We start from the raw sequence: 72,089 nt of genomic DNA, 5'->3' as shown, positions 1-72,089 counted from the left end.
CTTCTCCGACATTTATAGGAAGGTGAATATAGTGGTACAGCTCCCCCCCCCGCCCCCCACCCCACCACCCAACCCAGCAGAAGGTCCTACAGAAGATAGTAGCACCAGGGCACGACAACCAAACAAACCAAATCATGGACATAACCCCAAGCAGGGCAAAGGGCATTAATGTCACACCAGAACCTAGAGGGAGTCAGCCGGGGCTCAGGAGCCAGTCTAACTCGGTAGTGGAATTGGCCCTCCATGAGATAAATGGTGTAAATGCCACGCCAGTAGGTTGGGAGGTGCGAAGGGCCATCGCTAGATGTGAAGGGAACAGAGCTTGTGCCTTGGCCCAAATACAACACCGGAGATTAGAGGTTGGTTACCCTTGTTGGATATGTTTGCACACAGCCCAATGGTGGACTGCCGAACCAATCACAGAGCCCGGCAAGAAATGCTAGCTGCCTGCTTCTGCAGGCAGCGACTGCCCTGACCCTGATAGGGGGAGCAATTAGGGCAAAACGCACGCCAGCACCCGAACACAAGGCTAACTGCAGTCCAAAGTCTGACACGCTCCCGACCACAGCCTTCCATATAGTGGAAGGCAGGGGAGAAATGTGTATTTGCAGAAATCAGGGTAGACTCCATTTGGGGATCTCCCAATGTATTACAACATTGTACTTGAACAACGATTCTTGCTCAGCAACCTACGCAAATGGTACGTCAACATTACTTGCTCCTTCAATCAGTAATCAGACCATGATGGCGGGTATAATATGGGCCTGTGGAGAGAGAGGGTACCACCACCTCCCTCTGGGATGGAAAGGGTGCTGCTATCCCATGGTACTGTCCACTGGCACAACAGTGTTCATCCCAAAAGCTAGTAATGGGCAAACCTGAAGGGACATGCCACTGCATTGAAGAGGAACACACTCGCAGTCCCCTGGACTACACCAGGAGCGAACATTGGGTGGTCTATTCTCTTGGGAGCTGGGACAACATTGGCAATAAACAAGATTAATGGTGTGGCATATAGTATATTACTGTTAGCAAGTGAGACGGAGGAAGGTCTAGCAATCACCATTAATGAACTAACGGCAGTAAGGGAAGCAGCGATACAAAATCGATTAGTACTAATCATACTGATGGCAGAGAGAGGGGGCGTCTGCAAATTGTCATGTACCTCCTGCTGTTTTAATATTCCCGATGAGTCCCAGAATATCACTAGTGTGATAAATAATATGAAGGCGGCAGTAAGACCGCCTCCCCCAGCATATGACTCTTGGTTCCAACAGCTTACTGCCCTTTGGGAAGCTTGGGGGTATTAGATTCTACACGCTCTACTAGTTGTAGGACTGGTCATACTGATAGTGCTTTGTATAAGGACCCTGCTTGTGTACCTGCCTATGGCGTTTGCTTAGGAGTGCAGCGGGATACCAAGAGGTAAAATGACCAGAGGTTCCACCGCAGGAAGACCTGATTGCGTGGATCCCACCATACAGTAACATTGAAGTGTGTGACACGTGAAAATGGGCTTTGTACAGGGCACACCAGAGCAAGTGGCGATAACAGCAGAAAGCTATGTTACAGGTAGATGATGTTGGAGGAAAGGCCTGGTGCTCCCTAAGCAGTCTGATATATAGCTATCTGGCTCGGTATATTTTCATGTCATTGTTGTCATGAAATGGAAAATTAACATTTATTGTGAAATCTATAAAGGCATAGGGGAACAAAGAAGTAAGGGTCTGACTGGAACAAAGGGGATTACAAACAAACAAAAATGTGAAGGCAAACCGACCTGACAGCAGACTTACACGGCCAGTTAAACTACCATATCAGCAGCCAAGAAAGGAGAAAATCAACTCCATATTTGGAAAGGAACTTGAATGATCCAGGCCTCTGGCCATGCAGGAGCTGATAAGGAAAAGCGAATTATAGTATAAAGGGAGGATGTGAAAGCTATCGGGCGCCCCTTACATGAGGCATCTTGCCAATGTATTGGGTCCTTTGGCAAAGGTCTGAAATAAACATTTGAATCGAGTCGATTTAATTTCCATGACAGTTGTTACTATGTCATCATGCTCAGTGTTTGACTATAAACAATGTATATAAACTCTGTACAAACTCTGGAAAAGTCAGCGGATTATTTTGGCGGTCTAGGAGTACTCATCCTTCTGGGCTGATCAGTCTACCAACCCGGCCATACTAAAGAATAAACAATTGCTTGTGTGATCAACAAAGAGTCATTTCCAGGTACATTTATTGACCAATCCCAGAAACCCGAAGACCTGGACAGCAGTTCAGATCATCAGAACAACCAAACAGGAAATGGTTAATATCCCCAGGATGTGGGGAGCAAAATGAGACATCAAGGCATTAACACCAACACCAGAGAGAAACTGAATAAACAGATATGGCAAACGTTAGAGAGTTACAGCAGAGGAACAGTCCCTTCCGTCCAACTCATCTGTGCCAACCAGATATCCTAAATCTATCTCGTCCCATTTGCCAGCGCTTGGCCCATGTCCCTCTAAACCCTTCCCATTCATGTACCCATCCAGATACCTTTTAAATGCTGTAATTGTACCAGCCGCTACCACTTCCTCTGGCAGCTCATTCCTTACACGCACTACCCTCTGAATATAGGAGTTGCCCCTTAGGTTCCTTTTAAATCTCACCCTCACAGTGAACCTATGACACGTCCAGGGAAAAGACTTGTCTATTTATCCTATCCGTGCCCCTCATGATTTTACAAAGGTTTGTAGGGTCACCCCTCGGCCTCTGGCGCTCGAGAGAAAACAGGCCCACCCTGTTCAGCTCAAACCCTGACAACATCTTTGTCAATCTTTTCAGAACCCTTTCAAGTTTTGCAACATCCTTCCTATAGCAGAGAGACGAGAAGTACACACAACATTCCAAAAGTGGCCGAACCAATGTCTGGTGCAGCTACAACATAACTTGCCAGCTCGTATAATCAGAGGATTGGGAAAGTTTTCAAACCCCCATAAAAGACAACCGGGAAAGAATGGAGGAACAAACCGAACTTTTGCGGGTCAGCTTGGACATCAGGGCGGGGGATGAGAATGAGGGAAGGAAACTGAATGTGCTGGAGCCAAGGCGCAGGAAGAACAGAGGATACAAAACCGGCTTCAAGCTGCAATGAGGAATATTGCACCTGCTGCAGTTACTTGTGGGAATCGGGTGCATTTTAAAAATAAAAACAGAAAAGCTATCTACCCTCCGCCTTCCCAACGTCGATCCTTCTCTTTCACCTCACCCGGATAATTAAGACATATACCTGAGTTTGCGGAGTCTGCTCCCTCCCTGGATTCACTCCAGTTACTACAAGTGAACAATTTCCCCTCCTTCCATCTCTGTCTCCCTCCCAGGATGAAGAGTTGCCCAGAGGGAGGGGGATTCATTATGAAACTGACAGGGCAACTTCCGCGTTGTGACGTCAATAAAGGAACGAGGGGCGGGGCGAAAAGCGGAGCCAAATGACGGTAAAGGCGGCGGGACCAGACCGAGAGCGGCCCACGCACTGCGCATGCGGTGCCCGGCAGCACAAGGGGAGGACAACACTCCATCACTTCAGAGAATCCCCATCGTGTGGAAAGCAGGTCACACCGACCCTCCCAAGGGTAACGCACCCACATCCATTCCCCTACTCCCACTGCTCTACATTTAATCCTGAGTAACGCACCTTAGCTGCATATCGCTGGACATTATGCATGATTTAGCGGAGCCAATCCACCCTAACCTACACACCCCTGGGCACAATAGGTAATTTAGCATGGCCAATCCACTTTTAATCTGGACAAAGTTTAAATCTCAACTCCAGGTTGTAGTCCAACAGGCTTCTTTGGAAGCAGTAACGTTTGGAGTGCTGCTTCTTCATCAGGTGGTTGTGGAGAATAAGATCATAAAACACAGAATTTATAGCAAAACATTAAGGCATCCTGCCACTGAAATGGTATATTGAATAAACCTGGATTGTTAAATCTTTCACCTTTAAGAATGGGTTGCAGGTATCGTTACAATGTAAACCCCAGAACTTCTTGTATGTCACCTTCTCGAGACAACAAGGTTTTATAGCAAAAGGTGACATCTCAGGTCAGACAATGCATTAAAGGTGTGAGGTCAGAGTCCGCCTGTATCCCAATCTTGAGTCAGACTGGTTCTATTTCCAAAGTGGAATTTACAAACTATTACATGTATTGGACTGTTTGCAGATTGTGCATTTTTAAAACAAAATAGAATGTATCTGCATATATACCTCCCCAGCCACGCACACGTTTGTTGGGTGAATTTGTACTTGCAGAATTACATCTTTACTCAAAACTGCATGAATCCATGTAAGATTCCGTAAATCAGTTTAACCATTGTGGCACAGTCAGTCTCACACAGGGGAGCTCACACCTTCAATACATTATCTGGGCTGACACGACTAAAGTTCACATGAGAATTTAACTTTTCAAAAACATATGTAAATTACATATGAAAGAACTGAAACCAACATGGTCATCCTTACAGATGAGAGACTTAACAAATCCAGGTCTTATTCAATGTATAATTTCAGTTACATCACACTGTAAACTGTTGCGATAAATTCTATGTCTTACCATCTTATACTCCATAAACACCTGATGAAGGAGCTGCACTCCGAAAGCCAGTGCTTCCAATTAAACCTTTTGCACTATAACATGGTGTGTGTGATTTTTAACCCTGCAAATATAATTCTGCAAATACACATTTACTCCCATGGACTTATGTATGTGCGTATGTGCATGAGAGAGAGAAAAGTCTACATCAGTGTTGGATGCCTTTATGTCTATTTGATAACAGATGTTTTATTTCTATAGATGTAAATATTGTAGTAAATCTTAGTTAGATGTAAGAGAGAGAGAATTCTTCAAGTAGGGCATGATAAGAATCCTGGGAGACCCCTATTTCTTGTTTACTTCCTAATGAACAAACATTACGCTCTATCGTCTGTTTATTTCTAATTTTATTGCATTTTCATTGTTTTATTCCTTGCAATGACGTGGGAGAATTGTTAGATTTGGGTCAGCCATTTTGTCACATATTGAAGCCTGGAAACCATTTTGAATCTCATCTTAGTGCTTGCTTTCCAGAGCTTATGTTTCCCAGGCTCAGTGGAGACAGTTGGCCTTGCAGCTGTACTGCTCCCTGATAAACAAATTCTTTCTTTGCATGGGACTTTATTTCCATCCCCCACAGTTGGCGAGTCAGCCAGGAGATACCCTGGTGCTGCCAGGTCACTGACTGATATACTTTGAGAGATGAAATATAGAGGGTGGTTGCTGCTTTTGTTGTGTCCAAATAAAAAGGAAAGCTGGCCAGGGACAAAAATGGTGATACAATTCTCGCTCCTCAGCCACAAGATACTAGTGAGAGTGTCCTGACGTAATGCTGCTGAGAGCAGCTTATGCTTTAAAAAATGAGTAATAAAGAATTTGCTTGCCCCAGGGTTATGGCTGGTGAAACCTTCTTTGATAAGACCTGGAGCTACACTGATGTCTGCCGCAGGCTTCAAAATGCCACCGATCCATTCAAATGCCCAACATTCGTTTTAATTGGCTAGTAAAATTCTGCAATAAGTATAATGTCCAGACTTGAATAAATTTGGCATACACGACGCAGTGGGCAACTATTAAATACTCTGTTGTATTTCCCCTGGGTTGTGGACTAATGCAGAGACACTAACAACTTGATTAGATTAGATTGGATTACTTACAGTGTGGAAACAGGCCCTTTGGCCCAACAAGTCCACACCGACCCGGCAAAGCGCAACCCACCCAGACCCATTCCCCTACATTTATCCCTTCACCTAACACTGCGGGCAATTTAGCATGGCCAATTCACCTGACCTGCACATTTTTGGACTGTTGGAGGAAACCCACGCAGACACGGGGAGGATGTGCAAACTCCACACAGTCGCCTGAGACGGGAATTGAACCCGGGTCTCTGGCGCCGTGAGGCAGCAGTGCTAACCACTGTGCCACCGTGCTGCCCAAAAACTTGCCTTGAAAACAGTGTTCAATTTGCAAATGGAACAGCTGAGCGGTATTTAGAGTTTGCACAGTTGGTTAGGCAGCTATGTGTCACAGCCAGGATTTATGAGGCTCAATTCCTGAACTTGGACTGTTCTGGAATGAGAGTGTCTCATTACCCTTGGAAGGAAGGAATAAACAAATACTGAAACTGAGATTCGAAGAAAGTTGGAAAATATTGCAGAGAGAGGCATGCAGGTAGAGAGAGAGGAACAGGCAGGCAGAGAGAGAGACGCGCTGGCAGGAAGAGAGAGAAAGAGGTATGCAGGCAGAGAGAGAGAGAGAGAGAGAGAGAGAGAGAGAGAGAGACAAGCATAAAAAGAGAGAGGCACATCGGCAGGCATAGAGAGTGACAGACAGGGAGAGACTGACACAGTGCCAACACCGAGGAGAAAGTGAGGACTGCAGATGCTGGAGACCAGAGTTGAAAAATGTGGTGCTGGAAAATCACAGCAGGCCAGGCAGCATCCCAGGAGCAGGAGAATCGATGTTTCGGGCCTGAAGAAGGGCTTATGCCCGAAGCGACAATTCTCCTGCTCCTCGGATGCTGCCTGGCCTGCTGTGTTTTTCCAGCACCACACTTTTCAACTCAGTGCCGAAACCCTCCAGGTTGCATAAAGGTTAACACTTTGTAATCTGGTTTGAATGCACATTTGCCTGGGTATGGTGCTGAAATCACAGGGGACGCCCCTGAAGAAGAGCACAAACTATGGCCTCAAATAGGGTACTCCCTCCACACCCAAACCAAAATGTGGGTGACCCCTGATGGACTGGTTTGTGTTCCTTCTTTGCTGCTGCCTATTTCAATTGAATATATGCAATATTGTACACACTTGGGCAGGGAGGGAACGGTTAATACTCTGTTACAAACTTGGTGGCACCCAGATTTTCAGAAAGTAGCGAGGAAAAGAGCTGAAGAGTGTTTAATTTGTAAATAAACAATATGCATGCTGTAAGAGGGCTGCCCTGTCTTGGTTAACCACTTCCTTGCCTAGTGTGCCTTTTTACCTGTCTACAACCGGCTCATATAGAATTGTTGCGTACGTTGTTATTAATATTGTCTAATAAGAGTAGATGTATTTAGTAGATGAATCAAAACCATCCCAATGATCGAAACAGCTGCCACTATAGTGTTGGACAAATGCAAAATATTTGCATCAATTAACCAAAACTCTTCAAAGTTTGCATTCACAGGTACGCCAAGCCTAAGAATTAGTACCGGGCATCTTGGAGCCGAGATGGAAGGGCCCATTCCTAGTCCTGTTGGTCACCCATTCAGCAGTCAAGGTCAAGGGAGGCTGCATGGACACACACAACAGAATACAAAAGAGCGCCACCTCCTGGAGGAACACAGAAGACCCCGTCAGAGATAGACCTTCAACCTTCATCCGTGAATGGCTCAGCCTGATCATTCTGCCTTTCACTGCGTTCTTTCTTAGCTTTCTTTCATGAACTACGTTTGATTGGACCTGATAACCTCTAGTAAACAGGAATTACAGGTTAATACTTTTCTTTCTACACAGGTCAACCACTCTAGCTGCTGGTATGTGCCCTTATTCCCATTCATCCCAAACTTGCACCAAGCGAGCACTTATAGAATTTAACCAACTTGCAGCTTTCTTTCCCCCTACCTTTGGAACTGCTCGATTGGAAATCAAAGTCACCCCACAGACAATCCTGCGCTCGGCTCAGTTCACTGTTGTGGCCCTCCTCTCCAGTGATCTCCCAGTTGCCGAGATTTCCCCTTCCTGATGAAACCCCTGATGATGACTCCCAATCCCTGGAGCCTTCTGCCCCTGTCCTTACTAACTAGAGGACTATCTGTCTGATCTCCAACCACAACCCCCTGACAATCCCTCTTGCTCTGGGTATAATTCCCCTTTTGCTGACACCCCCAATCTCTTCTTTTTAATAAAAAAAAGGGAGAGATTGTGGGAGAATTTGACCAAAATTGACACAAAACTGCGTGGAAGTCATTTTGTCACAAAGCAATGTTAGCAGTAAAATGTAGCCTGCTAACATAATGCTGTCTAAGCTGTGGCTAAGGAATTCTGTTTTGATAGCCTGACCTTGCAGCTGCAGGCTGTCTCTGCTCCTGAGACCATTAGACTGTGCTGCTTCATAGAATGATGTATTGTTTCCCTCTGTTCCTTATTGGTGATTCGAGCCGAGCGAAACCTGCAGTAGAAGATAACATTCAGTTTTGCAGACATTAAGAAATGTGAACCTTACAACTGCCCCTCCGTTGCATAATTAATGGACAGTAGGCTTGTGTTTTATCATAAAACTTGTAACATTTTGTATTTCATTATTCAACACAAAGTCCAACGTACTCCAAATAGGTCTTCCCAATGGCAATGAATAAAGCAAGTTAATTGCTCAAGGTCTCCTCTCCTGACTACTTTGCTTTAAATGATTTGGCACACGAGTTACTTTGTTCCAACAGCACTAACAGTTACATCTAAGGGAGACAGAATTCATGTAGTAGACATCAGGATCCTGGGAGACCCCTATTTCTGGTTTCCTTCCTAATGAACAAACATTAAGCATTTATTTTATTCTAAGTTTGTTTCGTTTTTCTTCTTTGATTCCCTGCTATGGCTACACTATGTGTCTGGATGGTTGACAGGCTGGGAGATTGTGGGTTGGCTTTCGATTGACTGAACGTTTTATTGTTCTGGAAGCTGTAAAGATGCGTAAAAGCTTCAGCAGAAATCCAGCAGAGCTGAGAACAGACCGACATCATACTCTGTGGGAACAGGGAGATCAGCAGAGGACAGAGAAATCAGGACCTGAAATCCGAGCTGACACCAGACTACCCTGTGATCAGTGCTTTGATTAGCAGTGCCAACCCTCTGCCTTTACCTAGCTTCCTATTTGATTACGCCCTTGATATTCAGGATCCAATCCTTGTCATCCTGAAGCCATGTCTCTGTAAGGAGTCTCAGACCATAATTGTACTCTTCAATGTGTGCAGTCAATTCATTCACTTTTGTTACAATGCAGCACACATTCAGACACACCGTTTTTAGTTTCAATTTTTGTGATCCTTAGAATCCAGTTTTGATTGCTGGTATATTTACTCTCCTTGTCCCTTTCTATTGTCCTCTGATGTTAATTTCCCACATGACTACATTGCTCACCGGCCTTGATTTGGATTGGCCAGGCTAAATTGCCCATAGTGTCCAGGATGTGCAGGTTAGGTGGGTTAACCATGGGAAATGTAGGGTTATAGTTTCATAGTAATAGAAGCAGGAGTAGGCTATTTGACCCATCCAGTAGCTCCACCATTCGTTATTATCGTGCCTGATCTATCCATTGTCTCAGCTCCACCTCCCTGCATGTCACAAGTAATCCCTTAATTCCCCGACCACGCAAAAAGCCATCCAACTGTGTCTTGACTATACTTAATGAAGCTGCCTCTACTGCTTTCTTCGGCAAAGAATTCGATAGATTCACTACTCAACAGAAAAAGGAGCTCCTCTTCATCTTCATACCGAACGCCGCCTTCACTAACCTGTCCACCTGAGACTCCACTTTCAAGGAATTATGAACCTGCACTTCAAGGTCTCTTTGTTCTGCAACATTCCCCTTCACTGTGCCAGTCCTGCCTGGATTGCTTGACTAAAATGCAAAACCTCACATTTCTCTAAATTAAACTCCATCTGCCAGTCCTCAGCCCATCAGGTAAATTCTAATTTATACCAAACAGTTTTCCTCTCTCATTCCCTTGAAGCTGAAAATCTCCATCCACACACTCTCCCTCCATTCTCAATTTGATGAGCGTAATCCCTGCTGTACCATATCCTAAAGGGTCTGGTTCACGCTGATTAGCAGACCCACATTCAGGGGGAATCTAATTGAAACATACAGAATATTGAATGACCTGGACAGAGTAGACATTAGGAAGATGTTTCCATTGGGAGGAGAGACTAAGACCCGAGTGCCCAGCCTTAAAGTGAAGGAAAAACCTTTTCTGACATTCCCCCACCAATGGATGGTTTCACGGACTCTCACTCTCTCGATCCTGGTGACCCTGACTATGACAGTTACCTAGGCGATTCTAAACCCCCACCACCAACACACACCACTGGGTCCGCTACGTCCCTCCTTTTGCCGGTTCCTCTGAACTGCCCTCCTGATTTGGTGAAAAGAAAGAAGGAATTGTGGGAGAATTATTGCATTCTGTCAGCCATTTTGTCACATATTAAAAACCTGGAATCCATTTTCAATCTCAGCTCAGTGCCTGCTTGCTCAAGCTTGTTTCCAGGATAAGATTGTCTTTTCCAGATTCATCAGAGACAGTCGGCCTTGCAGCTGTACTGCTACCTGTTAAACACATTCTTTCCTTGCATGGGAATATTCTTCTCTTTGCAAGGACCTATTATATAGTTATCAGCTACTAACCAACACTGTCTAGACACTAAGTCACTGAGCAAAGTGACTTAGTTTGCCAATTGTTAAATTATCACACAACTCTCTCTTTCTCATTGGAGTGACTTGTGACCATTAGGTTGACTTAGCTCTCCCTGTGAGCTCCTGAATGAACAGTCAATAACCCAAGGTTTTTGTGTCATGATTACATATCTAAATTGGACTACTACAAGCAAGTCACCCACAGCATAATCTATTTCCAGTCCCAGCATGGACCAAGGGGCCACCCATTTTTGCCAGACAAGTAAATGTGTCAAGCTGAGGAAACAAAGCCTGTCAAACATTAATAGACACAGATCTAGACCAACATTTTCCAGAGTCTGTCCCTTCCCCTCGATTGACTTTCTTTTTCCCTCAGCTCCAACAGACCAACAACTGAACCCAAGGATGAGAAAAAAAATGGAAAAGGGGGTGAAAAAAAAGAGTGCCGTCCTCACAGATGTTAAACAGAGGAAGGAAGTTGCAGTCTGGGGTGAAGTTCAATCTTCTTTCAGAGAGAGAGAGGAGCAACAGCAACTTCCGAAAGTCGTGGTCCAACTTCCACATTCAGACAATGGGGAGGCTCTGATTGGCAGGAGGACCAGTCTCCTTCCGGTCCTCCAGGGATTCCCAAAGGTTGGTCTCCCCGTCCATCAGAACGATGAGGGGTGGGGCCCCACTCATTTCACACATGCGCACCATGAACACTGCTCACGGCCGATAGAGCGGTTCCTGGATCGCCTGGGATTGTGGGGACTACATCGGCCATTACAGACATGAAATCAAGATTCCCACATGTCCTTTTCCATGTGTTGGTAACGTACACATCATAAACCAATCTTTAATCGATTTTAAATTGTTACACTGAGTGAAACACTACAGCTGTTCAACTCTAAACTCTATTTCCAAGTCAGTGTCAGCACATCGCTCTTTATGATACAAAGCTGGGTGGCAGGGTGAAATGTGAGGAAGATGTTAGGAGATTACAGGGTGACCTGGACAAGTTAGGTGAGTGGTCAGATGCATGGCAGATGCAGTTTAATGTGGATAAATGTATGGTTATCCACTTTGGTGCTAAGAACAGGAAGGCAGATTACTACCTAAATTTAGGTAAAGGGGCAGTACAGAGAGATCTGGGTGTTCTTGTACACGAGTCAATGAAGGTAAGCATGCAGGTACAGCAGGTAGTGAAGAAGGCTAATAGCATGCTGGCCTTCATAATAAGAGGGATTGAGTATAGAAGCAAAGAGGTGCTTCTGCAGCTGTACAGGGCCCTGGTAAGACCACACCTGGAGTAGTGTGTGCAGTTCTGGTCTCCAAATTTGAGGAAAGACATTCTGGATATTGAGGGAGTGCAATGTAGGTTCACAAGGTCAATTCCTGGAATGGCAGGATTACCTTACACTGAAAGACTGGAACGACTGGGCTTGTATACCGTTGAGTTTAGAAGATTGAGAGGGGATATGATTGAGAAATATAAGATTATTAAAGGATTGGACACTCTGGAGGCAGGAAACACGTTTCCACTGATGGGTGAGTGCCGAACCAGAGGACACAGCTTAAAAATACAGGGTAGACCATTTAGGACAGAGATAAGGAGAAACGTCTTCACCCCGAGAGTGGTGGCTGTGTGGAATGCTCTGCCCCAGAGGGCAGTGGAGGCCCAGTCTCTGGGTTCATTTAAGAAAGAGTTGGATAGAGCTCTCAAGGATTGTGGAATCAAGGGTTATGGAGATAAGGCAGGAACAGGATACTGATTAAGGATGATCAGCCACGATCATATTGAATGGTGGTGCAGGCTCAAAGGCAGAATGGCCTACTCCTGCACCTATTGTCTATTGTCTATTATCTGTCCTCAAATAAGGACTGAATCAAAGCCCGACATCTGTTCCACCTGAACGTCGATTTTTTTTTTAAATTTGCGGGTTCCAACCCTCTGTTTCAACCATTTATTAAAAGTTATTCATGGTACATGGGCATCTCTGGCTGGCCAGCATTTATTTCCTCTTGAGAAGGTGGTGGTGGAGAAGCTGTGATCCACATGCTATACAGTGTCCTACAATGCCCTTATGGAGGGAATTCCAGGATTTAGCTCCAGCGACACTAAATGAACAGCAAGTTGCTTCCAAGTCAAGATGGAGAGTGGCTTAGAGGGGTACTTGCAAGAGGTTCTGTTCCCAAGTATCTGTTGTCCCAGTCCTTCTAAATGGAAGTGGTTTGTGGTATGGAAGGTAATTTCTAAGTATCTTTGGTGAATTTCTGTGGTGCATCTTGTAGATCGGACACACCACTGCTTCTCAACAGTGGGGCAGAGGGAGTGGATGTATGTGGAGATGGTTCCAATCAAGTGGGCGACTTTGTACTGGATGGTATCAAGCTGTTTGAATGCTGTTGAAGCTGCACCCATTCAAGCTGGTGGGAGAGTATTCCATCACACTGCTGACTTGTGCCTTGTAGAAGATGTACAGGTTTTGGGGAGTCAGGAGGTGAGTTACTTGCCGCAATATTCCTGACCTGATTAGATTACCTACATTATGGAAACAGGCCCTTCAGCCCAACAAACCCACACCAACCCTCCGAAGAGCAACCCACCCACACACATTCCCCTACCCTGTATTTATCCCTGACGAATACACCCAACACTATGGGGAATTTAGCATGGCCAATTCACCTAACCTGCACATCTTTGCACTGTGGGAGGAAACCGGAGCACCCGGAGGAAACCCACACAAACAAGGGGAGAATGTGCAAACTCCACACAGACAATTACCCGAGGCAGCAATTGAACCTAGGTCTCTGGTGCTATGAGGCAGCAGTGCTAACCACTGAGCCACCTGTAACCTGTTCTTGTTGCCATTGTGGCTGTGGTTAGTCTAGTTGAGTTTCTGGTCAATGGTAAACCCCAAGGATGTTGATAGGGTGTTTAGTGACAGTAACACTATTGAATATCATGAGGCAGTGGTCAAATTATCTCTTTTAGGGATGAGTCATTGTTTGGCATTGGTATGACATAAATATTACTTCCCACTCGTCTGCCCATTGGATGTTGTTAAGGTCTTGTTGCATTTCAAACTGAAGTTTGTGAGGAGATGTGAATAGTGCAGAACATTGTGCAATTATTAGCGAATATTTCCACCTCTGACCTTATGATGGAGGATGGTCATTGATGAAGATGGTTGAGCCTAAGACACTACCCTATGAATTCCTGAAGAGACATCCTGGAGCTGAGATGACTGACCTCCAACAACCATAGCCAGTTTTCTATGTGCCCGGTATGGCTTAACAATTAAGACACACAAACAATATTTCAAAACTAATTGAAGGAATACACAGGAGACACCCCTCTTTTGTAAATCTCCAGTGCAAGCTTTTCTGTTCCAGAAACAATCTGATAAGTATTGACTTTCATCAACCTTTTTGATCTTTGCCACTCACTGCGCCTCCTGTCCATTTCCCCCACCACCCACAGCTCCCCCTGTGCATTCTCTCTCCATCCCCAGCATCTTGTCCATTCTCCCTCTATACTCCGACCACCCTGTTCATTCTCTCTCGCGCAACCCTCTGCACCCCTGTTGTTTTTCTCCCCACCCTCTGCCTCCTTTCCAGTCCTCCTACCCACTCTCTGCCCCCATCTATTCTTTCTCATCACACCCTCTATCCCATGTCCATTCTTCCAGTCCCCCACCACCCATTCTTTCTTTCTCCCTCCCACCCCACCGCCACCCATTCTGTGGGAAAAACTCTAGGCTTAGAGTCAGAACTGGGGTTCAATGACAGAGTTTATTGCATAATGAAATACTGGAGCTCAGGGGAGAGAAAGACACCAACAACACAGTGTCAGCTGTGGGTCTTCTCTCAACCCGGAGCACATGTCAAGAAACTTTTATACATCTTATGATACAATCGATCAGTGATGAGATTATTGTCTTTGTAACATTGAGTCATAGAGATGTACAGCATAGAAACAGACCCTTTGGTCCAACCCGTCCATGCCGACCAGATATCCCAACCCAATCTAGTCCCACCTGGCCCATATCCCTCCAAACCCTTCCTATTCATTTACCCATCCAAATGCCTCTTAAATGTTGTAATTGTACCAGCCTCCACCACATCCTCTGGCAGCTCATTCCATACACGCACCACCCTCTGCGTGAAAAAGTTGCCCCTTAGGTCTCTTTTGTATCTTTCCCCTCTCACCCTAAACCTATGCCCTCTTGTTCTGGACTCCCCGACCCCAGGGAAAATACTTTGTCTATTTATCCTATCCATGCCCCTCATATGATTTATTTATGGTAATCATTGCAGAATCATTGATAGTTTTGATACAGTCTTTGTCAGTTCCAGCACAGCCCCTGTTAACTTCCGCACAGTCGTTGTCAGTTTCAGTGCAGACATTGTCAATTTCAATGTCTGCATGGAAATCCATTGTTGTAGTAATGGGCGCTAATTGCTCTTCCTGAGAAGGGGGATTACTGCAGCCCTGGCTATTAGCATTTTGTATTGAGTCTGATCAAGCTGTTAGCATTTCTGTAAGAGGTGTTGTCTGGACCCAGACACTTCAGCGGGCAGTGTTCATTACTCATGGGTATTCTCTACCCCACCCGCCTTAAACTAATCAACTGGGTTGTGAGTGCATTGTGCTGGTATTGTGGTCGGCCCAGGCTTGTCCGGACTTGTCCGACCTGCCTATCTTCTTTTCTACCTATCCACTCCACCCTCTCCTCCTTGACCTATCACCTTCATCTCCTCCCCCACTCACCCATTGTACTCTATGCTACTCTCTCCCCACCCCCACCCTCCTCTAGCTTATCTCTCCATGCTTCAGGCTCACTGCCGTTATTCCTGATGAAGGGCTTTTGCCCGAAAAGTCGATTTCGCTGCTCGTTGGATGCTGCCTGAACTGCTGTGCTCTTCCAGCACCACTAATCCAGTACCAGGCAGTATCTGTACCTGCTCTGCTGTTTCTCTCCCTGTTGTGATCCGGGGGCCTTTTTGTGTGTCAAGTTGGCCAATGGATGGCTCAGCGGCCATCTTGTGTATCCGTGTACCTAGTGTCACCCTGCCCCGTGCCAGCTCCCACTTCTCCCCCCACCCAATCTCTCTATCAAGCCCACTCATTCTCTCTGTACCACCCTCTGTACCCCCCCAGTCTCCCTCTACCCCCCACACTCTGCCCCTGTCAGGAATGAAGGGCTCCTGCCCAAGACATTGATTTTCCTGGGCCTCGGTTGCTGCCTGGCCTGCTGTGCTTTTCCAGCTGAATTCTAATCTTGACTGTAAAGGGGTGAATGGCCGAGTCCTAGTCTTGTGAAGTAGATTCCGACTATCTAGAAATAGAGTCACAGAGCACAGAAACATACTCTTCGGTCCACGCCGACCAGATATCCGAAATTAATCTAGTGACCCATTTACCAGCATTTGGCCCCTTATCCCTCTGAATCTTTCCTATTCATATTCCCATGCAGGTGCATTTTAAACATTATCATTGTACTAGCCTCCACCACTTCCTCTGGCAGCTCATTCCATACACGCCCCGCCATCTGTGCAAAAAGGTTGCCAACAGAAATCTTTCCCCTCTCACCCTAAACCTCTGCCGTCCAGTTCTGGACTCACGCCCCTACCCAGGGGAAAAGACGCATAAAGGTTGAGCAGCCAAAAGCATTAAAATGTCGAATCACAGGGAAAAACAAATTGTGGCTCTACCCCTTTTTTCCCAATTGGCATCTGGACTCTGAAAACACCAGCACCCGCAGTGAGCGGACTCCGTATGTTTTCCGGAGTCAGCAAAACTGAAAAAAACGCGCGACCTTCCTCTGATGGCCCAATAGGAAACCAGGGAGGACCGGAAGGAGACTGGTCCTCCTGCCAATCAGAGCCAGCCCATTGTCTGAATGCGGAAGATCGACCATGAGTTTCTGAAGGTGCTCCTCCTGCTCCTCTCTTTCTGAATCAACATTGAGCTTCACCCAGACTGGAAAATCTTTCCTCTGTCCAAGATCTGTGAGGACGGCACTCTCTTTTCTCGCCCCCTTTTCCATTTCTTTTTCATTCTGGAGTTCATTTGTTGACTTGCAGCGACCGAAAGGAAAGGGAGTGAATCGGGGTGGGGACAGACTCTGGAAACGTGGTGCAGGTCTGTGTCTCAATTGGCAAAATAGACAGGCAGGAGGCTGGAAGGACACAGCAAACCAGGCAGTATCAGGAAGTGGAGAAGTCAATGTTTAATGCTTCTTCAGGATTGGAGATAGGTGCCGGGGCCGGGGGCTAAAGTGGGGATAGATGAAGATAGGGAGAGGATACAACCTGATTATTCAATGGGAGGAAGAGATCGGGTTGGTGGCAGCAAGGAGTGGAAATGAGGGATACGGGGCTGAGAAGGGAGTCAGGGGATGGAAAGGGAGGTTATTTGAAATTGGAGAACTCGATGTTGAGTTCTGCAGGCACTAGGCTGCCCGGGCGGAAGATGGAGTGTTGTTCCTCCAATTTGTGGTATGGTTTGTTGTGGCAATGGAGGCGGCCTAAGATGGTCATGTCAGAAAAGGGAGTGGGAGGGGGAATTAAAATGGGTGGTGACTGGGAGGTCTGGTTGGCCTCTGTGGACCTGGCTGCAATGACCGGCGAACTATTCCGCAAGTTTACGCGCTGTATCCCCGATGTAGAGAAGACCACAATTCACAATCACATAGCAAATGCAGTACCACATTGTGAAGTAATAGCCATTGCTGTGAAAAAAGCAGAAAGGAGGTGCATTATTTAAACGTTGATGTATTGGGATGTGGAGAAAGGGAGAACGGCAGATGCTGGAGATCCGAGTCAAAGTGTGGTACTGGAAAACACAGTAGGTCAGGCAGCATCCAGGAGCAGGAGAGTTGACGTTTCGGGCACGATCTCTTCAGCAAGAATGATGTATGGATGTACAAATGATCAATGTCCTTCTACACCAGTCACTGCCAGTTGTCAGGCAGGTGCAGTAAGCAATCAGAAAGGCAAGTGGTATATCAGCAACAGGAATAGAGTTCAGAAGTGGGGATATCTTCCTGCAGTTAGGGGGTCATTGAATATTATTCAAGGCTGAGTTCATCTGATTTTGGAACAACAAAAAAGTGGATGTCAATGGGGGAAGGCAAGAAAATGATTTTAAGACCAATATAGAACAGTTACAGAGCCATACAGCACAGAAACAGACCCTTCAGTCCAAATAATCCATGCCAACTATATTCACAAGCTAAACTAGTCCCACCTGCCTATGTTTGACCCATATCCGTCCGAACCTTCCCTATTCAGGTACTTATTCAAATGGTTTTTAAATGTTGTTACTGGACCTGCATTCACCACTTCCTCTGGACATTCATTCCACATACAAACCACTCTGTGTAAAAAAAAGGTGCCCCTCCTGCCTTTTTAAAATCTTTCTGCTCTCACCTTCAAATTTACTGCCTAATCTTGAAACCCCCACCCGAGGGGAAAGGATACCCAGCGGTCACCTCATCTATCCCCCTCATGATTTTATAAACCTCTGTAAGGTCACCTCTCAACCTCCTGTGGTCCAGTGAGCAAGTCCCAGCCTATTCAGCTTGATGTCGGCAGATTCACAACCAATCTGTTGAATGTTGGTGCAGGCTTGAAAGACCAAATGGCCTACTCCTGCTTCAAATTCTCTCACACTATGTCCAGGACAGCAAGGGAACATAAGACATCGGAGCAGAAATTAGGCCATCCAAAGTCTGCTCTGCTATTCAATCATGGCTGATAGGTTTCTCAACCACATTCTCCCACTTTGTCTCTATAACCCTCCATCATCTTGATACTCAAGAACATCTCTATCTCAGTCTTAAATATCCTCAGTGACCTCACAGCCTTCTGTGGCAGTGAATTCCACAGATTCACCAATCTCTGGCTGAAGAAGTTTCTCCTTACCTCCATTCTGAAAGGTCTTTCCTTTACTCTAAGGCTGTGCCCACTGGTTCTAGTCCCTCCAACCAATGGAAACATCTTCCCAACTTCCACTCTGTCCAGGCCATTCAGTATTCTTTATGTTTCAATTAGAACCCCCCCCCTTAGTGTGGGCCTGTTAATCAGCATGAACCAGACCCTTCAGGATAACGTACGGCAGGGATGAGGTGAGCAAACTGAGAATACAGGGAGAGTGTATGGGATGGAGATTTTCAACTTCGAGGGAATAAGAGAGGAAAGAGTTCACTATGAATTAGAATTGATCGGATGGGCTGATGGACCAAGGAGTGACAATTTACTTTAGAGAAATGTGTGGTTTGCATCTTGGACAAGTAATCCAGGCAGGACTGACACAGTTAAGGGGAGTGTTGCAGAACAAAGAGACCTTGGAGTGCAGGTTCATAGTTCCTTGAAAGTAGAGTCACCAGTAGACAGGATAGTGAAGAAGGTGTTTGGTATGCTTTCCTTTATTGGTCAGAGTAGAGAGTACAGGAATTGGGAGGTCATGTTGTGGCTGTATAGGCCATTGGTTCATCCACATTTGCAAGACTGCATTCATTTCTGGTCACCCTGTTATAAGAAAGATTAGTTTAGATTAGATTAGGTCACTTACAGTGTGGAAACAGGCCCTTCGGCCCAACAAGTCCACACCGACCTGCCGAAGCGCAACCCATCCAGACCCATTCCCCTACATTCACCCCTTCACCTAACACTAGGGGCAACCTAGCACGGCCAATTCACCGAACATGCACATTTTTGGACTGTGGGAGGAAACCAGAGCACCCGGTTGTGAAAGTTTGAGAGGGGTCAGAGAAGATTTACGAGGCTGCTGTCAGAGTTGGAGGGTTCGGGCTACAGGGGAAGGCTCAATGGGCTGGGGATATTTTGCTTAGAGCATTGGAGGCTGAGGGGTGACCTTATAGACATTCATCAGGGGCATGGATAGAGTGAATACCCAAGGTCTTTTCCCCAAGGTAGGAAAGTCCAAAACTAGAAGGCATATGTTTGAGGTGAGGGGAAATTTTAAAAGGCATCTGGATTGGTACATGAATAGGAAGCGTTCAGAGGGATATAGGGCACATGCAAGCAAATTGGATTAGATTAATTTAGGATATCTGTTTGGCCGGACAAGTTGGACCAAAGGGTCTGTTTCCGTTCTGTATGACTCTAATCTCCTTCGGTGAAAGCAGAAGTGTGATTGTGAAGGCTGGAGTTTCAGAGCAGCTTTCAAAGATGTTTTGCCCTTAATAGGAGCAGAAGAAGTTGCAGTGAAATCTTGCACTTGTGGGACAGCAACTGAGTGAGTGAATACATCCACGGTTTTGGTGGAAAGTGGGATTTCATTGCACTGTAGGATGAAGCCCTACCCTATCCAGTCATTTCTGCTGGTGAATGAAACCAGGCTTCAATATTAGGAGGAGTAGATTTAGGACAGAGATGAGGAGGAATTGCGTTTCCTGGAGAGTAGTGAATCTATGGAATTTTCTGCTGAAGGAAGCAGTAGAGGCAGCTTCATTAAGTATATTTAAGACACAGTTGGATGGGGTTTTGCAATAGTAGGGGAATAAAGGGTAGTTGGGACAATGCAGGGAGGAGGAGCTGAGACAATGGATAGATCAGCCATGATCTTAATGAATGGCTGAGCAGGCTAGACGAGACAAATGGGCCTACTCCTGCTTCTATTACTATTTCCCACGGCTAACCCACCTAACCTGCACATCCCTGGACACTATGGGCAATTTAGCCTGGCCAATCCAAATCAAGGCCAGTGAGCAATGTAGTGATGTGGAAAATGAACATCAGAGAATGACAAAGGGACAAGGAGAGCAAATATATCAGCAATCAAAACTGGATTGTAAAGATCACAAAAATTGAAACTAAAAACAGTGTCTGAAAGTGTGCTGCATTGTAACAAAAGTGAATGAATTGACTGCACACATTGAAGAGAATAGTTATAATCTGAGACTCCTTACAGGGACATGGCTTCAGGATGACAAGGATTGAATATCAAGGGGGTAGTCAAATGGGACACTAGGTAAAGGCAGAAGGTTGGCACTGCTAATCAAAACGTCGATTCTCCTGCCCCTTGGATGCTGCCTGACCTGCTGTGTTTTTCCAGCAACACATTTTCAGCACTGCTAATCAAAGCACTGATCACAGGGTCACCTGGTGTCAGGTCAGAGTTCAGGTTCTGATTTCTCTGTTCTGTTCCCATGGAGTAAGATGTCGGTCTGTTCTCAGCTCTGCGGGATTTCTGCTGAATCTTTGACCCCCCCCCCCCCCCCCCCCCCCCGCCTCTCCTTATACCTTCTGGAACAATAAAGCATTCAGTCAATTAAGTCCCAACCCACAATCTCCCAGCCTGTCAACCATCCAGGCACAGTGTAATCACAGCGGGGAAATCAAACAAGAAAAATGAAACCAAATTTGAAAGAAATAGGTGCTCATGCTTAAAGTTTGTTCATTAGGAGGTAAACCAGAAATGGGGGTCTCCCAGGATTCTTATAGTGCCCAACCTGAGGACAACTCTCTCCCTTACATCTAACTATAAGTACCCAGCTCTGATTTACAACAATATTTACACCAACAGAAGTGAGGCATCTATTCTCGAATAGATATAAAGACATTCAGGATGGAAATAGACATTTTCTCTCTCTCATGCACACACAAACACAAGTCCATGGGAGTGAACGTATATTTGCACAGCTGAGCTGAAGTGTCACTTTTTGTTACAAAGCCTTAAGTTATCTCAAGGAGGTGCCTGACAGGAAGTTCAAGATTTACATATTGATGATGCCTGCAACCTATTCGAAAAGATGAAAGACTTAACAATCCAGGTTTGTTCAATATATCATTTCAATGGCAGGTCAGTATAATGTTTTTCGATAAATTTTGTGACATATTCTCCATAACCACCTAATGAAGGGGCAGTGCTCCAAATTCTAGTGCTTCCAAATAAACCTGTTGGACGATAACCTGGTGTTGTGATTTTTAACTTTGTCCAGGTTAGGGGGGCGGATTTGTTATGCTAAATTACCCATAGTGCCCAGGGATGTTCAGATTAGGGTGGATTGGCAGTGCTAAATTACCCATAGTGCCCAGGAATGTGGAGGTTAGGTGTATTAGTCAGGGGCTAAATGTAGAGCACTAGGGGTAGGGGAATGGGTGTGGGTGGGTTACTCTTGGGAGGGTCGGTGTGGCCTTGTTGGGCCGAGTGGCCAGCTTCCACACTGTGGGGATTCTCTGGAGGGAAGGGAATTTCTGCAAACTGTGCAAGGCCACTTTGGATATGGGCCAAATGCTGGCAAATGGATTACTAGATTACTTTAGGATATCTGGTTGGCCTAGACTGAAGGGTTTGTTTCTATGTGCTCATTACAGATACTCCTCTTCTGTGATCCCCAGTCATCTCCCCATACCAGCTGTACTTTTCATGAAATAATTTGACAATTGTTGACTTCTATCAACCTCTTTAATCCTGAGAAATTTCCTCTCTCTGCAAAATGTGGTTCACGTTGGCAAGTTCAATCCTCCTCCGTTCCTCAAGAACGCACTTTATAATGTCCAATGTTCTCAAAAGCTGTTTAACACTCAATGGGGAAACTATTTTCAGTCCAACAGTTAGACAGAATTTCTCTGAAATGTTTATGCAAATGCACTGTCCCACGAGATCTCGTGGGGCCAGTTAAAATGCTTTTAACAGCCTTTTCTTTAAATTTCCCTGCCTTCCCAGGATAGAAATTTTCTCCCAGAAATTATTTGCCCTGAAAAAAAATCCAGCAGTAAAATAATTATGGAGCTATCAGTAAAAATGTCTCCGTTGGGTTATCGAAGGTTAGAAATGGAACTGACAACCAGAAGCGGCAGGTACAAACCACTATAAATGCCGGAGGAAACATCACAGAAGCGCTTCACAGGAGGCTCCCAAGCACTGAGGATGTCACCTAGACAAGGGACGAAACGTCTGCAACACAAATTCCCAGCTTGGCAAACAGAACCACAACAACGAGCAACCGAGCTACAAATATTCTCACAAACTTTGAAGTATTCTTCCTCTTACAGGGTCACCCAGAGCTGTACTCAGTACCCGGAAAGTGGCCTCAACAACATTCTGTACAACCTCAACAAGATGTCCCAAATCAATGGTGTGAACAGTGGAGGCAATGCTGCTGAATGCCTTCTTAACCACCCTGCCTAGCAGTGATACAACTTTCAAAGAACTATGTACCTTAACTCCCCCCATGTCTCAGTTTTACAACGTGACCCGGGCCCTACCATTAACTGTACAAGTCCTGCCCTTTAGCAAAACGCAACCACTCGCTTTTATTCATACCTCTCTCATACACACACTCTCTCTCAGACATATACATGTCCACACACCCCCCACCCCCCCCGAACACACTCACTGGCTTATACTCCATCACAGTCTCACTTTACCAAATGTTCACACAGTCTTACGCACACTCGCATGCACAAACTGACATGCACACAATCACACTCTCTCATGCACACACAATTCTATGGGGTGAATTTGTATTGGCAGAATTATATTTGCAGACACATTCAATTTTGCTCAAAAAAAAACCAGAATCTGCAGCCAGTCAATCCATGTAATATTTTATAAATTCCTACTTTGGAAATAGAACCAGTCTGATTCAAGATTGGGATACTGATAGACTCGAAGCTCACATCTGTAATGCATTGTCTGAGCTAAGATATCACTTTTTAAATAAAAAAACCTTAAGTCATCTCAAGACTATGACTTAAAAGTAGTTCTGGGATTTACGTATTAACGAACTAAAACCTGCAACCCATTCTAAAAGATGAATGGCTTAACAGCACTCTAGGTTTGTTCAATATATCCTATTAGTTCCATGACACTGTGATTTTTGCTATAAAATATGTGTCTTATGATCCTGCTCCACAGCTACCTGATGAAGGAGCAGCGATCTGAAAGTTAGTGCTTCCAAAGAAACCAGTTGGACTATAACCTGGTGTTGTGTGATTTTTAACTTTATCCACCCCAGTCCAATGCTGGCATCTCCACATCATATCTCATGAACACAGCCCACACCTCCCGGTGCTGCCAGTAAACTTTACAATGCCAATGAAACAACGCACTCTACACTCCTGAAAGATTTACAATTTCTAATGATACCAGCTACTCATTCACTGCTCCATCTGATACATGGCATTGGAAACTTAGTACAGGAGGCTGAAAGAAATGAGCAGCTTTAAAACAAAAACCTGTTGGAGCTCAAAGCTTTCAAAGTCTGAGCCCAGCAGTAAGTTCAGGTTACCTTTCTTGCGACTCAACTTTGTTACAGCTCCAGATCACCTCAGCAAAAAGGTGTTGAAAACGTAGCTGATTTTTAACTGTTCAAGGTCAAAGCACCCCTCCGCCACCACCCCCCCAACACCACTTTCTTTCCTATTGGTCACCACTGACTTGTCCCTTTGTAACTGGATCCTTTGTACAGCCTTAATCCGGAAGAAGTATTGCCTCACTCAGCGATTTCAACCCATACCCTGTCTCCAAGTAAGTTTCTCCCTGCCCATCTGCCGGGAGGGAAAGAAGTGGGGGGGAAACAGGTGGAGTCAACTACACTGCTGTAGGTCTCAGTCACGTGTAGGCCAGACCAGGGAAAGGATGCAGCTGGGACGACTGAGTGAATCCTTTCCCACAACAGCAATTTCCTTCCCTAAAAAGGATGTGACTGAATCAGAATGGGGTTCCCCCCGACCCCGCCCGATGGTTTCATTGTTAGATTCTGACCTCCAGATTTCTGACCGAATTCCAAATCCGCTATCTGCTGCTGTGGGATTCAAACCTGAGAGTTCCAGAACTGGGTTGATAGCCCAGTCCATAATGGCACTCGACAGTCGCTCCTTCAATCCCCCTGCGATGGCACGTGAACTCCTTGGTGCCTCCGCAGGGTGGCTGCCCGGGTAAAGCCCTTCCCACATTCGGGACAGCTGAAGGGCCTCTCCCCCGTGTGGACCCGCCGATGTTTCACCAGGGCGGAGGAATCGCTGAAGGCCTTCCCACATTTGGGACAGCTGAAGGGCCTTTCCCTCGTGTGGACACGCTGGTGCTTCAGCAGGTCAGAGGAATTGCTAAAGGCCTTCCCACACTCGGGGCAGGGGAATGGCCTCTTCCCAGTGTGGACCCGCTGGTGCTTCAGTAGGGTGGAGGAATCGCTGAAGGCATTCCCGCACTTGGGACAGATGAAGGGCTTCTCCCCGGTGTGGACCCGCTGGTGTGTGCGCAAGTTGCCCATCTGAGTGAATCCCTTCCCACACTCAGGGCAGCAGAAAGGCTTCTCCCCCGTGTGGATCCGCTGGTGGATCAGCAGGACCGACGCCTGGGTAAAGCCCTTCCCACACTCGGGGCAGCTGAAGGGCCTCTCCCCTGTGTGGACCCGCTGGTGCTTCAGCAGGGTGGAGGAATTGCTGAAGATCTTGCCACAATCTGTGCAGGGGAAAGGCATCTCCTGTGTGTGGATCCACTTGTGGGTCTGAAGGGCAGAGGAATCGTTGAAGGCCTTCCCACACTCGGGGCAGCTGAAAGGCTTCTCCCCAGTGTGGACCCGCTGGTGCGTCCGCAACTTGCCCACCTGAGAGAATCCCTTCCTGCACTCGGAACAAGTGAATGGTCTCTCCCCAGTGTGGACCCGCCAGTGGGTCAGTAGGGTGGAGGAGGTGCTGAAGGCCTTCCCACACACAGTGCAGGAGAACGGCCTCACCCCCGTGTGGACCCGCCTGTGGGTCTTCAGGTCAGAAGAATAGCTGAAGTCCTTCCCGCAATCGGGGCAGCTGAAGGGCCTCTCCCCCGTGTGGACCCATCGGTGCCTCAGTAGGGCGGAGGAATTGCTGAAGGCCTTCCCACACCTGGGGCAAATGAATGGCCTCTCTCCGGTGTGACTGCGCCGATGAACCTCCAGGGCAGATGGAGCACGGAAGCCTTTCCCGCAGTCGCCACACTTCCATGATTCCTCCACGGGGTGGGATTCCTCAGGTTTCTCCATGGCTGAAGCTTCAGCTGTACACAACTGCATGTAGAGCCCCTCCTCACTGCGAATTCCTCTTTCCAGGCTGTACAACTGTTTCTGGCTCCACACTCAGTGCGCTGCAACAGTAGGGACTTTTATCCAGTCCCACTCATGCCGAAAAAGTACTCAAACAGGAACCAAAAAGCTTTGCTCCTTCTCACAGAATCACAGTCAAAAATTGTTGCAGTCTCAATGGATTGAATGACTATCAGACATTGACAACAAAGTGAGGACTGTAGTTACTGGACAGTCAGTGCTGAAAAGTGCAGTGCTGGAAAAGCACATCTGGTCAGGCAGCATCCGAGGAGCAGGAAAGTCGACATTTCAGGCATAAACCCTTAATCTGTTAATTTTGAAACTTCCGTCCTTAGATCGCCAAATACTCTGTAAAAAGAGATTACAAAAGTCATCAGTGTCATTCCAGGGTAGAAATTCAGAACAAGCATTTCTACTTTTGGGGGAACGTTCTTTTCTTTAGTTATTCCACAAAATTGAAAGCACCATCTCACTCTCCCCCTCTGTTCTCACATTAACGTCCCTGGGAAGTGGGGGGGAAAGGAGACATCAAAGCATTAACACCGACACCAGAGAGAAACTGTACATACGTTAGCAGAAAGCCAGAGTCATAGAGATACACAGCACAGAAACAGACCCTTCGGTCAATCTCTTCCGTGCCAACCAGATACCTAAAATCAATCTAGTCCCATTTGTCAGTACTTGCCCCATATCCCTCTGAACCCTTCCTAATCAAACACCCATCCAGATGCCAGCATCCACCATTTCCTCTGGCAGCTCATTCCTTACACACATCACATTCTGCATGAAAAAGTTGCCCCTTAGGTTGGCAGCACGGTGGCTCAGTGGTTAGCACTGCTGCCTCACAGCACCAGGGTCCCATGTTCGATTCCAACCTCGGGAGACTGTCTGTGTGGAGTTTGCACGTTCTCCCCGTGTCCGGGTTTCCTCCGGGTGCTCCGGTTTCCTCCCACAGTCCAAAGATGTGCAGGTCAGGTGAATTGGGTATGCTAAATTGCCCATAGTGTTAGGTGCATTAGTCAGAGGGAAATGGGTCTGGGTGGGTTACTCTTCAGAGGGTCGGTGTGAACTGGTTAGGCCAAAGGGCCTGTTTCCACACTGTAGGGAATATAATCTAACCTAAATCTTCCCCCCACCTTAAACCTATTACTTTCTGGTTCTGGACTCCCCCATCCCAAGGAAAAGACCTTGTGTATTTACCCTATTCATGCCCCTCATTCTTTTCTCGAAGTCGAGAAGGTCACCCCTAAGTCTCTGGCGCAGGAGGGAAAACAGCCCCATCCCATCCCTCCGTCCCTCCTCACCCGGGTAATTAAGACACATACCTGAGTTTGCAGAGTCTGCCCCCTCCCTGGAATCACTCCAGTTCCTTCAAGTGAACAGATTTTCCCCCCACTCCCTCCCAGGATGAAGAGTTGCCCAGAGGGAGGGAGTTTCACTCTGAAACGGACAGGGCCACTTCCGCGTTATGACGTCATAGATGAAGCGAGGGGGCGGGGAAAGGCCGACAACAGCTCCACGCACTGCGCCTGCGCCGCCCTGCAGTTTGCAAATACGGTAATCCCTTCCTTTCAGAGAATTCCCAGAGTGTGGAAGCAGGCCACTCGGCCCAAGGAGTCCATACCCACCCTCCGAAGGGTAACCCACCTACACCCATTCCCCCTATTGCCCTGACTAATGCACATCCCTGAGCACTACGGGTAATTTAGCTTGGCCAATCCAACCTAACCTGGACAAAGTTAAAAATCAAACACCCAACAGGTTTATTTGGAAGGACTGGTGTTAACAGCGCTGCTCCTTCATCAGGTGATTGTGGAGAATAAGATCAGAAGGCACAGAATTCATGGAAAAACATTACAGTGTCCTGCCACTGAAATGATATATTGAACAGACCTGGATTAAGTCTTTCATCGTTTAGAATGGGTTGCAGGTAACAATAATATGTAATATGTAAATCCTAGAACTTCCTGTCAGTCACGTGTGTGCCTGCATGCATGAGGGAGAGAAAAAGTCTCTTTCCGTGCTGTAGATCTCTATGTCTATTTGATAACAGATGCTTTATTTACATTGGTGTAAATATTGTTGTAAATCATAGCTGGGTACTAATAGATGTAAGGGAGAGAGTATTCCTCAAGTAGGGGACTATAAGAATCCTGGGAAAGCTCTATTTCTGGTTTACTTCCTAATTGGGGGCAGTATGGTGGCTCAGTGGTTAGTACTGCTACCTCACAGCACTAGGGACCTGGGTTTGATTCTGTGTGGAGTTTGCACATTCTCCCAGGGTCTGAGTGGGTTTCCACCGAGTGCTCCCGTTTCCTCCCACAGTCCAATGTTGCGCAGGTCAGGTGAATTGGTCATGCAAAATTGCCCATAATGTTAGGTGCATTATATAGGGATAAATGTAGGGGAATGGGTCTGGGTGGGTTACTCTTCGGAGGGTCAGTGTGGACTTTTTGGGTGGAGGGGCCTGTTTCCATACTATAGGAATCTAATCTAATTAAGCACGAGCACTTATATATTTAACTTTGTTTCATTTTTCTTGTTTGATTCCATGCTATGACTACACTCTTGTGTCTGATTAGTTTGAGAGACTGGGAGATTGTGGGTTGGGTCTCAATTCACTGAATGTTTTATTGTTCCAGAAGGTGTAAAGGGGTGGGGGTCATGTCAAAGCTTCAGCAGAAATCCAGCAGAGCTGAGAGCAGACCCACATTTTACTCTGTTGGAACAGGAAAATCAACAGAGGACAGAGAAACCAGGACCTGACATCCGAGCTGACACCAGATTACCCTGTGATCAGTGCTTTCATTAGCACCTCTCCCATTATCTTGCTTTCCATTTGACTACCCCCTCAATTTTCAGGATCCAATCCTTGTCATTCTGAAGCCATGTCTCTGTTAGGAGTCACAGATCATAATTACTCTCTTCAATGTGTGCAGTCAATTCATTCGCTTTTGTTACAATGCAGCACACATTCAGACACACCGTGTTAGTTTCAATTTTTGTGATCTTTAGAATCCAGTTTCAATCGCTGGTATATTTACTCTCCTTGTCCCTTTCTATCATTCTCTGATGTTAATTCTCCAATCACGACGTTGCTCACTGGCCTTGATTTGGATTGGCCATGCTAGATTGCCCAAAGTGTCCAGGAGATGTGCAGGTTCGATGGGTTAGCCATGGGAAATGCAGGGTTATAGTTCCATAGTAATAGAAGCAGGAGTAGGCCATTGGCTCATCGAGCCTGCTCTGCCATTCATTAAGCTCATGGCTGAGCTATCCATCGTCTCAGCTACCCCTACCTCCATTGTCCCAACTACCCTTCATTCCTCTACCATTGCAAAAACCTATCCAACTGTGACTTGAATATACTTAATGAAGCTGCCTCTCCTGATTCCTTGGCAGAAAATTCCATAGATTCACTACTCTCCAGGAAAAGCAGTTCCTCCTCATCTCTGTCCTAAATCTACTCCCCCTAATCTTGAGTCAGAGTCTCATCTACCAGCAGAAATGACTGGATAGGGTAGGGCTTCATCCCCACAGTTCAATGAATTCTCACTTTCCAAGATGTATTCACTCATTCAGTTGCTGTCTCATAAATAAAAGATTTAATTGCAACTTCTGTTCCCAGTCAAGGCAAAACATCTTTGAAAGCTGCTCTGAAAGTCCAGTCTTCATAACAACACTTCTGCTTTCACCGAAGATGATTAGAGTCATACAGCACAGAAACAGACCCTTCAACCCAACTCATCTGTGTCAACAAGAAATCCTACATTAATCTAAATAAATTGCCAGTATTTGGCCTATATCCCCCGAAACCCTTCCTCTTCATATCCCCATCCAGATGCCTTTTAAATTTTGTAGTAATTATATCAGACTCCATCACCCTCTGTGAAAACGTTGCTCCTCAGGTCCCTTTTAACTCATTCCCTCTCACCACAAACCTGTACTGTCCAGTTTTGGACTCCCCTAACCTGGGTACTCACCCTCTCCTGCCCCTTATAAACATCTATAAGGTCACCCCTCAACCTCCAATGCTCCACAGAAAATTTTCAGTGGCCTATTTAGCCTCTTCCTGTGTCTTAAACACTCCAACTCTGGCAACAGCCTTGAAAATCCTTTCTGAACCCTTTCAAAGTTTCACAACATCTTTCCTGTCGCAGGGAGACCAGAACTGAACACAGTATTCTAAAAGTGGCCTAACCAATGTCCTGTACAGCCACTCCATGACCTCCTGAGACTCACTTTCAAGGACCCATGAACCTGCACTCCAAGATCTCTCTGTTCTGTGACACTCCCCTTCATGGTGCCAGTCCTGCCTGGATTGCTTGACCAAAGTGCAACACCTCACATTTCTCTAAATTAAACTCCATCTGCCACTCCTCGGTCCATTGGCCCATCCAATCAATTCTAATTTACAGCAAACTCTTTTTCTTCTCTTATTCCCTGGAAGCTGAAAATCTCCATCTCACACACTCTCCCTCCGTTCTCACTTTGCTGAACCTAATCCCTGCTGTACCTCATCCTGAAGGGTCTGGTTCATGCTGATTAAAAGGTGTCACAAAGCTAGTTCCTTTTTTGACTAAAAGCTTTTCCCTGGCTCAAGGAGACTCTGTCCATGACTTTTTTCAGAGAGGTAATAAACCGGCCGGGTTCTGATCAGTCTGGTTTGAACAGAGATGAAAGGGAATTTGAAAGGCCTTTTGTTTATATGTAAACAGGTGTGACTTTAGGCCAAATTGGTCATGTTTTAGAATTGACCTGTATAAAGCAAGGGGAGTGAGCTGAGCAGTTTTAGTTCAGTATTGAACTGGTTGGAAGTTCAACAGGGAGCTGTGTGGAAAATCTCTCTCTTTTCTGCCTCTCAACTTCAACCTATAAGCATGTGTTCCATTTGTACTGGTTTTCAAAGGGAGTTGGCTTATTGGGACTGTTGTGTATATTCAGAACAGCATAACTGAGTCTAGTTGGCAAGGTTGAGTTCTGTAGGGGTTCTTTATTCTGATCTTTGTGTTTCATTGTGTAATTTTGTGAATAAATTTTTGTCTGTTTTAAAATCTAGTAGTCAACTGAGCTAATTTACTCCAGGTAATTTTCACTGTACACTTACCAAATCAAATTGCAAAGTTATGGTCTGGGGCTGCCTGCTTAAGAATGTTTTGAGTGGTCTGGTTTAGCCCATAACACAGCCCCACACTCACACTCAGGGGAGATATAATTGAAACATACAGAACATTGAAAGGCCTAAACAAAGTGGGCATTGGGAAGATGTTTCCATTGATGGGCGAGACCAGGACCTGAAAGAGACTAGAAAAGGGAAGACCTTTTGGAAGGGAGAATCTTTTCAGCCAGAGAGTGGTGAATCCGTGGAATTTATTGCGACATGAGGCTATGGAGGCTAGGTCACTGAGGGTATTTAAGACTGAGATAGATAGGTTCTTGAGTATCAAGGGGATCAAGGGTTACGGGGAGGAAGTGGGAGAATGAGGTTGAGAAACTTATCAACCACAGTTGTGTGGTATGAGAAGACCTGATGGGCTGAATGGTCTAATTTCTGTTCTTATGTTTTATGGTCTCTCGCTGTGTTGGACACAGTGAGAGAGAATTGGGAGCAGGAGTCAGCCATTTGGTCTTTTGAGCATGCACCAGCACTGAACAGATCATAACTGGATATGAATATACCTACATCTAAGTGGATAGGCTGGGACTTTTTTCACAGGAGCACAGGAAGTTGAGAAGTTTATAAAACCAAGAGGGGTGTCAATGAGGTGAGTGGCTGGTGCTGTTTCCTTCAGATAGGGGCTTCAAGATTAGGGAGCAAACTTTTAAGGAGAGAGGAGAAAGATTTAAAAAAGACATGAGGAACACCTTTTTTTGGAGGAGAGTGGTTTGTGTGTGGAATGAATGTCCTAAGGAAGTGGTGGATATAGGTACAGTAATAACATTTAAAAGACATTTGGATAAGTACATGAGTAGGAAAGGTTCAGAGGGATATGGGCCAAACTACATGGGACTAGTTTAGTTTGTGAATATATTCAGCATGGACTAGTTGGACTGAAGTGTCTGTTTCTGAGCTGTATGACTCTGTAACTGTTCTGTACTGGTCTTAAAACTATTATTTTTGCCTTCCCCCATCACCATCCACTTTTTTGTGGTTCAGAAATCAGATGAACTCAGGCTTGAATATATTCAATGGCTGCCTGATCGTAGAAAGCCTCCCAACTTCTGAACTCTTGCTAATGTACCACTTGCCTTGCTGATTGCTAGCTACACCTGTCTGACAACTGGCAGTGACTGGTGTGGAAGGATGTTGAGGCCCCTTTGTACATCCACACATCATTCCTGACGAAGGGCTCGTGTCCAAATCACCAACAATCCTGGTCCTCAGATGCTGCCTGACCTGCTGTGCTTTTCCAGCAACACACTTTTCGACTCTAATCTCCAGCATGTGCAGCCCTCACTTTCTCCACATGCCCAATATATCACTATTTAAACAATGCACCTTTTTTTCTGCATTTTATTCCACAGCAAAGGCAAAATCATTACATTGTGTTGATGCGTTTGCCAATGGAGCCACAGACCTGAACCAACGCTTGCAGAGTCTGTTCCCCCAACCCCCGATTCACCCCATTTCCTTTCAGTTGCTGCAAGTCAACAACTGAAGCTCAGAACTTAGAAAAGAAATTGAAAATGTAGTGAGAAAAGAGAGTGCCGTACTCACAGATGTTGGACAGAGGAAGGAGGTTACAATCTCGGGTGAAGTTCAATCTTTATTCAGAGAGAGAGAGGAGCAACAACGGCAACTTCCGAAGCTCATGTTCCAACTTCCGCATTCAGACAATAGGGGCGCTCTGATTGGCAGGAGGATCAGCCTCCTTCCGGTCCTCCAGTGCTTCCTATTGGTCCATCAAAAGAAGGGCGCGAGCCGTGTGCGCGGACACCGAGCAGCTGGCGCAGTTTCTTTTGCTGACTCCGAGGAGCATGCGCAGTGCTCGCTGCCACAGAGGCGCTGGAGATCCTGGGAGGTGGTATTACTGACAGATTTGAAGTGTCCAAATGCCAATAGGAGAAAAAAAGGCTGGAGTCACTTTCTTTTCCCCATCTGTAGCTCGACTTCTTAGCCCTTTTGCATTTGTTTGGCTGCTCAACTTTTGTATATCTTTTCCCCAGGGTTGGGGATCCTAAACGAGAGGGCATAGGTTTAGGGTAAATGGGGAAAGATTTGAGTGACCTCGGATTAGAAAGAAAAACAGTGTGAAAGTTAATTGGCCTTAAGAAATGCCCTTTCTTACACCCCAACAAAATAGATTGTTCACAGCCTATTGATCACTCAGTGGGAAGAATGTTGTGAAACTTGAAAGGGTTGAGAAACGACTTATAAGGATGTTGTTAGGTTTGGAGCTACAGGGAGAGGCTGAAAAGGCTGGAGCTGTTTTCCCTGGAGTATTGGAGGCTGAGGGGGTAGAGGTTTATAAAATCATGAGGGGCATAGATAATGTAAATAGACAAGGTATTCCCCTGGGGTGGGGAGGTCTAGAAGTAGAAGTAGTTTAGGGTGAGGGGGGGAAAAACTTAAAAGCGTCCTATGGGGCAACTTGTTTCACGCAGAGAGTGGTGCGTAAATTGAACGAGCTGCCAGAGGAAGTGGTACAATTACAACATTTATAAGGTATCTGGATGGGGACATGAACAGGAAGGTTAACAGGGATATGGGCAAAGTGCTGGCAAATGAGACTAGGTTAATTTAGGATATTTGGTCAGTCGGGACCGAAGGCTTTGTTTCTGTGCTCTACAATTCTATGATTCTTTTTGACATAGTCTGAGCCAATTTCACAAGACTAGGAATAGGCCATTCACCCATTATAGCCTGTCCTCACCTGTGGCCTAACTGCACATATTTGAATGCGAGTTTCAAAAGATGGCTGCAGCTTTTTTATAAAATTGAACACGCTTTAATAATTAGATTAGATTAGATTAGATTAGATTACTTACAGTGTGGAAACAGGCCCTTCGGCCCAACAAGTCCACACCGCCCCGCCGAAGCGCAACCCACCCATACCCCTACATCTACCCCTTACTTAACACTACGGGCAATTTAGCATGGCCAATTCACCTGACCTGCACATCTTTGGACTGTGGGAGGAAACCGGAGCACCCGGAGGAAACCCACGCAGACACGGGGAGAATGTGCAAACTCCACACAGTCAGTCGCCTGAAGCGGGAATTGAACCCAGGTCTCTGGCGCTGTGAGGCAGCAGTGCTAACCACTGTGCCACCGTGCCGCCCCATGTTCCTGAATATATCATTTTAGCTATTCTTAATTTTAAAAATAAGCCATTTCCCAGGTAGAGTCATCACCATCCGTTCTCTCTCCCTCTTCTTATCGGTTCCTGAATCCTGGCACCAGGCAGACACCAATATCATCTGGCCTCCTGCTGGCAACTGCAGAGAATGGAGACAATCCCTGAGCCAAGGCTGTCCTGAGGGGAATGACCATCTCCCAGAATAAAGTGTCTGGTTAAGATCCCTCCCCCACCCACCACCACCACCGCCGTGTCTGCAGCCTGGCTTCCAGCTGAATCTATCTGAGCCGAAGGTCCTCCACCGTGTGTTTACCCTGGATGATAGCATCCAGAGCATCCTCCCACCTTCTGCGAGACAAGTGCCACTCTGTCCTCTCCGCTGTGTGTTGTGTCACTGCTTAACTGTTTCCAGTGGCTGAGCAGAGGTTGATGGCCAAGTTCAGAACCCATGAGGATAACCTTGGGTGACACCACTAAACCCTACACTCTCTCACACTCACGCAGACCCTCTCTCATACACATGGTCTCTCTCAGACACACACAAATCCACCACTGCACACACCCTCTCACAGGTTCATACTCCATCATACACACATGCAAAAACACACACTCACTCACACTACTCTCTCATGCATGCACATACATACAAGTCCATGGGATGAATTTGCATTTGCAGTATTATATTTGCAGATAGATTCAATGTGTGCTTTTTGTGGAAAAATCAGCAGGCAGTTAATGAAGGCAATCAATCCATGTAATATTGTATCAACTCATACTTTGGAAATAGAACCAGTCTGATTCAAGATTGGGATACAGACAAACCGAACCTCTCACCTTTCATGCATTGTCTGAGCTGAGATGTCACCTATTTTTATAAAACCTTAAGTCATCTTGAGAAGATGAATTAAAAGTAGTTCTGGGATTTACATATTAATGAACAGAAAGCTGCAAACCATTCTAAAAGATGGAAGACTTAACAGCAATCTAGGTTTGTTCAATATATCCTATCAGTTGCATGACACTGTGATCTTTTGCTATAAAATCTGTGTCTTCTGATCCTGCTCCACAGATACCTGATGAAGGAGCAGAGCTCTGAAAGCTAGTGCTTCCAAATAAACCTGTTGGACTATAACCTGGTGTTGTGAGATTTTAACTTTGTGCACACCAGTCCAACACTGACACCTCCGCAACGTTTCTGGTGAACACAGCCTACACTTCCGCCAGGAAACTTTACAATGCTGATAAAACAATGCAGTGCCTGCATTCCTAAAAAAATTATAATTTCTAATGATACTAGCTACTCATTCACTGCTCCATTTGATACATGACATTGGAAACTTAGCGCAGGAGGCTGAAAGAAATGGGCAGCTTTTAAACAAAAACCTGTTGGAGCTCAAAGCTTTCAATGAGAGTCTGAGCCCGGCCGTAAGTTCAGGTAACCTTTATTGTGACCCAACTTTGTTACAGCTTCAGATCCCCCCCAGCAAAAAGGTGTAGAAAAAGTATCTTTTTTTTATTAAAAACAGCTCAAGGTCAAAGCACACACACTTCTCCCCCCACCCCCTCACCCCCACATTCTTTACTATTTGTCAGCAGAGTTGTCCTTTTGGAATTGGATCCTTGGTGTAGCCATGAACTAGAAGTAGTATTGCCTCATGCACCAATTCAAACCCATACCTTGTCTCCAAGTAGGTTTCTCCCCCCTCATCGGCTGGAGTTGGGATTGGGGGGGGGGGGGGGGGGGAAAGAGAAGGAGTGCAGAATAGTCAACCAGACTGCTGTGGGTCTGGACTCACGTGTAGGCCAGCCCGGGTAAAGGATGCACCGGGACGAGTGAGTGAATCCGTTCACACAAAAGCAGTTTCCTTCCCTAAAAAGGTGGTGAGTGAATCAGATGGGGGTTCCCCCTCCCCTCCCTGACAATTGTTTCGTTGTTAGATTCTGAACTCCAGATTTCTAACCGAATTCCAATTCCACCATCTGCCTTGGCAGCTCCCGGAACTGGGTTGATAGTCCAGTCGATAAAGGCACTCAGCTGTTGCTGCTTTAAACCCCCTGCGATGGCATGTGATCTCTCTGGTGTCTCTGCAGGTGGGATGAGCGGTTAAAACTCTTCCCGCACTGATAGCAGGTGAATGGCCTCTCCCCTGTGTGGACCCGCTGGTGTCTCAGCAGGTCAGAGGCCTGGGTAAAGCCCTTCTCGCACTCTGGGCAGCTGAAGGGCCTCTCCCCAGTGTGGACCCGCTGGTGCTTCAGCCTGTCGGAGGAACTGTTGAAGGCCTTCCTGCACTCTGTGCAGGGGAATGGCCTCTCCCCCGTGTGGACCCGCTGGTGGGTCAGCAGGGCAAAGGAATGGCTGAAGCCCTTCCCGCACTCGGTGCAGAGGAACAGCCTCTCCCCCGTGTGGACCTGCTGGTGGGCCAACAGGGTGGAGGCCTGGGTAAAGCCCTTCCCGCATGCGGAGCACCTGAAGGGCCGCTCCCCTGTGTGGACCCGCTGGTGCCTCAACAAGTCAGAGCAATTCCTGAATGCCTTCCCACACTCGGGGCAGCTGAAGGGCCTCTCCCTGGTGTGGACCCGCCGGTGCCTCACCAGGTCGGAGGAATTGCTGAAGGCCTTCCCACACTCTGTGCAGGGGAATGGCCTCTCCCCGGTGTGACTGCGACGATGAATCTCCAAAGCAGATGGGAAACGGAAGTCTTTCCCACAGTCACCACACTTCCACGGTTTCTCCATGGGGCAGGATTCCTCAGGTTTCTCCATGGCCGAAGCTTCAACCGCACACAATACGTGTAGAGCTCCTCCCCTCCGTGAATTCCTCTTCCCAGGCCTTATAACTGTTTCAGGCTCCACACTCAGTGCACTCCAACAGTGGGGTCTCTCATCCAGTCCCACTGATGCTGAAAACGGACTGAAACAGGAACCAAAAAGCTTTGCTCTTTCTCACAGAATCATAGTTGAAAATTGTTGTGATCCCGATGGATTGAGTGACTGTCAGACATTGATGTCAAAGTGAGGACTGCAGATGCTGGAGAGTCAGTATTGAAAAGTGCGATGCTGGAAAAGCACAGCAGGTCAGGCAGCATCCAAGGAGCAGGAGAGTCAACATTTTGGGCATAAGGCCTTCATCTGTTGATTTTGAAACTTCCGTCTTCAGATCTTCAAATACTCTGGAAAAAAAGATAACAAAATTCATTACTGTCAGTCCAGAATAAAAATTCAGAACAAGCAATTTGTTTGTGTTGTTATTCCACAAAACTGAAAGCACTATATCTCTCTCTCTAACTCATTCTCCTGAATGTGTTGATTCAGGATCTTATAGGGGCAGAAAAGCAAAAACGTCAAGACTGAATTTTGGATAACTCCACCTGAAATTTAATATCTTTCACAACACTGGGATATTGCTGAGACTGAGCAGGTCTGATTTTGGGAAGCAAACAAACATCAATTCAGGGTGAACCTGCAATGCAGGTTCTTGAAGAACAACCAGACAAAATGGTTAACATTCCCAGGAAGTTGGGGGGAAAGCAAAATGAGCCATCAAGACATTGACACCACCACCAGAGAGAAACTGAACATACAGACATGACAAACATTTGTGGAAAGCCAGAGTCATCGAGATGTACAGCACAGAAATAGACACTTCAGTCAAATTCTTCTGTGCCCAACCAGATATTCAAAATTAATCTCGTCCCATTTGCCAGCGTTTTGCCCATATCCCTTTGAACCCTTCCTTTTCATACACTCATGCTGATGACTTTTAAATGTTGTCATTGTACCAGCCTTCACCACTTCCTTTGGCAGCTCATTCCATACATCCACCATTTTCTGCGTAAAAATGTTGCCCCTTAGGTCTCTTTGCAGTCTCCCCCCCGCCCTCACCTTAAATCTATTACCCTCGAGTTCTGGACTCCCCATCCCAAGGAAAATACCTCGTCTATTTACCCAATCCATGCCCCTCATGATTTTAAAAAAGTCTATCAGGTTATCCCTCACACTCTGACGCACTAGGGAAAACAGCAACACCCTATCCTTCCAACCTTCCTTTCCCGGGTAATTAGGACACCTATCTGAGTTTGCAGCGTCTGCTCCCTCCCTGGGTTCACTCCAGTTGCTACAAGTGAACACATTTCCTCCCCCCGCACTCCACCCACCGCTTCCCCCCTCCTCCCCCTTCCTGAACAGTTAACAAAAATCCCTTCTCTTCACAGAACCCTCACTGTTCTAACAAGTCCACACCAACCTCCGAATGGCAACATCACCACACCCATTCCCCTACTCCTATTGCTGTACATTTACCCCTTGACTAATACATCTAACCTGGACATCCCTGGGCACTGTGGGTAATTTAGCACCACCAATCCACCCTAACCTGCACATCCCTGGGCACTGTGGGTAATTTAGCACCGCCAATCCACCCTAACCTGCACATCCCTGAGCACTATGGGTAATTTGACCTGGCCAATCACACCTTACCTGGACAAAGTTAAAAATCACAACACCTGCCCGGGTGTCCTTGGAGAAGGAGCACGCGGGTGTCCACTGACACCCTGGAGTTGTGACTGGCCAAAGAAAAGAAAGAAAGAAAAAAAAAAATAGAAAAAGAGAAAAAAAAATATATAACCAGGGAACCCGCTGTTCGGCAGTAGTGTAGGGGAAGGAATAAAAAGAGGAGAAATATTGTTCTGCCCTTTAAATGATGTTTCACGTAAGAATCCTGATGAAGGCAAGATGAAACAATTTCACAAAATGCACTTTTCACTCAGGAACACCCACCGTTCCATTGTCAATGCTGCATAACTGCCTTCACTGTCCTGCAAAACAGTTTAGTTCATCCTGCAAAAAAAAAAAAAAAAAAATCACAACACCAGGTTATCGTCCAATGGGTTTATCTGGAAGCACTAGCATTTGGAGCACTGCTCCTTCATCAGGTGGTTGTGGAGTGTAGGATCACAAGACACAGAATTTCTGGAAAAACATTACAGTGTCCTGGCATTGAAATGATATATTGAACAAACCTGGATCGTTAAGTCTTTCATCTTTTACAATGGATTGCAGATATCATTAATATGTAAATCCCAGAACTTCCTGTAAGGCACCTTCTCAGGATAACTAAGGCTTTATAACAAAAGGAGACACCTCAGCTCAAACAATGCATTAAAGGTGTGAGGTCAGAATCTGTCTGTATCCCAGTCTAGAGTCAGACTGGTTCTATTTCCAATGTGGAATTTACAAAATATTACATGTATTAACTGCCTGCAGATTGTGCATTTTCTGAGGAAAATAGAATAAATATCATTCGGCAAACATAAATTCACCCCCATGGACTTGTGCATGTGTGTGCATGAGAGAGAGAAAAAGTATGTTTCCATGCTGTCTCCCTCTATGTCAATTTGACAACAGATACTTTTTTTTTCTGTTGGTATAAATATTGTTGTAAATCATAGTGGGTACTATTAGCTCGATGTAACGGTGAGAGAATTTCTCAAATAAGGCACTGAAGGAATCCTGGGAGAATAGTATTTCTGGTTTACTTCCTATTGAACAATATTAAGCACAAGCACCTACTTATTTCTAATTTGGGTTCACATTTCTTGTTTTATTCCCTGCTATGACTACACTCGGTGTCTGGATAGTTAAAAGGCTGGGAGATTGTGGGTCTGGATTGACTTATTGTTCCAGAAGGTGTAAAAAAAAAGGGGGTTTCAAAGCATCAGCAAAAATCCAGGAGGGGTGAGAAATCAGGACCTGAAATCAGAGCTGACACCAGATTACCCTGTGATCAGTGCTTTGATTACCTGTGCTAACCCGCTACCTTTATCTTACTTTCCATTTGATCACCTCCTCAATATTGAGGATCCAATCCTTGTCATCCTGGAGCCATATCTCTGTAAGGAGTCCCATATTTTAATTATTCCCTTTAATGTGTGCAGTCAATTCATTCGCTTTTGCTGCAATGCAGCACACATTCAGACATACCATTTTTAGTTTCAATTTTTATGATCGTTAGAATCCAGTTTTGATTGCTGGTACATTTACTGTCCATGTCTTTCTGTCGTTCTCGGATGTTCATTTTTCATATCACTGTATTGCTCACTGGCCTTGATTTGGATTTGCCATGCTAAATTGCCCATAATGTCCAGAGATGTGCAGGTTAGATGGGTTAGCCATGGGAAATGCAGGGTTAGAGTTTCATACTAATAGAAGCAGGAGTAGGTCATTTGGCCCGTTGAGTCTGCTTTGCCATTCATTTAGATCATGACTGATCTCTCCATTGTCTCAGCTTCTCCTCCCTGCATTGTCCCAACTACCCTTAATACCTTTACCATGCAAAAACCCATCTAACTGTGTCCTGAATATACTTAATTAAGCTGCCTCTACTGTTTCCCTGGGCAGAGAATAACATAGATTCACTATTCTCTGGGAAAAGCAGTTCTTCCTCATCTCTATCCTAAATCTACTCCAACTAATCTTGAGGGAGTGGTCTCACCCACCAGCAGAAATGACTGGATAGGGTAGGGTTTCATCCCCACAGTACATGAAATCCCACTTTCCACCAAAATCTCAGATGTACTCACTCACTCAGGTGCTGTCTCATAAATGAAAGATTTCATTGTAACTTCTTCTGCTCCCAGTAAGGACAAAACATCTTTGAAGGCTGCTCTGAAAGTCCAGTCTGCACAATGACACTTCTGGTTTCACCAAAGACCCAGAGAGTCATACAGCACAGAAACAGACCCTTCAGTCCAACTCGTATGTGCTGCCCAGATATCCTAACTTAATCTAGTCCCATTTACCAGCATTTGGCCCATATCCCTCTAAACCCTTCCTATTCTTGTACCCATCCAGATGCCTTTTAAATGCTGTAATTGTATCAGGCTCCACCCCTTCCTATGACAGCTCATTCAATACATGCATGACCTTCTGCATGAAACAAGTTGCCCTTCATGTCCCTTTTAAATCATTCCCCTCTCACCTCAAACATATGCTCTCTACTTTTGCATTCACCCTATCCATGCCCCTTCTAAATATTTATAAGGTCATCCCGGAGCGTCCGATGCTCCAGGAAAATATCCCTGACCGATTCAGCATCTCTCTGTAGATCAAACCCTCCAACTCTGGCAACAGCCTTTCAAGACTTTTCTGACCCCTTTCAAAGTTTCACACCATCTTTCCTGTAGCAGGAAGACCAGAATTGAATGCAGTATTTTTAAAATGGCCTCACCAATGTCCTGTACAGCCACAACATGACCTCCCAACTCCGATACTCAATGCTCTGACTAATAAAGGAAAGTGTACAAAATGCCTTCTTCACTATTCTGGCTACCTGAGACTGCACTTTCAAGGAACAATGAACCTGCACTCCAAGGTCTCTTTGTTCTGAAATACTCCCTTAACTGTCCTGCCTGGATTGCCTTACCAAAATGCAAACATCACATTTCCCTAAATTAATCTCCATCTGCCACTCCCTGGCCCATTGCCCCATCCAATCAATTCTAATTTATAGCGAACTCTCTAATTCTTATTCCCTGGAAGCTCAAAATCTCCATCCCACACGCTCCCTCCATTCTCACTTTTTTGAACCTAATCCCTGCTGTACCTCATCCTGAAGGGTCTGGGTTCATGCTGATTAACAGGGCCACACTCAGGGGAATCTAATTGAAACAAACAGAATACTCAATGGCCTAGACAGAGTTGATGTTGGGACGATGTTTCCATTGGAAGGAGAGACTAGCAGCCGAGGGCATAGCCTTAGAGTAAAGGGAAGACCTTTCAGAACGGAGATTAGGAGAAATTTCTTTAGCCAGAGAGTGGTGAACTGATGGAATTCATTGCCACAGAAGGCTGTGGAGGCCAGGTAACTGAGGATATTTAACACTGAGACAGAAACAGTTCTTGAGTATCAAGGGGATCGAGAGTTACAGGGAGAAAACAGGAGAATGGGGCTGAGACACTTCTCAGCCATGATTGAATGGTATGGACAGATCCAGTGGGCTGAATGGCTTAATTTCTGCTCTTATGGATAGGAAAGGCTCAGAGATATATAGGCCAAACAAGGTAGGACTAGTTTAGTTTATGAATATAGTCAGCATGAAATCAAGTATCTGTTTCTGTGCTGTACGATTCTGTAACTGTTCTTAAAACCATTTTTTCTGTTCCCTCAACCATCCACTTCATTGTTGTTCAAAAATCAGATGAATTCAGCCTTGAATATATTCAATGACCCCCTAACCACAGGAAGGCCCCACCCCACTTCTGAACTCAATTCCTCTTGCTAATACACCACTTGCCCTGCTGACTGCTTAGTGCACCTGTCTGACAACGGGTATTGACTGGTGTAGAAAGACACTGAAACCTCTTTGTACATCCACACAACATTCCCGATGAACGGCTCATGTCCAAAACGTCGACTCTCCTGGTCCTTGGATGCTGTCTGACCTGCTGTTCTTTTCCAGGGCCACACTTGTCAACTCTGATCTCCAGCATCTGCACTCCTCACTTTCTCCATATCCCAACATATCACCATTAAAACAATGCACCTCCTTTCTGCTTTTGTTTTCCCACAGCAAAGGCTATATTATCACAATGTGGTCATGCATTTGCCAATTGAGACACAGATCTGGACCAACATTTCTAGACAAGTGAGTACTGCAGATGCCGGAGATTAAAGTCGAGAGTGTGGTGCTGGAAAAGCACGCAGGTCAGGCAGCATCCGAGGAGCAGGAAAATTCCTGATGAAGGACTTTTGCCCGAAACGTCGATTTTCCTGCTCCTCGGATGCTGCCTGACCTGCTATGCTTTTCCAGCACCACACTGTCGACCAATATTTCTACACTCTGTCCCCACCCTGAATTCACTCCCTTTCCTTTCAGTTGTTGGAAGTCAACAATTGAACGCCAAAACGAAAAAAGAAGTGGAACAGATGGCGAGAAAAGAGAGTGCCGTACTCACAGTTGTTGGACAGAGGAAGAAAGTTGCAGTTTGGGGTAAAGCTCAATTTTTATTCAGAGAGAAAGGATCAGCAGCACCGGCGCTGCTTCAGAAGCTCATTGTCCAACTTCCGCATTCAGACAATAGCGGTGCTCTGATTGGCAGGAGGACAAGATTCCTTCCGGTCCTCCCAAGTTCCCTATTGATCCATCAAAAGTAGGTCATGAGTCGAATGTGCGTACAACCAGGAGGATGCAGTCTTTGCTGACACCAGCGGACATGCGCAGTGCTTGATGACACCGAGGGCCATGCGCATTATGCACTTCAGAAATGCTTACGTTCCTGACAGATTTGAAGTGTCCAAATGGCAATCGGAGGAAAAAAAAAAGTTGAACCACAATTTCCTTCCCCCCTCCACCCCCGTGGCTCGACATTGTATTCCTTTTGTATTTTGACTGGCTGCTCAACTTGTGTGTTTCTTTTCCCTCGGTTAGGGGAGCCAGAAACTGGACGGCATAGGTTTAGGTTGAGTGGGGAAAGATGAGGGACAAAAGGATTAGAAAAAACGTGTGACTTTTAATTTGCCTCAAGAAATGCCAGAACGAGAGGACATTAGTTTAGGGTGAGTGGGGAAAGGTTTAAAACGGACCTAAGGGGTAACTTGTTTCACGCGGAGGATGGTAAATGTATTGACTGAGCTGCCGGAGTGGAGGCTGGTACAATTACAACTTTTAAAAGGCATCTGGATGGGTGTACGAAGAGGAAAGTTTAAAGGGGTTTGGACAAAGTGTTGGCAAATATGAATAGAATAAATTAGGATATCTGGTCGGCACAGACCAAACTGTTTCATTCCATGCTCCATGACTCTATTTCTACATGGAACCAATTTGACAATATTAGAATAGGCAACTCACCCCTTACAGCCTGTCCTCAACTGTGTCCAAATTGCACATATTTCAACGCAAGTTTCAGAAAGATGCCTGCAGCTTTTTTAAAAATAGAATTTAACATGCTTTAATGTTGTTTCTGAATAGCTATTCTCAATGTTAAAGATCAGCCATTTCTCGTGCACCCCCATCTCCCAGGTAGAGTCATCACCATCTGTCTCTCTCTTCTTACAAGGGCTTGATACAGCGATCAAAGAGGGATGGAGGCACGAGAAATAACAGGTGGTGGGGAAAGAGAATGGTTGGGGGGAGGGGGAGGAGCTGAGGGTGGGTGTCAAGAGAGAGAAAATGGACAGGGGACAGAAAGAGAATGGACAGAGGGCAGTGACACGACAAATCCCACCTTCCCCAGGACCACAGTAATCATTTCTCAATATACAAATGGCTAAAACAGTAGAATCACATAATCCCTGCAGGCCATTCAGCCCATTTACCTCACACTGACCTTCCAAATTGCATCCCACCAGACCAACCCACTTACCATACAGCCCTGCAGTCCCCCATGGTTTACGCACCTGAAAATGCATATCCTTGGACACTTCAGCACAGCTGATCCACCCTAAACTGCAGATCTTTGGACTGTGGGAGGAACCCACGCAGACACAAGGGGGACAATGTGCCAAAGTCGCCTGAGGCTGGAATCAAACCCAGCACTGTGAGGCAGCAGTACTGACCACTGAGCCACCATGCCACCCAGAGCTTTGATGTTCTGCTGTATCTTTTTAGCTTCTGACTTCTCATGCGCCCTCAGCAGAGGCTCTGCCCTCCTGAGATTTGTGGACCACACCCACTGCAGCCTCCCTTTCCCACTTCTCCTGTCGTGAGCACATCGGTTCCTGAACCTGGTGCCAGACAGACACCGATGCCATCTGACCTCCTGCTGCTAACTTCAGAGAAAGACAACAATCATCTGTCAATATTCTGCCCTTACCCCCCAGTGTCCCCCCCACCACTCAGCCAGTTAGCTGCTCCCCCTGCCTCCCAATCTCAGATCCCCTTTCCCTGTGAGATTCACACTCACACCCTTCTGACCCTGTCCACTGACCTAATCAGAAGGATCTGTCTAGAGGGGAATGACCATCTCCTGGAACAAAATGTCCGGTTAACTTTCCCCGTGACGTGTCTGCAGCCTGGCTTCCAACTCCATCTCTCTGAGCCAAAGGTCTTCCAGCATGTATTTACGCTGAATCACAGCATCCAGGACCTTCCACCTTCTGCAAAGTGAAAGACAAGTCTCACCCTGCCCTCTCCAATGTGTGTGTGTAGATTAGATTCGATTCTCTACAGTATGGAAACAGGCCCTTTGGGCCAAAATGTTCACATTGACCCTCCAAAGAGTAACCCACCCAGACCTGTTTACTGACCTTAAATTTACCCCTGACTAATGCACCCAACACCATGTGGGATTTAGCATGACCTGCACATCTTTTGGATTGTGGGAGGAAACTGGAGCACCCGGAGGAAACCCATGAGGAGAATGTGCCAACTCCACATAGACAGTTGCCTGAGGTGGGAATCGAACCCGGATCCCTGGTGCTGAGAGGCAGCACTGCTAACCACTGAGCCACCATGTCACCCAGTAACTGCTGAATTGTTTCTACTGGCCAAGCAGAGGCCGATAACCAAGTTTGGAACCCATGAGGACGGTCTCAACCGGGACCTTGGGTGACCACACTACACTTAACACTGTCTCTCACTCCCATACATACACACCCAGTCACACAGACCCTCTCTCACACACACCTCCCACACTCAAATCCATGCACACACCCTCTCACAGGCTTATACTCCACTGCATCGACACACTTTATTAAGCATGCACATGCAAACACTAACTCTCTCTCTCTCTCTCTCATGCGCGCACACACACACACACACACACAAACAAACCCATGCAGTGAATTTGCATTTGCAGATACATTGTGCTTTTTGAGCAAAATACAATCTGCAGGCAGTCAATCTATGTAATATTTTATAAATTCCTATTTTGGAAATAGAACATGTGTGTCTCAGGACTGGGATACAGACGGAATTGAACCTCACACCTTTCTTGCTTTGTCTGAGCTGAGATGTCACCTATTTTTACAAAATCTTAAGTCATCGGGAGAATGTGACTTAAAAGTAGTTCTGGGATATCCATGTTAATGAACCGAAACCTGCAACCCATTCGAAAAGATGAAAGACTGAATCGCAACTGGACTTGTTCAGGAAATCTTATCAACTGCATGACACTGTAATGTTTTGCGATAAATTCTATGTCTTATGATCCTGCTCAACAGCTACCCGATGAAGGAGCAGCGCTCCCAAAGCTAGCGCTTCCAAATAAATCTGTTGGGACTCTAACCTGGAGTGGTGTCGATTTTAACTTTCTCCACCTCAGTCCAACACCAGCAACTGCCCATCATTTCGAATGAACACAGCCCCCACCTCCTGGTGCTGCCAGGAAACTTTACAATGCCCATAAAACAACACAGTACCTGCACTCCTGAAATATCTGCAATTTCCAACGATACGAGCTACTCATTCACTGTTCCATCTGATACACGACATTGGAAACTTGGTGCAGGAGGCTGAAAGAAATCGACAGGTTTAAAACAAAAACCATTTGAAGCTCAAAGCCATCAATGAGAGTCTGAGCCCAGCGGTAAGTTCAGGTAACCCTTTATTGTGACCCAACTTTGTTACAGCTTCAGATTCCCCCCGCCCCAGCAAAAAGGCGTAGAAAGAGTAGCTTTTTATTTAAAAACAGCTTAAGGTCAAAGCGCACACACTCCCTTTCTTAACATGTAGGAAGTATTGCCTCACTCAGCAATTTCAATGTATACTCTGTATCCAAGTAGGTTTCTCCCTGTTCATTTGCTGGGGAATGGGACGGGCCCGGGGGGGGGGGGGGCGGGGGGGAGAAAGGTGGGGGGGAGAAGTGGGTGCAGGTGCGGGTGCAGGTGCAGTGTGGAGTCAACCATAGGCCAGACAGGGTAAAGGATGCAGCTGGGATGACTGAGTGAATCCTTTCCCACAACGGCAGTTTCCTTCCGGAAAAATGACGTGAGTCAATCAGATGGGGGTTTTCTCACCCTAACTCCACCCCCCACCCCCACCCCAACTCCCCCCGAAAAATGGCTTCATCGTTAGACTTGGAACTCCAGATTACTGACTGAATTCCAATTTCACCATCTGCCACGGCAGGACTCAAACCCTGGAGGCCCCAGAACTGGGTTAATACTCCAGTCAATAATGGCACTCCTTCAATGCCCCTGCTATGGTACATGAACGTGCTGGTGCCTCCGCAGGTGGGAGGAGCAGGTGAACACCTTACTGCACCCGGGGCAACTGAAGGGCCTCTCCCCTATGTGGACCTGCTGGTGTTTCTGAAGTGTGATGGCCTGGGTAAAGCACTTCCCGCACTCGGGACAACTAAAGGGCCTCTCCCCCGTGTGGATCCGCAGGTGGGTCTGGAGGTTGGAGGCCCGGGCAAAGCCCTTACCACACTCGAGGCACCTGAAGGGCCTCTCCCCGGTGTGGGACCGCTGGTGTCTCAGCCGGGCAGAGGCCTGGGTAAAGCACTTCCCGCATTCACAGCAGCTGAAGGGCCTCTCCCCCGTGTGGACCCGCTGGTGGGTCTGCAGGGTGGAGGAATCACTGAAGCCTTTACCGCACTCTGGGCAACTGAAGGGCCGCTCTCCTGTGTGGAGCCGCTGGTGGATCAGCAGGACAGAGGCCTGGATAAAGGCCTTCCTGCATTCAGAGCAGTTGAAAGGCCTCTCCCCTGTGTGGACTCGCCGATGGGTCAGCAGGTGAGAGGAATCACTGAAGGCCTTCCCGCACTCGGGGCAGGAGAGTGGCCTCTCCCCCTTGTGGATTCGCTGGTGCCTCAGCAGGGCGAAGGAATTGCTGAAGACCTTCCCACACTCGGGGCAGCTGAAAGGCCTCTCCCCTGTGTGGACCCGCCGGTGGGTCAGCAGGGCGGATGCCTGGGTAAAGCCCTTCCTGCACTCGGGGCAGCTGAAGGGCCTCTCACCGGTGTGACTGCGCCGATGAGTCTCCAGAGCAGACGGGGCACAGAAGCCTTTCCCACAGTCGCCACACTTCCACGGTTTCTTCACGGGACGGGATTCCTCAGGTTTCTCCATGGCCGAAGATTCAGCCCCACCCTGCCGTGAATTCCTCTTTCCAGGCCGTATAACTGTTTCAGGCTCCACACTTTCTGCGCTGCAACGTAGGGTCTCTCATCCAGTCCCACTGATTCTGAAAATGTACTTGAGCAGGAAGCAAACGCTTTGCTCCTTCTCACAGAATCACAGTCAAAAATCGTTGCAGTCGCAATGTCACTGTCAGACATTGATGTGAAAGTGAGGACTGCAGATGCTGGAGAGTCAAGACTTCAAAAGTGTGTCGCTGGAAAAGCACTGTAGGTCAGGGAGCATCCGAGGAGCAGAAGAGTCAATGCTTCGGGCATAAGGTCTTCATCTGTCGATTTTGAAATTTCCGTCTTCAAATCTTCAAATACTCTGTAAAAAGAGATTACAAAAGTCATTACACTCAGTGCAGGGTAACAACTCTGAACAAGCAATTTTACTTTCTGCGGAACATACTTTTCTTTTGTTATTCCACAAAATTGAAAGCACCATCCCGCCTTTTTGCTGGGAGGGAATCTCTCCCTCCTCTGTTCTCACTCCACTCTAATTCTCCTCAAGGTGCTGATTCAGGATCTTACAGATGCAACCAACAGAGTCATAGAGATGTACAGCATGGAAACAGACCCGAACCCAGGGAAGAGACTTTGTCTATTTATGCTATACATGCCCCTCATAAATTTGCAACCTCTATAAGGTTACCCCTCAGGCTCCAATGCTCCAGGGAAAACAGCTCCAGTCTGTTCAGCCTCTCCCTATAGCTCAAATCCTCCAACCCTGGCGACATCCTTGTAAATCGTTTCTGAATCATTTCAAGTTTCACAACATCTTTTCGTTGGAAGGAGACCAGAATTGCACGCAATATTCCAACAGTGGCCTAACCAATGTTCTGCACAGCCGCAACATGACCTGCCAAGAGTACAAAATTAACATGAAAGAAGTCTTCGCTAAGCATTTGGTACTTAAAGTTTGACAAGGCACTGATGAAATGCATCCAACAATCTTGAAGGAAGGGACGACAGAAATTGTGGAAGCCATAATTTATCAGTCTTCCATGGACTTGGAGGAGGTGCCAGAAGACTAGAGAACTGCAAACATTGCAGCCTAGTTTAAGAAAGGTTGTAAAGCAAATCTCAGCAATTATAGAGTCATAGAGATGTTTTGCTATCGTATCTTTCCCATAAAGGCTGACAGAACAGGCTGTGAGCAGGAGTCTGCTGGGCACCACCTTCATTAATCAAAATAGAAAGAGCTATTGATTCAGCACCTCAGTAAATCTTGAGACAGTCTTGGCTCCTATGCACATGTTGGGATCCATGTAAGGAGATGTTTATATTTTGCTTCTGTACTTAGAATTCATAAATTGAAGCCAGTGTACATTTTAAAAATATTCAAGATTAAAAGTACAGAGGAGATCAATATTATACAACAATCCAACAACCCCGTCCCAGGACAACATGCGCCTGACCCTCACAAAGATGGCGGCCGGTTGCCCGGGCAACCCGAGAACTCCTTCGCCGGTGAAGTAAACACTGGGGCCTGTGGGGCTTCTATTGGAGGCCTCAGTCCTTCCCCTAGGAGTTTATAAACTCCCCAGTCTCCCTCCTCCCGCGGTTCCCAATCCTACCCTGTCTCACTGTCTCCTCTCCCCGGGGGCAGGAGCCAGGTCTTGGCGCTCGGGCCTGGCGACCTCCCCGGGATGTTTCTGAAACCTGGTCCTGTTCTGAAGGAGGATCACCGGGACCCGAAACCCGTCCTCACATTTCTCCCGACACGAGCTGCCGGACCTGCTCAGCTTTTCCAGCGGCTCCTGTTCTTGTTCCTTCAGCCGCCGGCGCCATTCCTCTCCCACACTCAGTAACACTGTCATTGTCCGGCCGCGGGACCTACACTGCACATGCGCCAACACACAGGGGGCGTGGTCCAAACTATGTCGTCACCATCTGAGGGGGCGTGGTTGGGGAGCCCTCCAACCAATAGGGGACAATGGGGGTTGGTTTTCCCCGCCCCCAGCCCCTGAAAGGTGGGTTTCATTTAAATGTGAATGTGGTTTTCTTTTTAAGGTTCAGCCTGTTCAGGAATGTTACTCCAGACCTTTGGAAGGCTGAAACATCGGGAAACTTCCAGACACAAACAAAGGGGTTTTCAAAAATGAATAGAAATAGGGAAGGAAAATTACTAAAGAAGCCGAGTATAAAATATCAAAAGCTTCCATTGTTGTGCCAAAGGGAACAGAGTCGCTAAAGTAAATGTTGGTTCCTTGGAAGGTGAAACAGGTGAGTTAATAAGGGGAACACTGAAATGACAGAGCTGCTAAATCAATACTTTTCCTCAGTTTTCACGTTGGAGGACAGCAGTACCATTCGGATTGGAATTAGCAAGTCAAAGTCAAATCAACGTCGATTGGTACACTATTAGGATTGAGGGCAAACAACTCCCCTAGTCCTGATGGCCTACATCCGAGGATACTCAAGGAAGTGGCAGTGGAGATTGTGGATTCATTAGTTACAATGTTCTAAAATTCCCTGGACATGAGAAAGATTCATTGAGTTTATTTAATACAGAGATAGATAGGTTCTTGATTGACAAGGTGATCAAAGGTTATGGGGAGAAAGCAGGAGAATGGAGTTGAGAAACGTTTTAGCCATGATTGAATGGCTTAGTTTCTGCTCCTATATCTTAGGATCCTATGGTTCCAGTGGATTGGAAAAATGCTAATGTAATGCCTGTATTCAGAAAGGGAGGCAGGTAATATGTGGGAAATTGCAGACCAGTTAGTTTAACATCTGTTGTTGGGAAGGTGTTAGAGTCAATTATCAAGGAAGCAATATCAGGACGTTTGAGAAGTCAGCATGGTTTTATGATGGGCAAATCAGATTTGACTAAGTTCTTCATCAATGTAACAAGTGGATAATGGTGATCCTGTAGATGTAATATATCTGGCGTTTCAGAAGGCATTTGCTAAAGTGCCACTCAAAGCGTTAATTCACAAGGTTAGATCATATGCAATATGGGCTGATTTATCAGCTTGGATAGGTGACTGACTGATGGGCAGAAGACAGACAGTCCAAATTGATGGCTCTTTTTTCTGGATGGCAAGACGTGGCAAGTCAGGTGCCACAGGGTTGGGTCCTTGGACCCCAGCTATTTACAATCTACATTAGTGACTTGGATACACATATAAAAGGCTCATTTGCCAAATTTGTGGATGACACATAAATAGGCGTGATGGTAAATTGCAATGAGGATATATGAACCTTTCAAATGGATCTAGATAGGTTAGGAGAGTGGGACAAAATGTGGCAGACGGAGTTTAATGTGGATAAGTGTGAGGTCATGCATTTTGGTCAAAATAAACAGCAAAGCAACCTATTATCTAATAGAGGGTTTGGGATGATCTGGTGCAGAGAGATCTGGATATCCTCATTAGTGAGTCACAGAAAACTAGCATGCAGGTACAGTAGATAATAAAGAAAGTGAATGCAGCATTCGCTTTTATCGCTAAAGGAATAGAACATAAAGGGAAGGAAGTGTTGCTGCAACCAAACATAGCATTGCTGAAACTGCACCTGGAGGATTGGGACCAGTTTTAAACTCAGTTCCCCTTATATGATTATGGTAGGAGATTTAACTTTCCAACCATAGACCAGTACTGCCATAGGTTTAAGGGCTTAGATGGAGAGGAATTTGTTGAGCGTGTTCAAGCAAGATTTCTGATTTAGTATGTGGATATACCTATGGAGAAGGTGCAAAACTTGACCTACTCTTGGGAAATAAGACAGGACAGCTGACTGAGGTGTCAGTGGGGGTGCACTTTGGGGCCAGCGACCATAATTCTATGAATTTTAAAATAGTGATGGAAAAGGATAGACCAGATCTAAAAGTTGAAATTCCAAATTGGAGAATGTCTCATTTTGACAGTAATAGGCAAGAACTTTCAAAAGCTGTTTGGGGGCAGATATTTGCAGGTAAAGAGACGGCTGGAAAATGGGAAGCCTTCAGAAATGAGATAACGAGAGTCCAGAGGCAGTATATTCCTGTTAGGGTGAAAGGAATGTCTGGTAGGTGTAGGGAATGTTGGATGACTGGAGAAATTGAGTGTTTGGTAAAGAAAAAGAAGGAAGCATGTGTCAAGTATAGACAGGATAGATTGAGTGAATCCTTAGAGTATAAATGTAGTAGGAGTATACTTAAAAGGAAAATCAGGAGGGGAAAAAACTGGACATGAGATAACTTTGGCAAATAGGGTTAAAGAGAATCCTAAGGGTTTTTACAAATACATTAAGGACAAACGAGTCACTAGGGAGAGAATAGGGCTCAAAGATGAGCAAGGCAACCAATGTGTGGAATTACAGGAGATGGGGGAGATACTAAACGAGTATTTTGCAGCAATGTTTACTCTGGAGAAGGACATGAAAAATATAGAATGTAGGGAAATAGATTATAACATCTTTAAAAATGTCCATATTACAGAGGAGGTGGTGCTGGATGTCTTGAAACACGAAGGTGGATAAATCTCCAGGACCTGATCAGGTGTACCAGAGAACTCTGTGGGAGGCTACGGGAAGTGATTATTGGGCCCCTTGCTGAGATATTTGTATCATTGATAGTCACAGGAGAGGTGCCGGAAAACTGGAGGTTGGTCAACGTGGTACCACTATTTAAGAAAGTGATAATGAAAAGCCAGGGAACCTGATATCGGTGGTGGGCAGGTTGTTGGAGTGAAACCTGAGACACAGGATTTACACATATTTGGAAAGGCAAGGACTGATTAGGGAGAGTCACCATAGCTTTGTGTGTGAGAAATCATGTCTCACAAACTTGATTGAGTGATTTGAAGAAGTAACAAAGAAGATGGATGAGGGCAGAGCAATGGACATGATCTGTGTGGACTTCAGTAAGATGTTCGACAAGGTCCCTCATGGGAGACTGGTGAGCAAGGTTAGATTTTATGGAATACAGAGAGAACTTGCCATTTGGATACAGAACTGGCTCAAAGGTAGAAGGTGGTGGTGGAGGGTTGTTTTTCAGACTGGAGGCTTATGACCAGTGGAGTGCCACAAGAATCGGTGCTAGGTCCACGACTTTCTGTATTTTTTATGCAAATGACTTGGATGTGAACATAGGATGTATAGTTAGGTTTGCTGATGACACCAAAATTGGAGGTGTAGTGAACAACGAGGAAGGTTACGACAGATTACAATGGGATCTTGATCAGATGTACCAATGGGCTGAATAGTGGCAGATGGAGTTTAATTTAGATGAATGCGAGGTGCTTCATTTTGGAAAAACAAATCAGAGCAGCACATCCACACTTAATGGTAAGGTTCTATGGAGTGTTGTTGAACAAAGAGACCGTGGAGTGCAGTTTCACAATTCCTTGAAAGTGGAGTTGCAGGTAGATAGGATAGTGAAGGAGGTGTTTGGTATACTTTCCTTTATTGGTCAGAGTATTGAGTATAGGATTTGAGAGGTCATGTTGTGGCTGTACAAGAGTATGTTTAGGCCACTTTTGGAATAAGTGTACAATTCCAGCATCCTTCCACTTGGAAGGATGTTGTGAAACTTGAAAGGGTTAAGAAAAGATTTACAAGGATGTTGCCAGGGTTGGAGGATTTGAGCGATAGGGAGAAGTTGACTAGGCTGAGGCTGTTCTCCCTGGAGTGGAGGTGGCTGAGGAGTGACCTGAGAGGTTTATTAAATCATGGATAGGGCGAATAGCCAAGGTCTTTTCCCCCAAGATGGAGGAGTCCAAAACTAGAAGGTATAAGTTTAAGATGAGAAGGGGAAAGATTTAAAAAGGAACTAAGGGGGCAACGTTTTCACGGAGAAGGTAGAGCGTGTATGGAATGAGCAGCCAGAGGTAGTGGTGGAGGGGGGGACAATTACAACATTTAAAAGGTGTCTAGATGAATAGTTCGGATTTAGAGGAATATGGAGCAAATGCTGTAACTTGGGACTGGGCCAGATTGGAACATCTGGTCGGCATGGATGAGTTGAACTGAAGTGTCTGTTTCTGTGCAGTGTGACTCTATAAGTCTATAATTGCTATGACCGAAACTAGAACTTTTTACTGAATCTTCCTGCTGGACTTTTTTAGTGCACCCAGTTTGTCGATTTCTGGTGGGTAAAATTGGCATATGTCCGGTATCCTGGAAATTCTGAAAAATAAAAAGAAATAATTCTTCCTGTGAATGGTACAATCCACACCCCCTGATGTGAATGGTACAATCCTCCCCTTTCCTTTACCTCCTCCACACCCTCCACCTTCGAATGATGCAATCGTCCCCCTCTGTATGGTATAATCCTTTACTCCCCCACAACGGTTAAGGGTACAACCTCCCAAGTCTCAATGGTACGATCCTTTCCACACCACCCCAAATGAATGGTCCAATCCTCCCCCCTGAGAATCCTGAGCTGGGATTCCCCAATCCCTTTCTGTTTCACATTTCCGAAGCCTTTTCCATTTTGAAAACAGTCTCTGTTTATGGTCTTCCCACCAAAGTGCATAACCTCAGACTTTACCACATTGTATTCCATCTGCCCCTTCTCTGACCATTCTCCTGGCCTGTCCAAGCATTCTCAGCATGGACCCCTTTGGAACTCCAAAGACCCCTTTATGCCAACACTCTGCCTTCTGCCAGTCAGCCAATCCTCTATCCGTGCCAGTACCTTGCTCCTACACCAGGGACTCTTATCTTTCTTAGCAGCCTCCTGCACGGCACCTTGTCAAAGGCCTTCTGGAAATCCAAATCGCTCACGTCCCCGAGCTCTCCCTTTGTCTAACTTACTCATTACCTGCTCAAAGAATCCTAATAGATTTGTCAGACATGACCTCCTGTTGTCAAAGCCATGCAGACTCGGTCCTGTTTTAACATGCACCTCCACATACTTCCCACTCTCAGCCTTCATAAAACCTGTTAAGTTTACCCATTTTTACCATAAATACGTTGTTCTGCTCTTTAAAATGAATTCAAGTTTAAAAGATTTCATATTATGTATGTACACTACCTTTGCCCCTCATAATATTTTATCCTTCTGAAGAAGACTTTCAAAAGAGATTAGCACAAGTTATGAAACTGACTGTGACTGCATCAAGTAAAGGAGTTAGTAAGAATGAGAAAGGAGTGGCGAAATATCTAAACCTACCCATGCAACGGTCAAGAAGGCACAACAACACCTTTTCTTCCTCAAGATGCTCAACAAATTCGGCATGTCCATAATGACACTCACCAACATTTAGAGATGCACCACAGAAAGCATTGAATCTGGGTGCATTACGCCCTGCTACGGCAACCGCTCTGCCCAGGACCGGAAGAAACTACAGAAGGTTGTGTGCACAGCACAGTTCATCACGGAAGACAACCTCCCACCCATGAAATCCATCTACACTTCTCGTTGTCGTGGAAAGGCTACCAACCTCAAGGACCCCTCCCACCCCAGGAATGATCTCCTGCACCATCTTCTGCCAGGCAGAAGATACAGAAGCTTGAACACATGTACCAACAGGTTCAAGAATAGCTTCTTCCCTGCTATTATTAGACTGCTGAATGGAGCTCTCCAATGTGAAATCTAATGTTGCTTCTGCGCACCTCCTGTGCAGCTGTAACTCTGTATGCCTCACTCTGTCTAAGCACGGTATGACCTGCATGTCCTTGTTTGCTCGGATCTGACTGTACTGCTGATAAAACAAAACTTTTGATTCTACTTAGGTATATAGCACAGTACAGGCCCTTTGGCACTCGATGCAGTACCGGCCCTTTATCCTACTCTAAGATCAGACTGACCTACATACCATTTATTGTACTAACTTTCGTGTACCTATCCAAGAGTCCATTACATGTCCCTAATGTATCTGACTCTACAACCACTGTTGACAGTGTATTTCACACAGCCACCACTATCTGAGTAGAGAACCTACTCTGACATCTCCCCTGAAACCTTCCTCCAATTACCTTAAAACAATGCTGAGTGTGGGCTACTGGAAAACTATAGATCCATGGAAAACCATCTTCTGGATTAGTGGTGCTGGAAGAGCATAGCAGTTCAGGCAGCATCCAAGTAGCTTTGAAATCGACGTTTCGGGAAAAAGCCCTTCATCAGGAATAAAGGCAGTGAGCCTGAAGCGTGGAGAGATAAGGTAGAGGAGGGTGAGGGTGGGGAGAAAGTAGCATAGAGTACAATGGGTGAGTGGGGGAGGGGATGAAGGTGATAGGTCAAGGAGGAGAGGGTGGAGTGGATAGGTGGAAAAGGAGATAGGCAGATAGGACAAGTCCGGACCAGTCATGGGGACAGTTACTGAGCTGGAAGTTTAGAACTAGGGTGAGGTGGGGGAAGGGGAAATGAGGAAACTGTTGAAGTCCACATTGATGCCCTGGGGTTGAAGTGTTCCAAGGCAGAAGATGAGGCATTCTTCCTCCAGGCGTCTGGTGGTGAGGGAGCGGCGGTACAGCCTGTCCTGAGCTGTGGCCTAACTACACATATTCCAGTGCAATTTTCAGAAAGATTTCAGCAGCTCTTTTAAAAAAATTGAAATGCGTTTAGACTTCAATGATGTTTCTGAATACATCATTTTAGCTATTCTCAATTTTAAAGATAAGAGTTTCGAGTGAAGACAGCCCACACCTCCCAGTGCTGCCAGTAACCTTTACAATGTTGATGAAACGATGCAGTACCTGTACTCCTTAAAAATTTACAATTTCTAACGATACTAGCTACTCATTCACTGCTCCATCTGATACACGATATTAGAAACTTAGGTCAGGGGCTGGAAGAAATGAGCAGCTTTAAAACAAAAAACCATCTGGAGCTCAAAGCTTTCAATGAGAGTCTGAGCCCAACAGGAGAACGGCCTCTCCCCGGTGTGGATGCACCAATGAATCTCCAGGTCAGACGGAGTACGGAAGCCTTTCCCACAGTTACCACACTTCCACGGTTTCTCCATGTCCAAAGCTTCAGCCACAAGCAAATGCGTGTACTGCCCCTCCCCGGTGTGAATTCCTCTTTCCAGGCCGTATAACAGTTTCAGGCTCCACACTCAGTGCGCAGCAACAGTCGGGTCTCTCATCCAGTCCCACTGATAATGAAAATGTACTGAAATAGGAACCAAAAAGCTTTGCTCCTTCTCACAGAATTGTAATAAAAAATCGTGGCTGTCCCAATCGATTGAGTGACTGTCAGATATTGACGTGAAAGTGAGGACCGCAGACGCGGGAGAGTCAGTGTTGAAAAGTGCGGCGCTGGAAAAGCACAGCAGGTCAGGCAGCATCCAAGGAGCAGGAGAGTCAACATTTCGGGCATAAGGCTTTCATCTGTTCATTTTGAAACTTCTGTCTTCGGATCTTCAAATACTCTGGAAAAAGACATTACAAAAGACAACACTGTCAGTGCAGGGTAGAAATTCAGAACAAGCTATCCTACTTTCTGTGGAGCATTCTTTTCTTTTGTTATTACACAAAATTGAAAGCAACATCCTTCTCTCTTTCTTTCTTTCTCTCTCCCCTCCCCGTTCTCACTCCGCTCTAAGTAATTCTCCTGAAGGTGCTGATTCAAGATCAGAACAGCAAAAACGTCAAGACTTATATATTGGCTAACTCCACCTGAAAGTTAACATCTTTCACAACATTGGGATACTGCTGAGAGTGAGCAGGTCTGATTTTGGGAAGCAAAATTAAAATGTGTCAATTCAGGATGAATCGGGAATGTGTCTTGAGGAATAACCAGACACATCAAGGTATTAACACAGACACCAGAGAGAAACTGAACAGAAGAGACGTGGCAAACGTTAGTATAAAGCCAGAGTCATTAAGATATACTGCACAGTAACAGACCTTTTGGTCCAATTCATCTATGCTGACCAGATATTGTAAATCAATTTAGTCCCATTTACCAGCACTTGGCCCATATTCCTTGGCCAATCCATCCTACCTTGCACATCCCTGGACACTATGTGTAAGTTAGCATGACTAAGCCACACAAACCTGCACCTCCTTGGGCACGATGGGTACTATAACACGGCCAATCCACCCTCACCTGCACATCCCTGGGCACTATGCATCATTTAGCATGATCAATCAACCCTAACCTGGGCACAGTGAAAAATCACACAAACCCGGGTTATAGTCCAACAGGTTTATTTGGAAGAACAATCGTTCGGAGCACTGCTCCTTCATCAGGTGGTTGTGGAGAATAAGACCATAAGGCACAGAATTTATGGAAAGACATTTGTGGCCTGCCACTGAAATGATATATTGAACAAATCGGGATTGTTCAGTCTTTCATCTTTTAGAATGGATTGCAGGTATCATTAATATGTAAATCCCAGAACTTCCTGTAAGGCCCCCTCTCAAGATAACATAAGGCTTTACAACAAAAGGTGGCATCTCAGCTCAGACAATGATTTAAAGGTATGAGGTCAGAGTTTGACTGTATCTCAGTCTTGACTCAGACTGTTTCTATTTCCAAAGCAGGAATTTATAAAATATTATCTGGATTGACTGCCTGCATGAACTGCCAAGTCTCATCCACCAGCTGAAATGACTGGATAGGGAGGGCTTGATCCGCACAGTGCAATGAATTCCCACTTTCCACCAAAATCCCAAATGTCCACACTCACTCAGTTGCTCTCTCATAAATCAAATATTTCATTGCAACTTCTTTTGCTCCCAGATCTCCCAATGCCTATAACAATGCTCTGACCAATAAAGGAAAGCATAGCAAACACATTCTTCACTATCCTGTCTACCTGAGACTCCACTTTCAAGGAGCTATGAACCTGCACTCCAAGGTCTCTTTATTCTGCAACACTCCCCTTCACTGTGCCAGTCCTGCCTGGATTGCTTGACCAAAACGCAAAACCTCACATTTCTCTAAATTAAACTCCATCTGCCACTCCTTGGCCCATTGGTCCATCCAATCAGTTCTAATTTATAGTGAATTCTGCTTCCTCTCATTCTCTAGAAGCTGAAAATCTCCATCCCACACACTCTCCCACCCTTCTCACTTTGTAGAACCTAATCCCTGCTGTATCTCATCCTGAAGGGTCTGGTTCATGCTGTTTAACAGGCCCACACTCAGGGGAGATCTAATTGAAACATACAGAATACTGAATGGCCTGGACAGAGTGGACGTTGGGAAGACCTTTCCATTGGGAGGAGAGACTAGGGCTCGAGGCACAGTCTTAGAGTAAAGGGAAGACCTTTCACATTGGAGATAAGGAGAAACGTCTTCAGCCAGAGGGTAATGAATCTATGGAATTAACTGTCACAGAAGGCTGTGGAGGCCAGGTCACTGAGGATATTTAAGACTGAGATAGAGACGTTCTTGAGTATCAAGGGGATTGAGGCTTACGGGGAAAAAGCAGGAGAACGTGGATAAGAAACTTAACAGCCACGATTGAATGGTATGAGCAAACCCAATGGGCTGAATGGCCTAATTGCTGCTCCTAGATCTGATGGTCTATTGCTGTCCTGGACACAAACTGCATGAATCCAAGTAAGATTCTGTTAATCCATTTTTTAAGATTAGAATCAGTCTAACCATTGTGGTACTGACAGCCTCACACAGGGAAACTCACACCTTCAATACGTTATCTGGGACAACATGACACCAATTGGGAATGTAACTTTTAAAAAAGGTTTTGCTATTTACATATGAAAGAACTGAAACCAACATGGTTATTCTCAAAGAGGAGAGACTTAATAATAACCCAGGTCTTTTTCAATATATAATTTCAGTTACATCCCACTGTAAACTTTTGTTATAAATTCAGCGTCTTACAATCTTATTCTTCACAACCACCTGATGAAGGAGCAGCAGTCTGAAAGCTAGTGCTTCCAAATAAACCTGTTGGACCATAATCCTGTGTTTTTGACTTTTAACTTTGGACACAGAGCGTGAGAATTGGGAGCAGGAGTTGGCCATTTGGTCTTTGGAGCCTGAACCAGCATTGAACAGACCATAACTGGATATGAATCTTCCTACATCTTGGTGGATAGGCTGGGACTTTCTTCACTGGAGCACAGGAGGTTGAGAAGTGACCTTATAGAGATTTATAAAATCATGAGAAGTATACATGAGGTGAATGGCAGGTGTCATTTCCCTCAAGTGGGGGTTTCAGGATTAGGCAACAAATTATGAAAGGAGAGAGGAGAAAGGTTTTGAAAAGACTTGAGGCAGCTTTTTTTAAAATACGGTAGTTCATGTGTGGAATGAATGTCCAGAGGAAGTGACGTTACTTTCAAAAGACATTTGGTTAATTACATGAATAGGAAAGGTTCGGAGGGATATGGGTCAAACACTGGCAGGTGGGACTAGATTAGTTTGTGAATATATTCAACGTGGACTAGTTGGATTGAATGGTCTGTTTCTTTGCTGTATGACTCTGTAACTGTTCTGTACTTGTCTTAAAAAGATTTTCTTGCTTTCTCCCATAAACATCCACTTTATTGTTGCTCAAAACTCAGATGAACTCGGTCATTGAATATATTCAAGGCCCCGAACTGCAGGAAGACATCCACAATTCTGAACACAATTCCTCTTGTTAATATACCACTTGCTTTGCTGATTGCTTGCTGCAACTGTCTGTCAACTGGCAGTGACTGGTGTAGAAAGACACTGAGCCCCCGTTCTACATCCACATATCATTCCCTATTCCCTTTTGCCTGAAACATCAACTGTCCTGCCCCTCAGATGTTGTCTGACCTGCTGTGCTTTTCCAGCACCACACTTACTGACTCTAATCACTAGTATCTGCAGATCTCACTTTCTCCATATCTCAGTATATCACCATTTAAATAATACACTTCCTTTCTGCTCTTTTTCACAACTTCACATTGTTGCACTCTTTTTCTCATGTTTCCAATTGTGGTCTTCTCTACATTGGGGAGACTGAGCATATACTTGGGAACGGTTTGCTGAGCATCGCAGGCAGGTCCACAGTCACTACCCATTTTAATTCCCCTTCCCACTCCCCTTCTGAAAAGACTACCTTAGGCCTTCTCCATTGCCACAATGAACCAAACAGCAAATTGGAGGAACAACACCTCATCTTCCACCTGGGCAGCCTATAGCCCAGCGGACTCAACATTAAGTTCTCCAGTCTCAAATAACCTCACTTCCCATCTCTTCCTCCCCCCCCCAACAACGACTCCCTTCTCAGCCCCTCCCCCTCATTTCCACTCCTCCTTGTCACTAACCAGATTTATTTCTCCCATTCACCAACCAGGTCAGACCTTTCACCTGTCCCCACTTCACCACCCTGCCCCCAGGACACCCATTATCTGCACCCATCCCCAATCCTGAAGAAGGGTTACACCTGAAACGTCGACTTCTCCACCTCCTGATGCTACCTGGCTTCTTCTGTTCTTCCAGCCTCCTGCCTGTCTATTTTGCCAATTGCGACACAGACGTGGAGCAACGTTTCCAGAGCCTGCCCCCACCCCGATTCACTCCCTTTCCTTTCATTGCTGCAAGTCAACAAGTGAATCCCAGAATGAAAAAAAAATGGAAAAGGTGGTGAGAAAAGAGAGTGCCGTACTCACAGATGTTGGACAGAGGAAGGAGATTGCAGTCTGGGGTGAAGCTCAATCTTCATTCAGAGAGAGAGGAGCAGCAGCATCTTCAGAAACTTATGGTCCAACTTCCGCATTCAGACAATGGGGTGTCTCTGATTGGCAGGAGGACTCGACTCCTTCCGGTCCTCCAGTACTTCCTATTGGTCAATCAGAAGATCGCGCGCCTTTTTGTGCGGACTGCGATGAGCATGTCCAGTATTTTGCTGACACCCGGCAAGCATGCGCACAACGTTGCTGACACCGGCAAACATGCGCTGTATGCTCTATCGGGATGCTGGTGTTACTAACAGATTTTAAGTGTCCAAATGCCAATAGGAAAGAAAGGGGTAGAGCCACAATATTTTGTCTGTGGTTCGACAATTTATTGGTTTTGCATTTTGTATCGCTGCTCAACTTTTGTATGTCTTTTCCCCTTGTTGAGAGAGTCTCCCCGTGAGCTGACTTTGGGCAGCGCTTTAACCAGTTACACAGACTGAAGAAACATTACACTATTCGCAGCAGGGAGTGACTGTACACGTTTCCTGAGTGTGATCCCAGTTTCAATTGTTCATCGGAAACACAGAACCAAAAGGACACCAGAACTGCGGAGAATTTGGGGAAATGTGGGGACTGAGGGAAGGGATTCCATTCCCTGGGGGCACTGGAGGTTCAACAGCTGAGTCGCAGTGCGGACAGGCCGTTCTTCAAAAAGTTATGACAACATTATTGCCCATCGACAAAAACACATTCACGCTGCCTGATTACCTTGAACTTATACAAGTGCTCTGTCATAATATCTTTGATAATAGCTTTGAACATTTTCCCCATTACATATGTTAAGTTAAATGGTCTCCCTTTTTGAAGAAAGGATTTGTCCAATCTAAAAAAAAACCACCCTGAAACTAATGAGGTTTGGAAAATTAAAACCAATACATTAACTCTTACGGGGAGAATGCGGGGAAGTGGAGTTGAAATGCCTATTAGCCATGATTGAATGGCGGAGTGGACTCGATAGGCCGAATGGCCTTACTTCCACTCCAACGTCTTATGGTCATATTTCACGCCCTAATTTCTCTTTAAGAGTCTAGGATGAATTCCTTCAAATACCCGGGACTTATCAGCTCGGAGTTCCAACAGTTTACTCAGTACTAGTTCCCTGGGGATTGTAATTTCCTTCAGTTCCTCCCTCCCTTTCAATTCCTGATTTACAGCTAGTTCTAGGGTGTTACTTGTATCCTCTCAAGTGAAGTCAGATTCAAACTCTTTTCAATTCATCTGCCATCTCTTTATCCTCTGTTACTAAATCCCCAGACTCATTTTCTGCAGAACCAACACTTATTTTGTTAACTATTTTTAAGAAAAGCTGACAAAACTTTCCACCCTTTTTTTATAATTTCTTTAGCTAACTTTCTAACCCTAAATTGCCGTGCGACTGCCTGCATTATTTCTGATATTTTGCCATAGCTCTCAACTCTAGTATCAACTTGTCTGCGTATTCTATTGAACTGACCTTGATTAAGTGTTGCAAAACACACAAGGGCAAATCTTTCCTCTCCAGAAAGTCTTAGTACTTAACACGATAAAATTCACTTTGAAATATTGTTCATCCAAATTTTACCAAGCACATACTACAGATTCAACATCCCACAAAGACACCCAGTTTTGTTATGATCTTTAATTCTGAAGAGAAATTTGAATACCCAGTGATTAACTGGAAAAACTCTTCATTAAGATTTCACATTTTTAAACAAATAAAAATTACCAATTAACTGGTGTAACGAAGCAGAATGGGATGTGTGGCCTTAAATTGTAAATCTAGTTTTCTTTACATCCCTGCAAGAGTTCCCACGAATCTTTACAAGAGTCTTGATAGTTCATTCACTTGCTGGGAATAGTCCAAGGGATACAACATCTCTAGAGGATTCACTTAAATCCTTCTCAGGATTCCAAGTATTCCTGGTAATTGTATGTGGGAAAAGATCTGCCACCCTGGTAACCCACAATAGGCCCACAAAAGCAAAATTGGCCAAACTGTACCAAAACACCCAGAATGCCTTAGCAGGGACCAAGCAGGCTGACAAGTGAAACTCGACAGTACTTGCAGACAAGGGAATACCTGTACACCTCAAGTACCCACTAACAATGACAGAATACCACAGCTATCCCAAAGCCCTGAGGGCAGTTTCACAACCCAGCAATACTAAAGCCACACAAAGGACAGGTCAGACAGAGAGGCACCAGCAAGAGCATTGCTCCCAGAACAGGACAATGGAAGCACCTCACCGTTTCAGAGGAGACATTAGCACCTACGCAAACAGACACACACGCTCTCATGCACACACACTCTCTCATCCATGCACACACAGGTCTATGGGGTGAATTTGCATTTGCAGATACATTCAATTTTGATCAAAAAGCACACAACCTGCAGGCAGTTGATCCATGTAATATTTGTAAATTCCTACTTTGGAAATAGAACCAGTCTGATTCAAGATTGGGATACAGACAGACTCAAACCTCACACATTTCATTGTTGTCTGAACTGAGATGAAACCGATTTATATAAAACCTTAAGTCATCTCGAGAATCTGACTTCAAAGACTTTCTGGGATTTACACATTAATGAACTAAAACTTGCAACCTATTCTAAAAGACAAAAGACTTCACAACAATCTAGGTTTGTTGAATATATCCGATCAGTTGCACTATACTGTGATCTTTTGCTATAAATTCTGTCTTATGATCCTGCTCCACAGCTTCCTGATGAAGGAGCAGCGCTCCGAAAGCTAGTGGTTCCAAATAAACCACGATAACCTGATGTGTGATTTTTGAACTTGATCCAACCCAGTCCATCTCTGGCTCCTCCATATCATTTCGAGTGAAGGCAGCCCCCACCTCCCGGTGCTGCCAGGAAACTTTACAATGCTGAGGGAATGATGCAGGACCTGCACTCATGACAAATTTACAATTTCTAACGATACCAGCTACTCATTCACTGCTCCATCTGATACATGACATTGGAAACTTAGTGCAGGAAGCTGAAAGTAATGAGCAGCTTTAAAACAAAAACCTCTTGGAGCTCAAAGCTTTCAATGAAAGTCTGAGCCCAGCGGTAAGTTCAGGTAACCTTTATCAAGACCCAACTTTATTACAGCTTCAGATCCCCCCAGCAAAAAGGCGTAGAAAAAGTAGCTTTTTTAAAAAAAAACAGCTCAAGGTCAAAGAGTACACAATCCCCCCACCCCCAACTTTCTTTACTATTAGTCAGCACCAAGTGATCCCTTTGTAATTGGATCCTTGGTACAGCCTTAACCCGTAGGAAGTATTGCCTCACTCAGCAATTTCAACCCAGACCCTGTATCCAAGTAAGTTTCTCCCTGTTCATTTCCGCAGGTGGGGGAGTTGACCACACTGCTGTGGGTCTGGAGTCACATGTAGGCCAGCCCGGGTAAAGGATGGGACGACTGAATGAACCCTTTCCCACACGGCAGTTTCCTTTCCTAAAAAGGACATGAGTGAATCAGATGGGGGTTCCCCTGCCCCCGCCCCCAAAAATGGTTTCATCGTTAGATTCCGAACTCCAGACTTCTGACCGAAATCCAATTCCACCATCTGCCACGATGGGATTCAAACCCAGGGGTCCAGTCAATACTGGGACTCTGCCATTGCTCCTTCAGTCCCCCTGCCATGGCATGTGAACTCGCTAGTGCCTCCGCAGGTGGGAAAAGCGGGTGAATCCCTTCCCACACTGAGAGCAGGTGAATGGCCACTCCCCAGTGTGGACCCGCTGGTGGGCCAGCAGGGTGGAGGCCTGTGTAAAGTCCTTCCCACACTCAGGGCAGCTGAAGGGTCTCTCCCCTGTGTGGACCCGCTGGTGCTTCAGTCTGTCGGACGAATTGCTGAAGGCTTTCCCGCACTCGGGGTAGGTGAAGGGCCTCTCCCTGGTGTGGACCCGCCGGTGGGTCAGCAAGGTGGAGGTGTGGGTAAAGCCCTTCCCACACTCGGGGCAGCTGAAGGGTCTCTCCCCTGTGTGGACCCGCTGGTGCTTTAGCCTGTCGGAGGAATTGCTGAAGGCTTTCCCGCACTCGGGGCAGCTGAAGGGCCTCTCCCCCGTGTGGACCCGCTGGTGCCTCAGCCGGGCGGAGGAATTGCTAAATACCTTCCCACACTCAGGGCAGCTGAAGGGCCTCTCCCCAGTGTGTACCCGCTGATGTCTCAGCAGGGCTGAGGAATTGCTGAAGGCCTTCCCACACTTGGTGCAAAGGAACGGCCTTTCCCCGGTGTGGACCTGCTGGTGGGTGAGCAGACTGGAGGCCTGGGTAAAGCCCTTCCCGCATTTGGGACAGCTGAAGGGTCTCTCCCCTGTGTGGACCCATTGGTGCTTCAGCAGGTCAGAGGAATTGCTGAAGGCCTTACCGCACTATCTGCAGGGGAACGGCCTCTCCCCGGTGTGAGTGCGCCGATGAGTCTCCAGGGCAGACGGGAAATGGAAACTTTTCCCACAGTCACCACACTGACATGGTTTCTCTACGGGGCAGGATCCCTCAGGTTTCTCCACGGGACAGGATCCCTCAGGTTTCTCCATGGCCACAACTTCAGCTGCGCACAAACATGTGTAGAGCCCCTCCTTGCCTTGAATTCCTCTTTCCAGGTCATATAACTATTTCTGGCTCCACACTCAGTGCACTGCAACCATACGGTCTCTCATCCAGTCCCACTGATTCTGAAAACATATAGAAACAGGAACCAAAAAGCTTTGCTCCTTCTCACAGAATCACAGTCGAAAATTGTTGTGTTCCCAATGGATTGAGTGACTGTCAGACATTGACATCAAAGTGAGGACTGCAGACGCTGGACACTCAGTGTTGAAAAGTGCGGTGCTGGAAAAGCACAGCAGGTCAGGCAGCATCCGAAGAGCATGAGAGTCGATGTTTCAAGCATAAGGCCTTCATCTGTTGATTTTGAAACTTCTGTCTTCAGATCTTCAAATACTCTGTAAAAAAAATTACAAAAGTCATCACTGTCAGTCCAGGGTAGAAATTCAGAACAAGCAACTCTACTTTCTGCAGAACATTCTTTTCTTTTGTTATTCCACAAAATTGAAAGCATCATCCCACTCTCACTCTCACTCTCACTCTCCCTTCTGTTCTCATTCCACTCTAATTCTCCTGAAGGTGCTGATTCAGGATCTTATAGGGGTAGAAAAGCAAAAATGTCAAGACTGACATCTCTCTGAATTTTGGATAGCTCCACCTGAAAGTTAGTTTCTTTCCCAACACTGGAATACTGCTGAGAGTGAGCAGATCTGATTTTGGGAAACAAAAACTGTCAATTCAGGGTGAACCTGCAATGCAGCTTCTTGACGAACAATGAGACATGAAATGGTTAACGTCCCCAGGAAGGGGGAGAAAACGAGACATCAAGGTATTGACACCGACAACAGAGAGAAAGTGAACATGCCGACCAGATATCCAGAATCAATCTAGGCCTATTTGCCAGCACTTGGCCTATACTCCTATAACCCCTTCCTATTCATATACCCATCCAGATGCCTTTTAAATGTTGTGATTGTACCAGCCCCCACCACTTCCTCTAGCAGCTTGTTCCTTACACACACTGCCCTCTGAATGAAAAAGTTGCCCCTTATGTCCCTTTTAAACCTTCCCTTCCCCACCCCACCCTGAACCTATTACCCTTACATTCTGGAGTATCCCATCTCAAGGAAAGGACCTTGTCCATTTACCCTATCCATGCCTCTCATGATTTTATCAACTTCAGCCTCCAGCACGCAAGGGGAAACAGCCCCACTCTTTTTGGCCTCTCCCGATCACTCAAACCCTCCAACCCTGGCAACATTCTTGTAAATCCTTTCTGAAGCCTTTCAAGTTTCACAACATCCTTCTGATAGGACTGAGACCAGAACAGCACACAACATTCCAAAAGTGGCTATGGTTCTGCTGAACAATGGCAATTTAATTCCAAAATATTAATTTCTTCGTGAGAAGGGAATAATTGGAATTGTAGCTGTAAGAGGTCTCTTGCAGAAGAGTGAAGAACCAAGTGAGAGAACTTTCCATTAAAATGGAAAGGAACAGAGGTGATTCTGTGACTGGGGACTTATATCTAAAGCAAGGAAATTACAATGGCAGAGGCACAAACAGGCCACAATAAATGAGGTAACATGATTGAAAGAAATGACAAACATTGAAAGAGCACCTGGAGGAACTGCAACAGTTGTCCATTCCTGTCTGAAAAAATAAAACACAGAAGGTGGCACAGCCACGGCTAACAAGGGACATGATGGATAGGACGAGATCCAAAGGAGTGGCGTACAAATTGGCTAAAAATAAAGTACCAGATCTGAAGACTGCGAGCAGTTCAGGTTTCAACAAAAGGATTGATCAAAAGGGGAAAATGGGTATGTGAAGATAAAAAAAGATTAGAGAAAACGATAACAACTAGAACAGGCAAAGTTCTCATGTGGAACAAAGTGATGGCAGACCAATTAACCACATATGTTGCTTCTATCATCACAAAGGAGGACACAGGTAACATCCCCAAAATGTTGGGGAACACATGGTCCACTGAGAGCAGAACTGAAGGAAATGAGTAGTTGTGGGGAAATGGTGTTGGGGCAATTGATGGGATTAAAAGTTTACAAATCCCGGTGCTGGTAACCCACACCCCAAACTATGGTCCAAGGTCATGCAATTGGCAAATCTTGGGCTGATCTTAGCAGAACTATTTAATGGTAAGGTCCTACGGAGTGTTGCTGAACAAAGTGACCTTGGAGTGCAGGTTCATAGTTCCTTGTAAGTAGAGTTGCAGATAGATAGGATAGTAAAGAAGGTGTTTGGTATGCTTTCCTTTATCGGTCAGAGTACTGAGTACAGGAGTTGGGAGGTATTGTTTGCGGCTGTACATGACATTTGTTGGGTCAATTTTGGAATATTGCATGCAATTCTGGTCTTCTTCCTATCAGAAGGATGTATGAACCTTGAAAGGGTTCAGAAAAGATTTACAAGGATGATGCCAGGGTTGAGGGATTTGAGCTATACGGAGAAGTTAAACAGTCTGGCGGTTTTCCATGGAGAGTCGAACACTAAGGGGTGACTTTATAAAGGTTTACAAAATGATGAGGTGCACGGATAGAATAAATAGACAAAGTCTTCTCTCTGGGGTGGGGGAGTCGATAAGTACAGAACATAGGTTTAGGATGAGAGGGAAAAGATTTAAAGGAGACCTAAGGGGCAACATTTTCACGCAGAGAGTGGTAGGTGTATGGAATGAGCTGCAGGAGGAAGTGGAGGAGGCGAGTGTAATTCCAACATTTAAAAGGCATCTGGATGGGTATATGAATAGGAAGAGTTCGGAGGGATATGGGCCGGTGCTGGCTCAAGTTAACCCTCCTCCTGTATTGAATTTCCAATCTATCTTCATTATGTCTTTCCTCCACTCCTGGCGTTCTCTTTTCCCAGTCTACAAACTGAAAATAACATCAACACATCAATGCTCTCCTGGCCACTGTGATCTTGGAAGTACCCAGCGCCACAAATGATCAGATTCATTCACCTCAAATTCACAGTCCGCCTTCGTGTCATTCTAGATCTCTCTCTCTCTCTCCCACTCCCTTTTCCTGTCTGAAGGACACACAGACCAACCTCAGGGACAGGTCTCTGAGTGAAATGAGGAAATTCTAGTTGAATGACACCAACTGTCATTTCTCTCCCGGAAATGACGACAGATGGTGCCCTCACCAAGATGGCCGCCCGCACTCCCTGCCCCAAGTCAACATGAGCCTTATCCTTACAATGATGGCGCCCTGTTGCCCGGGCAACACGAGAGCTCCTCCGGTGGTGAAGTGGGCCTGGGGAGGTTTTATTCACGGCCTCAGGCCTCCCCCGAGGAGTTTATAAACTCCCCAGTCTCCCTCCTCCCGCGGTTTCCAATCCTACCCTGTCTCACTGTCTCCTCTCTCCGGGATGTTTCTGAAACCTGTTCCTGTTCTGAAGAAGGATCACTGGACCCGAAACGCCTCCTCGATTTCTCTCGACAGGCGCTGCCGGACCTGCTCAGCTTTTCCAGCGATTTCTGTTCTTGTTCCTTCAGCCGCCGGCGCCATTTCGCTCACACTCACGGCACGCATGCGCACTGCCAGGGCCCCATAGAGAGGTTTCTCGATCGCATGGGATCGTGGGAATTGAAGGCGCCATTAATGTCATGATATCCAGTACTGGATTAGTGGTGCTGGATGAGCACAGCAGTTCAGGCAGCATCCAACGAGCAGCGAAATCAACGTTTCGGGGAAAAGCCCTTCATCAGGAATAAAATGAAATCCAGTATCCCTTATGCCTTCTTAATTGTCCTATTCATGTGTTAATGAAGTACACGTCAGGGGCAAATCTTTCAGCGATTTTAGATTTATGCATTGAGTGCAACACTGCAGGTGTTTAACTCTAAACTCTAGTTCCAATTCAGTGTCAGTATAATCACTCTTTATCTGTTCTCAAATAAGCACCGAATCAATGCACTTCATCTGACCCTTCTTAACGTTGATTTTCTTTAGTTTGCAGATTCCAACCCGCTGTTTCAATAATTTATTAAAATCTATTTCTGATACATGGGCGTCGCTGGCTGGCCAGCATTTGGTTCTTGAGAATGTGATGGTGAGCTGCCTTCTTGAACCTTTGCAGTCCACATCCTGGACGGTGACCCACAATGTCTTGAGGGAAGGAATTCCAGGATTTGGACCAGTGACACTGAATGAAAAGTAATACATTTCCAAGTCAAGATTTGAGTTGCTTGGAGGGGTACTTGCAAGAGGTTGTGTTCCCATGTATCTGTTTTCCTGGTCCTTCTAGATGGAAGTGGTTGTTAGTTTGAAAGGCAATTTGTAAGGTGCTTTGGTAAATTTTTGCAGTGCGTCTTGTAGATACTACACACTACTGCTTCTGAACAGTGGATATGGTACCAAGTAAGCAGGCAACATTGACCTGGATGGTATGAAGCGTTTCAAATACAGTTGAAGCTGCAACCCCATCCAAGCTAGTGGGGAGTATTCCATTACACTGCTGACTTGTGGCTTGTAGAAATTGGAACACGTTTTGGAGAGTCAGGAGGTGAGTTACTCACTGCAGTATTTCTGGCCTCTGACCTGCTCTTGTAGCCACTGTGTATGTATGGTTCATCTAGTTGAGTTTCTGTTCAATGGTAAACCCAAGGCTGTTGATCGTGGGGTACTTAGTGACAGTGACATTGTTGATATAACAAGTCCGCGGTCAAATTATTTCTTTTGGGGATGAGTCATTGTGTGACATTTGCATGGCATTCATGTTACTTGCCACTCATCAGCCCATTGGATATGGTTAAGATCTTGTAGCATTTCAAACTGAACTGCTTCAGTTTATGAGGAGTTGTTTATAGTGCTGAACATCTGCAATTGTTGCAACATCTCCACTTCTGAACTTATGATGGAGGAAGGTCATTGATGAAGATGGTTTGGCCTATGAACTCCTGCAGAGTTGTCCTGAAGCCGAGATGACTGACCTCCACAAACCATAGCCATCTTTCCATGTGCTAGGTATGACTTAACAATTAAGACATACAAAACTAATTGAAGGAATAGGTATGACACAACCCTCTTTAGGGTGTCTCCAGTGCAGATTTTTCTGTTCTCGAAACAATCTGATAAATGTTGACATTCGTCAGCCTTTTGATCTTGGCAGTTTCCTTTCTCTGTAACATTTGTTTCACATTAGCAAGTTGAATTCTTCTGCATTTTTCAGGAAAATGTTTTACAGAAGGGAACATTCTTAATATCTGTGTAATGTTCCGTGGGAAAACTGTCTATAGTCCACCAGTTGGAGGAAATTTCTCTGAAAAGGTTTGTCAAATGCCCTGCTTCCACAAGGCCCAGTGTTCCCAAAGTTGAAGTACTTTTATCAGCCCTTTTATATTTTCCAGAATTCCCATGATAGGAGACATGTGCCACTTATACCCACCACAAATCTCCAGAAACTGGGTGCACTACAAAAGTCCGGCAGGAGGATTATCAGTAAAAAGGTCTGGTTTCAAATCATAGAGTTATAGATATCTAGAGACACACTGCATGGAAACAGATCCTTTGGTTGAACTCATCCATGCTGACCAGATGTCCGAAGCTGACCCAGTCCCAAGTTCCAGCATTTGGCCCATATCCCTCCCAGATGCCTTTTAAATATTGTAATTGTACCTATCTCCACCACTTCCCTGGCAGCTTGTTTTACATACACACACACACACACACCACCCTCTGCATAAAAATATTGTCCTTGAGGTCACTTATTCCCTTCTTGCTACCCACAGCACCTCCTTTCCGTCCCCCCCCCCCTCAGCACCCCCTGTCCATCCATAGCTCCTCCTGTCCATTTCCACTCTGCCACCCACAATGCCCCATGTCCATTTCCCTCTCTCCGCCCTCTGACCCCATCTATCCTCCCTCTCTCCCCTCACCCTCTGCTCTCCATCTCTCTGTTCCCTGTCTATTCTGTCTCTCCACCAACTCTCTGCTGCCCATTCTTCCACCGCCCCCACCCTCTCCTTGCCACTCATTCTCTCTCTCCATCCATCCTCTGCCCCCATCCATTCTCTCTCTCCTCACATTCTGCACCCCACACCATTCTCTCTCCTGCCCACCCCCCCCCAACACTCTACCTCCACTTTCTCCCTCTCAGACC

At 45.8% G+C, this 72,089-nt stretch overlaps 2 protein-coding genes and 1 long non-coding RNA gene across 3 annotated transcripts; all 3 read right to left on the bottom strand.

The window, feature by feature from the left end:
- Positions 1-20,774: 20,774 nt before the first annotated feature.
- On the bottom strand, positions 20,775-47,853 carry LOC140460130 (uncharacterized). The gene is made up of 5 exons (XM_072554527.1): positions 47,707-47,853; positions 46,166-46,258; positions 35,863-36,980; positions 32,054-32,151; positions 20,775-25,523 (listed from the first exon to the last, which is right to left on the bottom strand). Exons 3-5 carry the CDS (start codon positions 36,571-36,573, stop codon positions 24,314-24,316), a joined length of 2,019 nt encoding a protein of 672 aa, XP_072410628.1. The 5' UTR covers positions 36,574-36,980; positions 46,166-46,258; positions 47,707-47,853; the 3' UTR covers positions 20,775-24,313.
- Positions 46,605-47,818, bottom strand: LOC140460673 (uncharacterized). Its single transcript, XM_072555305.1, has one exon. It carries the CDS (start codon positions 47,816-47,818, stop codon positions 46,946-46,948), a length of 873 nt encoding a protein of 290 aa, XP_072411406.1. The 3' UTR covers positions 46,605-46,945.
- A 2,451-nt stretch (positions 47,854-50,304) lies between the features above and the next one.
- Positions 50,305-61,471, bottom strand: LOC140460687 (uncharacterized). Its single transcript, XR_011954284.1, has 3 exons — positions 61,363-61,471; positions 55,777-57,173; positions 50,305-53,982 (listed from the first exon to the last, which is right to left on the bottom strand). It is a non-coding gene; the product is annotated as an uncharacterized lncRNA (long non-coding RNA).
- Positions 61,472-72,089: the final 10,618 nt, after the last annotated feature.

Source organism: Chiloscyllium punctatum, chromosome 36 (assembly GCF_047496795.1).
Source record: "Chiloscyllium punctatum isolate Juve2018m chromosome 36, sChiPun1.3, whole genome shotgun sequence".
Classification (NCBI taxonomy): Eukaryota; Metazoa; Chordata; class Chondrichthyes; order Orectolobiformes; family Hemiscylliidae; genus Chiloscyllium; species Chiloscyllium punctatum.
This window is presented reverse-complemented; position numbering and strand designations above follow the sequence as displayed.

Excerpts from the sequence above, each read along its gene's own strand:
- LOC140460130 (XM_072554527.1), bottom strand. The coding sequence starts at position 36,573 with ATGGAGAAACCTGAGGAATCCTGCCCCATGGAGAAACCGTGGAAGTGT. Across the intron at positions 32,152-35,862 it reads ATCACATGCCATCGCAGGGG|CAACTGAAAGGAAATGGGGT; the intron begins GTTTAAAGCAGC and ends GTTGACTTGCAG. Across the intron at positions 25,524-32,053 it reads GGCAAACGCATCAACACAAT|GTACAGCCTGGAAAGAGGAA; the intron begins GTAATGATTTTG and ends CCAGAAACAGTT.
- LOC140460673 (XM_072555305.1), bottom strand. The coding sequence starts at position 47,818 with ATGGAGAAACCTGAGGAATCCCGTCCCGTGAAGAAACCGTGGAAGTGT.